The sequence below is a fragment of the Anomaloglossus baeobatrachus genome, chromosome 11, assembly GCF_048569485.1.
Source record: "Anomaloglossus baeobatrachus isolate aAnoBae1 chromosome 11, aAnoBae1.hap1, whole genome shotgun sequence".
NCBI lineage: Eukaryota > Metazoa > Chordata > Amphibia > Anura > Aromobatidae > Anomaloglossus > Anomaloglossus baeobatrachus.
Window position 1 is genome coordinate 56,915,731 of NC_134363.1, and position 72,089 is coordinate 56,987,819.

The following is a 72,089-nucleotide window of genomic DNA, read 5'->3' on the forward strand; positions in this document are numbered from 1 at the left end:
GTTGACACGTTGTTCATTTTAAAAAAATCGTTGATTGTTGAGGTCACAGGTTGTTCCTCGTTCCTGTGGCAGCACACATCGCTACGTGTGACACCCCGGGAACGACGAACACAGTTTACATGTGGTGGCCGGCAATGAGGAAGGAAGGAGGTGGGCGGGATGTTACGGCCGCTCATCTCCGCCCCTCCGCTTCTATTGGGCAGCCGCTTAGTGACGCCACTGTGACGTCGCACAAACCGCCCCCATAGAAAGGAGGCGGTTCGCCAGCAACAGTGACGTCGCTAGGCAGGTACATCCATGTGACGGCTCCTAACGATTTTGTGCGCCACGGGCAGTGATTTGCTCGTGACGCACAAACAATGGGGGCGGGTGGTTTCACCAGTGATATCGCTAGCATTATCGCTGCGTGTAACACCCCCTTTAGTCATTACTATTGATGATTGATGCAAGGTGAGATAGGAGCGCACCAATAGTCTAGAACGTACAAAACCAATGAAAAAGAGAGGGTGCTACCTGGTGCGGTAGAATGGAGGAGCACAACAGGGGAGAAGAAAAGCAACCGCACATGTATCAGATGCACACCAAGATGTAGAATAAAAAATTGCCTTTATTGTATACCAATATTAAAAACATTTAAAAGAACCAATTGAACAAGCCACCAGAGGTGGAGGCAAGAATACCCTGGGCAGGGAAAATCACAATAACAGTAATAGTCACATACATAAAAGCGACAATCAAAAAGAGAGTTATTGCTGTGGGGAAAAAAGTGTGCCAATATATAATACTGAATGCCTGACAATATTCAAAACAACCAGGGGTATAGGAGTGACCCTTATATGCAGTATTAAGGGGAGCGGAATTGAATATAATAATTCAAGCAACAAGGTCACAGAGGCATAAATTACATGAATGATGAAAAGATGCAATAGTCCAATATATTCATCGTAAATACATCAAAGAGAATATTAGCCTGAATAAGAGGTTCCCATATCAAGTAACCTCGTTCAGCTCCCTAGACCTGTATGTACGGGTACAGTACAAATGACCTGTGTATTGAGGAATAGTACTGACCACGAACTGCACTAAAGTCCAGTTAGGAAATACAATACCCCAAGTGGTGGGTAGAAAAGGCACAGGATGGCACAAGGGGATGCCCAGGGCAGGCAGGCTATTGATGATTGAGCACTACCATGCTCTGGTGCTCAGCACTCGTAACTAGTGATGAGTGAGTACTACCATGCTTGGTACACGTAAATAGTGATGAGTGAGCACTACCATGCTCGGGTGCTCGGTACTAGTAACTAGTGATGGGCAGAAACTACCAAGCTTGGGTGTTCAGTACTCGTAACTAATGATGAGTGAGCACTACCATGCTCGGGTGCTCAGTACTCGTAACTAGTGATTAGTGGGCACTACCATGCTCGGGTGCTCAGTACTCGTAACTAGTGATGAGTGGGCACTACCATGCTCGGGTGCTCAGTACTGGTAACTAGTGATGAGTGGGCACTACCATGCTCGGGTGCTCAGTACTCGTAACTAGTGATGAGTGGGCACTACCATGCTCGGGTGCTCAGTACTCGTAACTAGTGATGAGCAGGCACTACCATGCTCGTGTGCTCAGTACTCGTAACTAGTGATGAGCGGGCACTACCATGCTCGGGTGGTTGGTACTCGTAACTAGTGATGAGTGAGCACTACCATGCTCAGGTGCTCTATACTCGTAACTAGTGATGAGTGAGCCAACCCGCGAAAATGCTGGAGTCCCTTCTTAACTTCCATTACACTCGGTACATGAGTTACATTCATGCGACCATCCACCTACTCGTAATGAATACCAAGCACTCGAGTATGGTAGTGCTCACTCATCACTAGTTACGAGCACTGAGCACCCGAGCATGGTAGTGCCCGCTCATCACTACTTACGAGTACTGAGCACCCGAGCATGGTAGTGCCTGCTCATCACTAGTTATGAGTACAGAGCACCTGAGCATGGTAGTGCCCGCTCATCACTAGTTACGAGTACTGAGCACCTGAGCATGGTAGTGCTCACTCATCACTAGTTACGAGTACTGAGCACCCGAGCATGGTAGTGCTCGCTCATCACTAGTTATGAGTACTGAGCACCCGAGCATGGTAGTGCTCACTCATCACTAGTTACGAGTACTGAGCACCCGAGCATGGTAGTGCTCACTCATCACTAGTTACGAGTACTGAGCACCCGAGCATGGTAGTGCCCGCTCATCACTAGTCATTAACTGAAGTCCAACTTTCTGTGCCCATATAAGGGCTCACACTATTATTGGATAGCACTCGGACCAATGTTATACTATGGGGCAATGTTATAAAATGTAACTGAGCAAAAGAATATATTGTGGCCAATAATATACCAAAAACAGAGTAATAGAAAATTTGAAGCCAGTCAATAAAGTGTTTTTGTGCAAGAAATAATTATATGAGACCGAGCTTCCTCATTCTGGTGGAGTCTGGCTCTATGTGAAGCTGCAGTAGCCGGTTTGACATGTGCGTCTACTGATCGTGACTCTCACAACCCCTCAAGGTGAGCACCTTCAGTGTTGTGTATCCATAACTCCCCTTGGATAAGACCCTATTTGCGTTCCTTTTGTATTCCAGTTTATTTATAAGATGGCAGTTTTTGGAATTCTTTTTTTTCTTCCTATGCTGATTTTTGACCACTGACCACATCACCGGTGAGCCAGAACTCCGATGACCTCCTGGACATCACTGCACACACACTGCTTGCTGAATACTGATCTGTCACCAGTGATGCGGTCCCCGATGCTGTCCCCGGCGATGATCCTGCTTCCAGGTCCGAGGTGCAGTGAATATTCAATGAACGTAATTAGCGTAATGACAGCAGGGCTGGAGAAAACACAGGTAAATATTGAAAATATTTTTATTTCAAAGACACGTGTTTTCTCCAGTACGTGTAACACTGATGTCACATGTATGCAAACACAGATGACACACGTGACCATACCAATGCGTGTGGCTTGTACCTGATTAAACACGGACGTCTGAAAGGGGCCTAATAGATATTTTGGTTTGCGTTTGGTTTGTTCTGTGTAATCAGGACCTGTGCTGCCGAGGACAATGTGCTGCCGAGGACAATGTGCTGCCGAGGACAGTGTGATGCCGAGGTAAATGTTTTGCCGAGGACAATTGTGGAAAGTCGCCAAGTGACTTTTAGGATTGCTACTTCCAATAGGTGGCACTAGAGTTCAAGTCTTCTTCCTCTCTGAAGAGACAATTAGCATGTATGATTTACCAGAGGAGCATTGCATGGCTTATAAGCCTCCTCCCACAGGCATGCAGGCATGTCACTCTCCACAAGGAGAAACATTACCTCTTGGACTTCAGTCATTTAATACTAAAACTTATCTTAGAAAAAAACAAACCCTTAAACAGCTGGGATAACTCAAAAATGAAACGTTATGACTCTTAGATAAAGGGTATAAAAAACACACGTGGTCCTAAGAAGTTAACTTTATTGGGTCGTGAATCATTACAATGATGCAATTTATTTGTACAAATTATAAAGATTATTTTCCAATAATAAAACATTTTCTAAGGGAAAAAGCATTTTTTAAATATTTGGAACTTTCTTCTCTAAAATCCTTATTGACCTTTTTTGTTTGTCCCACCGCTTCATGTGAACATGCAATTCTCCGATCATGTATAATACAATTGCAGTTATGCCTATCAGTGCTCTAGTGACTGTAGGCAGCTTGGTCCTACATCATGTCTTGGGGTTGCTGATGGACTGACAGACAGAGGATCCTCCATCCACTCTAGTGCAGCCGCTGTCATTGAACATAGGGTGTCAGCTGTGCTAAGATGTCATCACAGTGGTTCACGGAAAAGACTTTTTCACTGTAATCATTGATAACAAAGTGTAGATCACCACCTAGTGTCCAAGTAGAGAATACCACGAGTTCACTGTTTTTCGTGTGTATATATATATATATATATATATATATATATATATATATATATATATATATATATATATATATATATATATATATATATATACAGTACAGACCAAAAGTTTGGACACACCTTCTCATTCAAAGAGTTTTCTTTATTTTCATGGCTAAAAATTGCAGACTCACATTGAAGACATCAAAACTATGAATTAGCACATGTGGAATGAAATACTTAAAAAAAGTGTGAACCAACTGAAATATGTCTTATATTCTAGGTTCTTCAAAGTAGCCACCTTTTGCTTTGATTACTGCTTTGCACACTCTTGGCATTCTCTTGATGAGCTTCAAGAGGTAGTCACCGGAAATGGTCTATCAACAGTCCTGAAGGAGTTCCCAGAGATGCTTAGCACTTGTTGGCCCTTTTGGCTTCACTCTGCGGTCCAGCTCCCCCCAAACCATCTCGATTGGGTTCAGGTCTGGTGACTGTGGAGGCCAGGTCATCTGGCGTAGCACCCCATCACTCTCCTTCTTAGTCAAATAGCCCTTACACAGCCTGGAGGTGTGTTTGGGGTCATTGTCCTGTTGAAAAATAAATGATTGTCCAACTAAACGCAAACTGGATGGAATAGCACGCCGCTGCAAGATGCTGTGGTAGCCATGCTGGTTCAGTATGCCTTCAATTTTGAATAAATCCCCAACAGTGTTACCAGCAAAGCCCTTCCACACCATCACACCTCCTCCTCCATGCTTCACGGTGGGAACCAGGTTCCTCTGGTCGTGGGGTATATTACTATTTTTGTGAATTCTATTTCGCGCCCCCTATGTTCTCCACCTATTTGGTCTTGTTTTTAATTGTTTTTATTATTTTTTCTGTTTTTTAGTTGTGTCCTCATATTCATGCAGTGTCCTAACCTTTTTCACCACTCACGTATGGATTTGGAGAAGCCATCTATCTGCTGGATTATTTGTGAAAACACATTGAACCTCTGCCTCCTATTAGATATAGGATCAAGCTCTTCATACTAATATTGATATTGATATACTACTTTTCTCTGTCTGAAGATACATGTATGGGCAAAAATGAAGAGACTGTGTTTTCCTATATGTTTTTGTATACGGCTGTATTTTTACTCTGACTCCATCATTAACACCCTTCTTGGTGCCAGTGCGCCCACGTGCTCACCCTGGTTGCTCTGTGTCACCGTGGGCGTGTCCAATGTGGTTTCCATGATGGTGGCCTGGATGTGCCCCCGGTGATGTGGTGCTCCCCGGGTGTTCACCTGGGCGTTGCGATGGTTACTTAAGAATGCATGTTAATTTTCCCATGGTAACGCTTTGGATGCATGTAGTGCGCTGCCAAACACATCCCCCCCCCTCTCTTTTAGTTGTTTCTTTATTCATTATGAGTACCTGAAGAGGTGGGGTTGTGCCGAGGTTGGTGACGCGCTGGACAGGTGGACACACAGCTTTGTTTGGAGGCGTGCGCCCGCCCTGTGCGTCCCGCGTTGACTTCGGAGTCACGCCCCCTGCTTTCGTCATGGGACACGCTGAGGGTGGTGACGCGCGAGATACGTGGGCGCACAGTTATGTTTACAAGCGTGCGCCCGCCCAGTGCGTCCTGCGTTGGCTCAGGAATCACACCCCCTGTTTTTGTCATATGACACGTTGAGGGCAGTGATGCGTGGGACATGTGGGCGCACGCCTGGATTTGATTGTATCTTTGATCTGTATGTGGAAGCGTGTGTCCATACTGTGCGTCCCATGTGGGCTTATTACCCCCGCCCTCGGTATTTGATAGACGCCTCTATGGCAGTGTTGCAACACCATGTCATCGGACTTCTGGTGTTGCACTGCATAATGGGGAGGAGACAGTATCCATGCTTAGGATACTGACCAATGGCAGTGGCCCCTGCATCCTGTTGTGGAGGAGTAGTCTATTCTGTGTGGTGCGATTGGTCCGGACTGGATTGTCTGTGATTGGATGTTCACTATTTATAAGGTACACACTTTTTAACCTGAGACCACCCCCGGAAGAAGGATTACATCACCGAAACCTATAGGTCGGGGTTTTGTGGCTCTCACTTCACACACAGGTATGTCAGGTCCTTTTCCCTGACTCTGCCCAGCATGCAATGTCATTATATGTCTTTGGCATATTACAATAGTCACAGCTGGACTTTGTCTGTTTATCAGCACACTCCAGCAACTGAACCACCGTTGTTCTTTGATTAGTTTTGTTCAGCTGGTCTGTTTGCTATATCATGTAGCGTGTGTTCCTGCACGCTTGTGTGATGTGAGAGCGCCATCTGCTGGCACTCACTGGTTCTACCATTGTAATCATAAAGATTGTTCCTATTGCTTTTATGCTATGTTATGAATAAAATTTATACCTTTTTTGCTATTTAGTCGTTGTACAGATTATTTTTTTCTTTTTGGGAACCAGGCATGTAGAGTCCATCCGTTCACCTTTCCTACAAAGACACGGTGGTTGGATCCAAAGATCTCAAATATGGGCTCATCAGACCAAAGCATAGATTTCCACTGGTCTAATGTCCATTCCTTGTGTTCTTTAACCTAATCACGTCTCTTCTGCTTGTTGCCTGTCCTTAGCAGTGGCTTCCTAGCAGCTATTTTACCATGAAGGCCTGCTTCACAACGTCTCCTCTTAACAGTTGTTCTAGAGATGAGGTGTGTCCAAACGTTTGGCCTGTACTGTGTGTGTGTATATATATATATATATATATATATATATATATATATACATTGAACAAAAATATAAAAGCAACACTTTTGTTTTTGCCCCCGTTTTTTATGAGCTAAGGTCAAAGATCTAATACTTTTTTATGGACACAAAAGTCCTTTTTCTCCCAAATACTGTTCACAAATTAGTCTAAATCTGTATTGGTGAGCCAAGATAATCCATCCACCTCACAGGTGTGGCATATCAAGATGCTGATTAGACAGCATGATTATTGCACAGGTGTGCCTTAGGTTGGCCAGCATGATTATTGCACAGGTGTGCCTTAGGCTGGCCAGCATGATTATTGCACAGGTGTGCCTTAGGCTGACCATCATGATTATTGAAAAGGTGTGCCTTTGGCTAACTGGTATGATTATTGCACTGGTGTGCCTTAGGCTGGCCAGCATGATTATTGCACAGGTGTGCCTTAGGCTGGCCAGCATGATTATTGCACAGGTGTGCCTTAGGCTGACCATCATGATTATTGCAAAGGTGTGCCTTTGGCTAACTAGTATGATTATTGCACTGGTGTGCCTTGGGCTGGTCAGCATGATTATTGCACAGGTGTGCCTTGGGCTGGTCAGCATGATTATTGCACAGGTGTGCCTTAGGCTGGCCAGCATGATTATTGCACAGGTGTGCCTTAGGCTGACCATCATGATTATTGCAAAGGTATGCCTTTGGCTAACTAGTATGATTATTGCACTGGTGTGCCTTGGGCTGGTCAGCATGATTATTGCACAGGTGTGCCTTGGGCTGGTCAGCATGATTATTGAACAGGTGTGCCTTGGGCTGGTCAGCATGACTATTGCACAGGTGTGCCTTAGGCTGGCTAGTATGATTATTGCAAAGCGCCGGTTGCCAGTGCAAAACAGCTGTCGTCCGTGGGTGGTCGGTCCCTCTCCCCTCTGTCCATTTATGCCTACTCCATGTAAAAAATAAACACAAGTTGTTTTTGCCTGCAAGCGGTGAGTGCCCTCCGTTCTTATCTTTATGAAGTATGATTATTGCACTGGTGTGCCTTAGACTGGGCAAAATAAAATGCCACTCTAAAATGTGCAGTTTTATCACACAGCAGAATGCCACACATATCACATATTTTAATTGAGCTATATATGGAAGCATATGCTATTCTAATAAATTTAATAAGGCAACAAATAATCCCCATATTTCAATAATCCAAATTTAATCCAACTGTAACATATACAGAATTTCTCAAAGCAAAAGATGTAGCACAGAATGGTCAGGAATTTTGCAACTTATGGGGAGCAGAAACACCTCGGCTGCTACTACCATCCGCCCCTCAGGACAGCGACAGCAGCAGCAGCTAATTCCCTGGCCGCATACCACAGGTGGCGTCACGAAATCAACCTCCATCATCATCCTTATTCCACCCTCCCTTTGTGTACACCTTGTGGTCACGAAATTGGGTGGGGCCACCCATGACATCCCCTGATCCTCACTGACCCAGTGACGAGTATTTTCTCCCGACCTCCTGTGGTGCTACACTACCATGCTCTGGTGCTCGGTATTCATAACTAGTGATGAGCGGGCACTATCATGCTCTGGTGCTCGGTATTCATAACTAGTGATGAGCGGGCACTATCATGCTCTGGTGCTCGGTATTCATAACTAGCGATGAGTGAGCACTACCATGCTCAGGTGCTCGGTACTCATAACAATTAGTGGTGAGCAAGCACTACCTTGCTCGTTACTCGTAACTAGTGATGAGCGTACACTACCTGTCACGGATGTGTCTGGACCTTCAGGTGCTGCTGATGGGACCAGGTGCAGAAGAGCCCGGCTATCGTCCAGACGTTAATGGACGCTGTCCCTTTAAGGGCTTGATTTAGGTTTTTTTTCTGTTTCCTTGCCAGGTTGGAGGAGCTTTTCCTCCAGCTGGTAACTAAGGGTCTTTATAACCTGGGGCCTCTCACTCCTCCAGTGCAGGTTATACTCTTCACTTGGAGAAGTTGCTTGCTCAGGAGTGCATGTGACCTCAGACTACTGTTGCTGTAGATTCTGAATGTGGCTTCAGACTACTGTTGCTGTAGATTCTGAAGATTCCCTCTCAAGATAAGTTGTTGTTTTTCCTTTTTACCCTTTTGCTGTTTATTTTTGTGTTTGTTTTTCCCTCCGTGGATTGGTGGGTGGTGGGATTTAGTGCTAGGGTCTGGCTAGGAGACAGGAGCATGTTGGCGGCCCACACCTCCTAACTCTTATAGGTACCTGTGGTTTGAGGGCAAGCGCAGGGCCCCCAGTGTCAGTGTCACCACAGGAGCCCCTGGTTTTCCCCCCTCTTTGTGTTTATTATTATTAATAATAATAATAATAATAATAATAATAATAATAATATTATTATTATTATTATTATTATTATTATTTTATTCATTTATATGGTGCTATTAATTCCACAGCGCTTTACATACATCAGCAATACTGTCCCCACTAGGGCTCACAATCTAAGGTCCCTATCAGTATATTTTTGAATTGTGGGAGGAAACCGGAGTACCCGGAGGAAACCCACGCAAACACGGGGAGAACATACAAACTCCTTGCAGATGGTGTCCTTGGTGGGATTTGAACCGAGGACCCCAGCGCTGCAATACTGCAGTGCTAACCACTGAGCCACCATGCTGCCATAAGCCTCCCTTATTCCCAGGAGTCCACTTGCTGGGTGTCTCTCCCCACACCCAGTGTGACACTACCATGCTCGAGTCCTCGGTACTCATAACTAGTGATGAGCGGGCACTACCATGCTCCGGTGCTCAGTACTGGTAACTAGTGATGAGCGGGCACTACCATGCTCGGGTGCTCAGTACTCGTAACTAGTGATGAGCGGGCACTACCATGCTCGGGTGCTCAGTACTGGTAACTAGTGATGAGTGGGCACTACCGTGCTCAGGTGCTCAGTACTCATAACTAGTGATGAGCGGGCACTACCGTGCTCGGGTGCTCAGTACTGGTAACTAGTGATGAGCGGGCACTACCATGCTCGGGTGCTCAGTACTGGTAACTTGTGATGAGCGAGCACTACCATGCTCGGGTGCTTGGTACTTGTAACTAGTGATGAGCGGGCACTACCATGCTCGGGTGCTCAGTACTCGTAACTAGTGATGATTGGGCACTACCATGCTCAGGTGCTCAGTACTGGTAACTAGTGATGAGCGAGCACTACCATGCTCGGGTGCTCAGTACTCGTAACTAGTGATGAGCGAGCACTACCATGCTCGGGTGCTCAGTACTCGTAACTAGTGATGAGCGGGCACTACCATGCTCGGGTGCTCGGTACTTGTAACTAGTGATGAGCGGGCACTACCATGCTCGGGTGCTCAGTACTCGTAACTAGTGATGAGCGGTCACTACCATGCTCGGGTGCTCTGTACTCGTAACTAGTGATGAGGGAGCACTACCATGCTCAGGTGCTTGGTACTTGTAACTAGTGATGAGCGGTCACTACCATGCTCGGGTGCTCTGTACTCGTAACTAGTGATGAGCGGACACTACGATGCTCGGGTGCTCGGTACTCGTAACTAGTGATGAGCGGGCACTACTATGCTCGGGTGCTCTGTACTCGTAACTAGTGATAAGGGAGCACTACCATGCTTGGGTGGTTGGTACTTGTAACTAGTGATGAGCGGGCACTACCATGCTCGGGTGCTCGGTACTCGTAACTAGTGATGAGCGGGCACTACCATGCTCGGGTGCTCTGTACTCGTAACTAGTGAAGAGCGAGCACTACCATGCTCGGGTGCTTGGTACTTGTAACTAGTGATGAGCGGGCACTACCATGCTCGGGTGCTTGGTACTTGTAACTAGTGAGGAGCGGGCACTACCATGCTCGGGTGCTTGGTACTTGTAACTAGTGATGAGCGGGCACTACCATGCTCGGGTGCTTGGTACTTGTAACTAGTGATGAGCAGGCACTACCATGCTCGGGTGTTTGGTGCTCATAATGACTAGTTGGACACTTGGACGGGCTCGACTCATGTACAGAGTATAATAGAAGTCAATGGGGAACATTGGCCAACATTTTTCCAAAAAAGGTTCCTGAAAAATGCTCGAGTTCCCTATTGACTTCAATTATACTCAGTAGACAAATGACGCCTATCCGAGCATCCAACAGCTCGATACGAGCACCGAGCACCTGTCTTCCCAATTATTAAATACTTAATTATTAATTAAACTGAGCCTGATCCTAACTTCCAGTGTTTAATAATAATAATAATAATAATAATAATAATAATAATTAGTTATAAAAAGCAGAAGAAGAAGGTGAAAATGAAAACAAGAAATCAGTTGAAAAAGGGTGTAGGTTAACTAATCACATCCTGAACTCATTTGCTGCTGATAGTTCTCATGCATACGTAGAGGGATCTGTTAAAGGAGTAGAAGAAATCCTACTTTTACTTTTACTCCTTTATCATGCTCAACTAAATCCCTACCACAAGGGCTGTGAAGTTTCGTTTCTCTGTTGGAAAGTCTGTGTTCTAGACGTGACGGCTTTGGGGGTGGGGGGTGGAAATCTTGCAAAAAAAGAGAAAGTGGGGCAATGCTTGAAGCTTTACTTCTCATTTCAAAAGAATGTTTGTTTGGTTTTGCTTCAAAAGCACCAGTGGAAGAAACATGGGTCCAGTCAACTACAATATCTTCCGTGCCTGTAAGTATTGGATCAGGGGTGCAGCTTTTGGGGTGCAGAGGTGCCACGTAAGACACCATTATTATAGTCATGCATGATTTACGTTGGGAACTGGAGCATCTTTATATTTTGCTTTATTTGATTTATTTTGCCGGTGGGGCGACTGGAGCCCCGAGGGTCCGTGAGCAACTTTGGACTTTGCCGATCCCACCCACTTATTACACCCTAAATCTAATGCCTCCTTGTGCACTTTCCATACACTCTTGTAAGCTGTGATAAGGCTCCTTCAGACTCTCATATTTCTCACGTGCAAGTAAAATAGTCGTGGTTTCATCACTGATTGTTTAGACTGTCATATTTGCACCAGAGTTCTTCAAAGTTTCATCAGTTTTTCTAGAATGAGAAAAAAAGTTTCTCTACCTTCTCTTATCTTGCGGTCCATGAAAAAAGGCATTCGAGTGCAGTCCGATTTTTTTCATTGGCTTGGCTTTCCAATTTATATTTGACATTTGGACCAATATTGGACGTCTCCTCGGTTTTACTCGGACCACTCGGTCTACAAAAAAATAAATCGGACATGTAAAAGTCCTCCACATATCATCAGTGCAACTTGTGCGATTGCTCAGGTGCCCAAGATATAAGGGGGCCCATTTATGCCTCCAAACCTGGTGGAATTGTGCATTTTCATGAGTCATTGGCCCATATACTGAAAATAACCGACTGTTTTTGCACAAGCGCCATTTTTTGTCGATGGCCACCAGTGCACCATAGTAACAAAAAAAGGACAGTTTCACTCTGTAGTGCTAATATATGTGTAACAATGAATATAGAAATATAAACATGCATTACTGCTATGAAAAACATGCAAAAATTGAGATACTTAGCAAACGAAAAATGGCCAGTAGTATATGAGCAACAGCCAATGGCAAGGTTTTTTTTTTTAACCCAAAGCGAGGCATTAGAGTAGGCAGGGACCCAATAATAACAGGTCGTCTTGCCATTGGCTGTTGAGCTCACATAAAACTGGCCATTTTTGTGTGCACATTTTCTCAATTTTTCCATGTTTTTCATAGCACTACTGCAAGACCATATTCCCATATTCATTGTTCCACATATCTTAGCGCTACAGAGTGTAAACTGAATATGAAATATAGTAACAAAAAGGAGACAGTTGCACTCTGTGGTGCTAAGATATGTGGAACAATGAATTTAGGAATATAGACCTGCATTACTGTTGTATGGCCAGTTGTATGTGAGCCCAACAGCCAGCGGCATGGTGTTTTTTTAACCCAAAGAGAGGCATTAGAGCAGGCAGGAACCCAACAATAAGAGGTTGCCTTGCTGTTGGGATCACATAAAACTGGCCATTTTTGTGTGCTAAGTATCTCAATTTTTACATGTTTTTTCATAGCAGTACTACATGTCCATATTTCCATATTCATTGTTCCACATACCGTATCTTTGCGCTGTAGAGTGCAAACTGAATATGAAATATAGTAACAAAAAGACAGTTGCACTCTGTACTGCTAAGATATGTGGAACAATGTATATGGGAATATATACATGCATTACTGCTGTGAAAAACATGCAAAAATTGAGATACTTACTACACAAATGTGGCCAGTTGTATGTGAGCCCAACAGCCAGCGGCAAGGCAACCTCATTTTTGTTGTGTCACTATCAAACTAATGCCTCTCTTTGAGTTAAAAAAACTACAATTTCTCCATTTGCAGATTCCTGTCCACCCATAAATTTTAAGGTTTTTTTTAACCCAAAGAAAGGCATAAGTTTGATAGTGACCCAACAAAACTGAGGTTGCCTTGCCGCTGGCTGTTGAGCTCACAATCCTGGCAAAGTTTGTGTGCTAAGTATGTCAATTTTTACATGTTTTCTCATGCATGTCTATATTCCCATAATTATTGTTCCACATATCTTATCACTACAGAGTGCAACTGTCTCCTTTTTGTTACTGTTTCATGTTCAGTTTGCACCTGTTCACATTGGAAAGGAAGGATGTGCCATCAGTCTTTTTCTTAGATACCAGTGCACCATAGACTACAATTGGTACAAGTTCTAGTCATAAACCATGGGTAAACATCATACCCGAAAAACGGATGTCTGAATGAGCCCTTTCTTGCAAATTTCCCTATGCATACACTGTAAATTTCCCTCTATACATTGAAAGGGGGTGAATTCTATGCTTTTCTTCAATATCGGGGATATGCACATATCTTTTAGACACAGGCATATAGAGTGTGACAGCCAATACAGGTGGTGATACATGATCCAATGAAATGGTGTTGCATTAATTAATGGCATGGTATACATTGATGTTATGAAATATTAATTTATGAATAATAATCACAAAGAAATCCCAAAATCCTGAAATCCCTCAAATGCCTCCAGCCTCATTTGAAAATCTGTCCAATATGTATAATTGCTTTGCACCTATTTTCTGTAATCTGTGGAAAGAGTTTTCAAAAATTGTCACAAATATATTGATATTGTCTATATATTCATGCTTGAATGTTTTCTGTGATAGTGTGATATTGTGGGTTATATACCATTTTGTGTGGGTTCATGTTTTGAGCATGGTGGTCTGTCTATTCGATATATTGTTTGTCCTGTTAAGTCAGGTTATATCCCCTTGTAGTGCTTCTGTCCCTAGGTCTGGGTGAGGGGGGCCTGGAATCCACCCAAACTCTGTTTACCTGGGGGATTATTCAGTCTGTTTGAGAACTTCAAGAGTGAAGCAGGAAGATTTATCCTCTGTGGGCAAAAGCTGAGGCTCCCCAGAGAGACCTGGACACTTATCGCTTAATGGACTATATTCATGTTTCTGGACTATTTTTACCCTCTGTATGGTGGATTATGTTATGGACTGTTTGATTTGCTTGGAATAAATGTTCTTTGGATTACTCATGCTTCTCTCGCTCTGTTGATATCGGAGAAGGACCCCATCACATTTTTACCTCCACCTTTCTGAAATCTGATTTAATTCTATTCACATTATACACATATTCTCATTGCAGACATTACACATATAAATATACATAAAGTATTCATATTACACACACTGACATATATACTGTAATATATACAAAAGTAAACACATTCCATACATATTATTTTAAAAACTCATTTTGATAAATAATAACCAAACATGAAAACTTACATACAGGGCCATCACAGCTCATTTGCCCTTGTTAACAAATAACTCTTTATAGTGTATCAGTGATTAACCCATTAAGAATGTGCCCATTATGGAGTCTTCTGACACTTTCTTCATTTCTTCATTTTCACACAATTTTTTACTTTTAGTCAACATAGCTTTATGAGGGCTTGTTTTTTTTCAGGATGAGTTGTATTTGTCACTGCCAGCATTTTGCAGGATTCATTGTGTAGAATAACTAATGCTATAGTGGTATAGTTCCTTGTCATTATTGATGTAGTGATACCAAGTAAGTGATGTTTTTAAGCTACATTTATTTATTTTTTTTCCAGATTAAAACATTTTTTAGGGTCTGGGAGGTGGAAACTAGGATTTTGAGGAGGGTGTTGTTGCTTTTATTTTTTTATCTCTTTAAAATATTTTATATATATATATATATATATATATATATATATATATATATATACTTTAGTGTTACAATATTTATTAGTCCCTGAAGGGGCTTTAACATGCAATCTCTTGCTCTCATTAGCAGTAGAATATTGCATTTTACATATATTACACTACATCATCACTACATTGTCAATCCTTTTTATTGACTGCCTAGCAGATCCCGCCTATCAGACTCTGTCCCGTCGGGATCTGATTATCTGTGATGCATGACAGCTCCGAGGACCTGTCAGACGCCTGGATTCAATAGCAGAACTGATAGGTCTCTACCATCATGCGACATAGACAGAGAGCTGTCAGTCACTGTCAGCAGGAAGTTAGAAGCCATGGGGGACCCACCTGTATGGCTAGTCAATAGCATGGGTCAGTCCCCGACCAGTGGCTTACTGCCAGTGGTGGCAGACCATATGGCTGCTATTGGACCTCTGAGTTGGGGGTGCCTGGTGCCAGCACTGGGACCCTCCCACCCGATATCACACTTTCAACTCTATTCTCATCGTGGATGCAGCTCCATAGGTCACTCCCAGTGATGGAATTCTGGGTCTGCTAATGACCGGCAGTGAACTATGGAGCCTCATTCTGAGAACGTTCTCAGAATGAAGCTCCATAGGAATCAATGGACGTCCTGGGACATTACTCTTTGGATTACGTCAGAACGTCCAGGATTTATTTTCAAGCAATAAATTGGTGAATAAGGTACTTTTTTTTTCCCTGTCTTTGTTTGTCTGCTGGGTTAGTAATGGAAGTATCTGATAGGCGCCTCTCCTTTTCTAACCCCTAGGCTTTATGTCAGCTGTCAATTCACAGCTGACATTAACCCCACAAGTATTAATCCAGTTGCCAATGCACTAGGATAACCCGTAAGAGCCAGGTAAGGTACGAGTTTTGGTTTCCCCCCTGTCTGTGTCATTTTGTGGCGTTTGTTACCATGTGTCCAGCCTGCCCCAAGGGTGGGAGAGAGGGGGAGGGCTCGGACAGGAGTCAGAGTCCCGCTGGTGTCTCAAAACCTTGCTACCATCAAGCATACCTCTGAGATAAGGGACAGCACAGGGACCAGAGTCTAAAGGCCGCTATACACGCTGCGATATCGTGACCGATGTTGCTAGCGTGGGTACCCGCCCCAATCAGTTGTGCGACATGGGCAAATCGCTGCCCGTGGCACACAACATCACCCAGACCCGTCACACTACTTACCTGCCCTGCAACGTCACTGTGACCGGCGAAACACCTCCTTTCTAAGGGGGCGGTTCGTTCAGTGTCACAGCGATGTCACAGCTGCGTCACTGAACCGCCGCCCAATAGAAGCAGAGGGGCGGAGAAGAGCGGGACGAACATCCCGCCCACCTCCTTCCTTCCGCATTGCGGGCGGGAGGCAGGTAAGGAGATATTCCTCATTCCTGTGGTGTCACACGGAGCGATGTGTGCTGCTGCAGGAACGATATTAGAGAATGGACCCACATGTCACCGATGAGCGATTTTGCACGTTTTTGCAATGAAGCAAAATTGCTCAAAGGTGTCACACGCAATGGCATCGCTAAAGCAACCGGATATGCGTCACAAATTCCGTGACCCCAACGAGATCGCTTGAGCGATGTCGCAGTGTGTAAAGCGGCCTTAAGGGTCACCATAGGTGTCCCTATTTAGTCATTTCATACCTCGTGATATCTGCTCAATAGGTATGCAGCTTCTTTCTGTCCTTCATGTGGATATGGCCCCATTTGAGTGGGCTTTTATAGTCTGTGGAGCTTGAAGGCTGCTTGCTCATAGTAAATAGTAATAGTCTGCCTCAAACATCTGGATAAGGAGACTTATGATACCTTCTAACCCCTGTTCTTTTGTGTAAAGGAAAGGAAGAGATGTTCCAATTTCTTGTACTGTTTTGTGCGGCTCACATATGCCTTTAGAGCCTTTCTAACATCCAAGAACTGCAGAATTCTCTCTTCACTAGAAGAGGGATCCATGAAAAAAACTGGCAGCTCTAACTGTCGGTTTATATTAGAGAAGCAAGGAACTTTAGGGGTAAAAGGAAGGTAGTGTCCTCAACAGTACTCGAAACCTGTGATATGGCTCTCTGGAAACCAGAGCTCGAATCACACTCATTCTCCCACTTAATTATCCACCCCAGAGTCTAAATATGTCTGAATATCAAATCCAGATAAAATAGAGATGGTCTCTTCTGATGAGGCCTATGTAAATCAGTCCTGGTATGGGAAGATACTCATAGTCCTACGATTAGCCACAAATTTTGTGAAGACTCAAGAATCTAAGGGTATCTCAAGGGGACGAGAGGTGAACTGGAGAGGAGCCTACCCATATGCAGCTATGCCTCTTAATTTTGAGTTATATTACTTCCATTAATGTGTGAATATCATGTATGCATAGTTTCATTAATCCTGATTTGGAGATGTTCCACTATCCCAGGAGATCAGAGCTACACTTTTGCTCTGTGTTTGCAGTGTTTTGTCTTCAACCATGTAGCCATTGCATACCTACGTCTTGAAGTCTACTTCTCCCAGGGATCTGAACCTCCAAACTGTAGCATGGGAGGCAGCAGCAGAAACATGTTAATACCTTGCCACACAGTTGTTAAGAGTTGTTTAGCGTTGCTAGCATACGCTTTTGTAATCAAAGTAAGATTTTTTAGCAATAAACTCATCACATTTTGGACCTTTCCGATGTAATTCCATTTTTATGTTTTCTAACATCTAATGAAATATTTTTGCAAAAACAGTTTTAACAAGATATACTAGTCAACAAGTAAGTCATTTACAGTATGTTTATGTTGTTAGTTACTATTAGTAAACTTATAATTTTGATACAGGAACCATAAAACTGTAGGTTCACAGTTTCCTATTTCTCACAAACGTGGTCAATATTGTATTTACAGTTTATGCTGCCCAAAGCACTAAGCCATACATTATTTTGGTCCATGAAATGGATCAGAATAGGGCATTAGTCATAGGTCTCCAAACACGGTGTGCATTATGGCATCCAAAGAGTTCAATTTTGGTCTCATCTGACCAAACTATATTCTCCCAGTATTTCATAGCTTTGTCCAAATGCTGTTGAGGAAACTTTAAACGCATTTGAACATGCTTTTTATTCACCAATGGGGTGTTGTGTGATGAGTGTGCATAGAAGACATGAAGGGTGAGTGCATTATTTATTATACCTGCTGATTCCAGGGCATTCTGTAGCTCTCCACAGGTGGTCCTTGGCTCTTGGACAACTCCTCTGATAATTATTTTGACTCTTCGGTCTGAAATCTTGCGGGCAGCACCTGTTTGTGGCTGGTTTATGGTGAAATTATGTTCTTTGCACTTCCAGATTTTGGCTCCAAAAGTGCGCACTGGAGCCTTCAGTAGGTTAGAAATTCTTCTATAACCAATGCCATTATTATTTTTTGCAACAATAAGGTTGCAAAGGTCTTGAGACCACTCACTGGTTTTACTGATCATGAGATGCTTCTTGTGTGGCACATTGGTAATGGGAACAATTTTTGTAGGCCATCAGTTGAACCAGCTGATATTTTTTACTAAGTGGCAGAATTGGAAATAGCAAGGAAAAGGGTTTTTTTTCAAAAGTAGTAGTGGCAGCACATTTGGATTTGGTTTGATCGCATAGGACGTCTACGTCCGTTTGGGCATGTTTTTGTGTACTGTGAGGAATGAGATATGCTGACAGCTGGCAGAGTATAATCTTTAAAGAAGACTCCCCTGAAGAATTATAAATATGAAACGCGTCGGCAGCATTTTAGATTTCTGCAGTGTGTGAATACCAGGCAAAATGAAGTGAGACAGCATCCTATGATCACTAAAGGGTGTGTGTATAGCCATGATGGAATCTTCAGCCTGGATGAAGTGTGAGTCCATTTATTGCCGGTGAGACCATTCCTTTTTTGATTAGGATTCACTTTAGAGTAAAAAAAGATGAATCTGAGGGGATGAATTATAAAAAATAAGTTTGGCTCCTGGTATTTGTTCCCAGTTTGATTGTTCCCAACCTTTCTCTATAGGGCGGTTTCCTTGTGGGGTGGAAATATTGGGATTTAAGGGGGCTTATGGGGGCGATGTCGCTAGTGTTCGCACCCGCCCCCGTCGTTTGTGCTTCATGGGAAAATCGCTGCCCGTGGCGCTCAATATCGGTAGTGCGTGTCACGCATACTTACCTTCCTAACGACGTCGCTGTGGCCGGCGAACAACCTCTTTTCTAAGGAGGCGGTTCATGTGGCGTCACAGCGACGTCACACAGAAGGCCACCAATAGAAGCGGAGGGGCGAAGAGCAGCCACATGAACGACACTCCCACCTCGTTGTCGGAGGATGCAGGAACCCTGTTGTTCATCGTTCCCGGGGTGTCACACGTAGCGATGTGTGCTGCCTCAGGAGCGACAAACAACCTGCTTCCAGAACGAGCAACGATATTTTGAAAATGAACGATGTGTCAACAATCATCGATGTGGTGAGTATTTTGCATCGTTAGCGGTCGTTCGTAAGTGTCACACGCTAACGAGGCCGGATGTGCGTCACGAATTCCGTGACCCCTGCGACATCTCGTTAGTGATGTCGTTGCGTGTAATGGGGCCTTAAGTCCAACCAAAAAACATTTGTAATATGGCGGCTTGGTGTGCACTTGGGAGTTCATTGTGCTTCACATATGAGGCTGGTCCGTTTGAGCTTAGTGACCTAGCAAAGTATGTGGTATATTTTATGACGTGTTTATGAGTGAATATCTATCACTTTTTAAGAAGCACCTATTAAATATTACGTTTTAGGTCTGATTGTTTTCAATTTTTGAAAAAACCCTTTTCCTTGCTATTCCCTCTTTGGTCTTTTGAGAGTCATATACATATAAGGTAAACTGCTAAGATTGTAAGTGACAGAATTGGCCAGTTTAATGTGAAATGATGTTCTTTACACTTCCAGATTATGGCCTCAACAGGGCTCACTGGAACCTTCATCATTTTAGAAAGTCTTCTGTAACTAATGATATCAGTATGTTTTGCAGCAATAAGATTATGAAGGTCTTGAGACAGCTCACTGCTTTTACCCTTCAAGAGATGTTTCTTGTGTGGCACCTTTGTAATAAGTCACCTTTTTATAGACCGTCTAACCAGCTAATGTTATTTTTCACTAAAAAGGATTGCTTTCTAATAGATAGATTTCAGCTGGTGTCAAGACTTTCCATGGCTTTTTTTGTATGAATACCTATTGTTTGATTTCTTTGCCTGTGTAGACTGGATGTGATGTTACTGACATCTGGTGAGAAATTCATGTCAGTGGCACCTTTAGAAATATATTTACTTAGGAAATAGGTGGTGTGTTCAATATTTATTTCTCCCACCGTATATATATGTTTTCTTTAAGTACTATTTTAAATATATTTACAAAGACAAACTGAAGCACAATGATTGCAGGATCTTACTCAAAATAGTAATGACATTGCTGCATAACTCATCAGTGCCAATGTCTCTAGGCGTACCCAATTACGGTATATACAATTATGCAAATTCTTCTGCACCAAACTTTTTTGGGGAAATGTCCTTGTTTCATTTTAAGCAGTGTGATACTAGATAATACTAACGGCATGATTTACACATGCCATGTTTTGGAGGATTTCACAATTAATAAACTTCCTTTTCGTTGTTTTCGGTTCCTTTTTAATTTTCTGATTAGAAAACGTTACTTGCATTTGTGTAGTCTTGCCTAGTTGTACATAATTTCCAGAGCATTATTAAAAAGTCCAAAGACTCGTGATGAGCGGACCCGGACTGTAAAAGTACAGATCTGTGTGGTTTGAAAGGGGCCCAGGTGTTAGAACTGGGAATGGGATTCCAAATATTGATCTGATCCGGCACTGCTTTCCCCGCCAGGATGCAAGTGGACGGAGAAAGCAGTGCAACTGTCTGCGGGTCAGTATCGTGGTATAAAAATAAATAAATAAAATAATTGGTTAGGGTCCCCTTTTATTATGCTACCCAGCACATATAAAGCCCACGGCTACAGGCTGCAGCTCCCAGCCCAGCGCTTATCTTTGCCATGTATCAAAATAAGAGGAGCTGCATGCATTTTTTATTATTATTTAAATAAATAATTTTAAAAAACAGTGTACGGTCGATCCAAATTTTGATACCGTGATAAAGCCCAACAGCTGGGGGCTGGTCTTCTCAACCTTGAGAGTCCCATGGTGATTGGGACCCCCCGTGTTAAAAATAGCAGTCCACAGCCACCCCGGATTCGTCGCATCTATTAGATGCAACAATACCGATGGTTTGCCCGGCTCTTCCCAACTGACTTGGTGCGGTGGCAATCGAGGTAATAGGGGTTAATGACAGTGCAAAATTGTCATCAAGTGCAGAATTAATGATCTATGAGACCCCCCCATCACTAATCCTATAAGAAGAAATAATAAAAAGAAATAAACACAAATGCAGAGAAAAATCTTTTATTTGAAATAAAATACAGCACCCTCTTTCCCCTCTTTATTAACCCCAAAAAGACCCTTGAAGTTTTGCCGTAATCCACACAATGTCCCACGATAGTCCTCGCTCTGCTCTATCTGAGCCCGGAGAGACTGAAAACATGTCAGATCTCTCAAAGGCTCTGGGATAGACTTACAAGGGGGAACCTGCTGGCTGCAATGACATCACTCAGTTCACCAGAGGTCATACCTGGGTTTCCACGGTATGACCTCTGGCGACCTGAAGCACTCTGGCTTAAAGTGCGGGGCTGTGCTTTGCACCCCGCAGCCCTCTAACACTAGAAGTCCAAGAAATTTCGAGCTCCCCCCCGAAAGAGGGTCAAATGACCAAATACAATAAACTGAATAGAACTAACAAGAAACTAAATGCCTAAACTCAAGGGAAAACAACAACCTCCTGTGGTGCGACAGTAATGGCCTTAATTACAGAGCAAAAGACGGTGATTATAGGATGTTAGCTAAAATCCTTCAGGTCATTCGACCTATCTCTGGGTTCCAAAGGTAGAAATGTTAAATTACCCCTCTCTGGGACTTCTAGTGTTAACATTGACAGTGTCGGCCGGGGTCGGAGAGTGCGGGGCAGCCCTTCACCCCCCTGCCGGCAGTGTCATTGCTAAAGTTTGGAGGCATGCCCCGCACCCGGCCAACACTGACAGTGCCGGACGGTGGGAGGGGACTGCGGTCACAGGTGGAGGACTCCAGCTGTGGTTGCAACTGACCTGAGGGACGTCACCGCTCATCGCACATCTCATTCATTCTCTCCATCTCACAGCAGGCAATCATGTTCCATGATCGCATGCTGTGAGGTTCAGATGCAGCCGAGCTGAACTGTCAAGTGACCTCGTGTGGATTACATCGGACTTGCAGGGATGTTTTGGGGGTTAATAAAGTGGTTAAAGAGGGTGTTTTTTGTCTTTTATAACAAATAAAGGATTTTATTGGTGTTTGTTTATTTATTTTCACTTACAGATTAATTATGGGGGGTGTCATAGACACCTGCCATTACTAATCTAGAGCTTAGTGGCAGCTGTTTGCTGTTATTAACCTCTTATTTTACCCAGATTGCTACCACACCAGGGCAATTGGGAACAGTTGGGTAAAGCGCTGGACTTGTTGCATCTAATGGATGTGACAATTCCGAGGCGGCTGTAGACTGCTATTCTTAGCTGTGGGAGTTCCAAAAACCATTGGACTCCCAGGCTGAGAATACCAGCACCCAGCTGTTGGTCTTTATCATGGCGGGGTATTAAAATCCAGGGGACCACACTCCATTTTTTAAAAATATTTATTTAAATAATAATAATAATAATAATAATAAAAGCCACATGTGATTCCTCTTATTTTGATACACAGCCAAGATAAGCACATGGCTGGGGGCAGCAGTATGTAGCTGTAGGCTTTATCTATGCTGGGTATCATAATACGGTAGCACCCTACGCCAATTGTTTTATTTATTTTTATACCAGAATACTGACCCGCAGACAGTTGCACTGCTTTCCCCGCCCACCGGCCATCCTGGCGCCTGCGATTGGTTTGCAGTCAGCTGACATGCTACCACTCAGGGTGGGGGTGCGTCTGACTGCAACCAATCACAGGCACTAGTGAGCGGGGAAACCAGTGCATATGAAATGATCCTAATTCACGGCACTGGCCTGGGAGCAGTGTACAGCCATGCTGGTGTCTCAGTAATTACAGCGTGCTGCTCCCATCCCCCTATCCTTTCTACCATCATTTTTAAATTGTCGGATTTTAGTCCCCATAGACGTATCTAAGGACCAGAATCCGCCCCAGAACCGGATTACCGGGATTACCCAGTCCTGGTTATCTGCGAGTCCGCTCATCACTACCAAAGACTTTTGGGGCTAACAGTGCAATGTTAATAAGTATCCTTTTGGCATTAGGATTAGGCCATGACTAGGTTTAGGTGAACCTGAACTGTAAAGCTTGGAGTTTTTACCACACACCGGAGCTCAAACTCGAACTTTTAAATAAGTATGTTTCTGAGTTCAGAGCTCAAGTGCTGTTTGCATGGTAATAAGACTTGTTGAAAGACTGCAGCACAGACAATCAACAAAATTTGTTGCATGGGGAAGATTCTTGAATGCTGCTGTAAACAAAATAAATAAATAAAAAAAAAGAAAATGATGTGGGGTCCTGCCTATTTTTGATAACCAGCGATAGAACACGTTTCCATTATAGTTTATGGGGTGGCGCACAAGTCTTGGATCAAACTCGCCAATGCAAGTCTATGTTTTTGTGAAAATAAAACTTACAGCATTCACATACCGATTTTCATGTTTGTTTGGTAGAAAAGGATTGGGAAACCTTCTTGTATTCCCCCCCCCCCAAAAAATGAAAAATTGATGAAACTCTGATTGTAAAAACTGACAAACTGATCAACTTCTGGTTTTGCGTACGAAACAATCGTCGGGTTCTGGGTATGCTGTTATTTGCAAGAGAAGACACGCTGCATCTAGAACGCATCATTTCGCCCACCTCCTTTTAGTTTTGTCCTATGGAATAACTTTACTGCCCTGGAAGGAACTTTGTAAAAACACAATCATGAATGAAAACCTGTATGGAATTGGAAGAATGAAGAAGAAAAAGGAGAAAACTGTTGTCAGTTGTTTGGGACATATAACCGAAATAAACAATTTACACATAAATACATATATTGGGAAAAAAATAGATTTTAGGTATAATAATAATTTTGTTTCCCAGGGTGAGATAAAATCCACAAACTATAAATATTGAAAAAACTGACCAAACAGAAAAGTTGGTGACTTGATACATTTTTCTAAAAAGTTATAGTTTGCAATTATCCGATATTATGCAATGACGAGTTACTTCTTTTTTTACAATTTCATTTTGAATGTACCCAAAATCATGTTATCATATTGTAATGACAGAGTTTCCCATTTAGTCTTGTCTACTGTCTGTTTTTGAGTTTATTTTTAAAAACAATCAGTCAGCAGGATTTCATACCCCACACTATTTATATGTGCATGTAGCTTTTTCAAAGACAAATCTAGTAATACTTTTACATGGGAAGTCCGTTCCTCCATTACTGAGAAATCAACGTTTGAATTTAAATACAAATGAGGGCTGAAGAGCTATGGTAGATCTGAAGCCTTTGTCACTCCAGCTCTATTCCACCGCCCAGTGCCGACGCTTCCCGTTTAGATGAGTGATGGAGAAAAGTGGGTTAACTTCTCTGCTGATGATAATGACCTCCAATGGCCTCCAACAGTGCTGGCCGGGAAGTAGAGCTGGAGTGACAGAGGCTTCAGATCTAAAGTCTCATTTGCATATTAATTGAAACACTTTATTCTCAGCAATGGAGGAACAGACTGGACATGTAAAGGTGTCACTGGATTTGTCATTGAAAGAGCTACATGCACGTATAAATGGTTTGGGGGTGAAATCCTGCTGACATATTCCCTTTAAATTGCCTATTGAATATTTGATGCATATATGTTACCATAAAGTATATTCTATGATAAACTAATATAAAGGACTATTTCTTCCATTTTAGATTGCATTCTGATGATAACACAAAGTGGTGTACATGGTGAGTAGTATAAAGTAGTATTAATAAATATATATAAATATATATCACTAGCTGTACTACCCGGCTTCGCCCGGGTTAATAACTGTTGTTAACAAAATATAATGTATTAACATTCCTGGGATAGAATGTATAAATAGAATGTATTAACGCCCGGGATAGTCACTGTCTCTCTGTTTCTCTCCCATTCTCTTTCTGTCTCCCCCTCTGTATATATCTTTCTGTCTCTCTCTCTATCTCTTTGTCTGTCTGTCTGTCTCTTTCCCTGTCTGTCTCTGACTGTCTCTGTCTCTTTCTCCATCTGTCTCAATCTCTTTCCCTGTCTGTCTATCTATCTCTTTCCCTGTCTGTCTATCTCTGTCACTTTCCCTGTCTGTCTCTTTCCCTGTCTGTCTCTTTCCCTGTCTGTCTCTTTCCCTCTCTTTCCCTGTCTGTCTGTTTCCCTGTGTCTGTCTCTGTCCCTTTGTCTGTCTCTTTGTCTGTCTCTTTCCCTGTCAGTCTGTCTTTGTCTGTGTCTGTCTCTTTGTGTCTGTTTCTTACCCTGTCTGTCTGTCTCTTACCCTGTCTGTGTCTGCCTCTTTCCCTGTCTGTGTCTATCTCTTTCCCTGGCTGCATTGTGACACGCCAACATCCCATATAAGGGCGTGGCTGCACATTCTTCTGAAGTTCTGGCTGCACTGTGGCTCCCAGCTCCATTCGCTTTAATGGAGACAGGTTTTTTGGCGAATAACTGTAAGGGGCGGGGTTAAAATGTCCCCTCAAAATATAGCATATGACGCTCTCGGGGTCCAGACGTGTGAGTGTGCAAAATTTTGTGGCTGTAGCTGCGACGGTGCAGATGCCAATCCCGGACATACACACACACACACACACACACACACACACACACACACACACACACACACAAACATTCAGCTTTATATATTAGATGTTCAGAACCATGGTCAAAAAGGGCTAATAACCCAAATATAGAAACCCCCACGAGTGTAGCATGGCTATGGTTAGGAGGCCCATGTTCATTTTTAGGCTGTGGAGACATTTCAAAGTGTAATAGTTATTCTAAACTATTTTCCTATGATATCAAATATGGTTGCAAATAAAGATCTAGGTTCCCCATCTTAAGTTACATCCTGAGTAGTCCTTCAACTGACAATGGCTTGTTTGTATTTCTCATGTTTCGATTTATTTTAGGTAAAATTTTTAAAACTAATGAAGGGTTTCCTAATAATCATAACTAAGTAAAAAAATGTTTACCTCTGATTGGACATCCTCTCCACTGTAAGGAATGGAGGGATTTTGAATACCTCTTTTGGGGCTGTCTTCTCTCATTTGGGGGTATCTGCTTTCTTTAATGAAGTTTCCTGCAGTATTCTTTACCTTTTTTTTTAGCTTCATGGATACTTTAGTATTGAATCGCAACTAGGGCTTATTTTTTGGGTACGGCTTATATTTAAAGAGAACCTACCACTAGGATTTTCCTATATAAACTAAAGCCAGTGCTATACTGGCACTATCATGCTGATTCTATACATATCTTTAGATGTGAGATCGGATGTATACTTTCTGAAATACAGGCAAGTAAAGTTTGTGAAATGCACTGTTATTTGATTGATAGGTGCTGCAGAATATCTAATAGGTGGGTTGGAGTTTTCTAGTTATTCCCACCCCTGTCTGCTGCCTGGCCTTCCTTCCCCTGTCTCTGTTACTACAGGGGGTGGAAGAACAGAAGGGAGGAAGGACAGGCAGCAGAGAGGGGAGGGAATAACAAGCAAAACCCAACCCACCTATTAGATATTCCATTGTACCTCCCAATCAAATAACAGTGCATGTCACAAACTTTACTTGTCTATATTTCAGAAACGATACGTCCAATCTCAATACTAAAGGTACGTATAGAATCAGCATGATAGCACCAGTATAGCACTGGCTTTAGTTTATATATGAAAATCCTGGTGGTTAATCTTCTTTAAGGCATACTCTGAAAAAAATAAAAATTCCTGCTAGGGCTTATTTTTGGGAAAGCACGGTATTATAGTTATTGACCACCTATGTAGTCTACTAGAGGTGACCAGACAAGGACAGGGATCTTCTGAATCCGAGAAAATTGCCTTTATATACAAATGAGTTATTTATTTATTTTTTTTATGTGTAATAGAACAACTTAAAAAATATTAACACACTTATTCCCACACTAATTTGTCGTTAGCACTTTTTGTACCTGAATCTCCGTGTGGTTTTGTTTCTTTTCAATGTAGGAAAGCTTCTTAAGCCCACCTTAGAAATAAATACAGAAGATGCCAATGACGTTCATATGGTTGGGAGCACGGCCTTTTTGAATTGCACAGATTCGTTAAATGCTCAACGATTCTTTTGGCGAAAAGAAGGAAATAAGGACCCAATAGCGGATCAAGACACTCCAACATTTACATTCACAAATTTAAGAAAAAATGACAGCGGACTCTACACTTGCCAATACGAGAGGAATTCAGAGTTATCAGAGGTCAGCGATCCTCTGTACCTATATGTCAGCGGTAAGAAGGCAAATACTATTTTTTAGTATAAGGGTATGGTGCGTGACAATCATATCTTACCGATATTTGTGCCAAAGAGCTAGTGATGCATATATGATTCCAAATAGATGTTTCACGGTCCTCACCTTGGGCGGAATTTATGTAAACTGCACCTATAGTGAGCGTTCCTTTCATTTCGTGGATGTTCCTGGAGTGGGACTTATCATCACTCTTACTGAGATCTTAGAAATCTAGAAGTAAAAGTTGAGCTTTAAGCCTCTGGGCTCTAGTCTGAAATCTGTAACGTAGTTGTAGAAACTTGGCACTCAAGATAAATGTGAATAGTGGTCTTTTACTGAGAAGAACTTGTAGGACCAAATTGCCACATAGTCAGCGGTGGACACCGCGTCATACCTGACTACACCAGTTTCCAAGCTGCTATACCTTCTGAGGACCCCCGACACGCACACTGATGAAGGTCTTTGACCGAAACGTCTATGCTTGTGCTGGTCCTACAAGTTCTTCTCAATAAAAGACCACTATTCACATTTATCTTGAGTGCCAAGTTTCTACATCTACTTGAGACAGTTTTGGACCCTACTTGAACACGACCCAAGAAGTGCCGTGTGTATCAACTCACTGAAATCGTGCCTACATATGTGGCAGAGCAGCCTTCAGTTCCTTTCATGTGGCAGAGGAGCCTTCAGGTTCCTTTCATGTGACAGACGAGCCTTTGGGTTCCTTTCATGTGGAAGATGAGCCTTTGGGTTCCTTTCATGTGGCAGAGGAGTCTTTAGGTTCCTTTCATGTGGAAGATGAGCCTTTGGGTTCCTTTCATGTAACAGAGGAGCCTTTGGGTTCCTTTCATGTAACAGAGGCGCCTTTGGGTTCCTTTCATGTGGCAGAGGAGCCTTTGTGTTCCTTTCATGTGGCAGGGGAGCCTTTGTGTTCCTTTCATGTGGCAGAGGAGCCTTTCGGTTCCTTTCATGTGGCAGAGGAGCCTTTCGGTTCCTTTCATGTTGCAGAGGAGCTTTTGGGTTCCTTTCATGTGGCAGAGGAGCCTTCCGGTTCCTTTCATGTGGCAGAGGAGGCATTGGGTTTTTCAGCTTTAGACACTTGTTGCAACTACTTTACTACTTTAAAATGGTGGAGTGGCTCAAAGGATCCTCTGGGGTGGATCTTTAGGCAGCTCTACATTATTATGCTGTGTGCCACGCCCATTTGGTAAAGACCATAAAAATGTATTACCATCTTATGTCTCTGGAACATGGGATAAATGGATAATTCCTGCAGAAAAAAAGAGAAAAAAAATGCAGTGCTGACTTTAGTAAGTTTGAAATCAATTTGGTAATGCCAAGTGGAATATCTCACATTGTGCAACTGTGCCAATAGGGCACAACTCCATATACATGTAAGCTGGAGAATGAGAGGATACAGCCAGCCCTTACAGAAAATATACCAACTGAAAGCCTCTGGGGAAGCTTCAGCGAAACGTGCATTGAAGGTTGAGTTGGAGGCTACACAGCAATCATCTGAGCATGACGAGCTCTGATTTACTACTGTATTTCATCTTCATATTGAGCTTTGTTTGTGAGCGCCCAGCACTTGAATATCTCTGGAATGGTTTGGCAGATTTTAAGAATAAACAAAACAGCATACTCAGTGGAGCTACAGTAATAAAATAAGAACAAAAGATGGCCAGCTTTCACATGTCCTCTTTAAGCTACACCAGAATGACCTAGGTTTTTAGACTGTTATAAGACATGTCCATCCAGTTACACTTTTCACATTAAACAATTCAGCCCATAAACTATGCCCATGATATAATTTATTGTTTATGTGATTCTTATACAGACAGATACGAACCACCAACAATCTCTGTGCAACCAAGGAGCATTGTCCAGCCGGGACAGGATATCACCATAATTTGCAATTCTTCGTATCCAGAAATAGTTTTTACCCTTTTCAAGGGTAACGATCCAATAGCACAAAATGACAACAATCCATTTACCTATGTCATACACCATGCCAATAAAGAGCATGCTGGGCAGTATTCTTGTAGGTACGAAAAGTTACAGATGGAGTCATATTTCAGCGAACCTTTGATGATTAACGTTAAAGGTAAGAATGTATGAATTCAAACTTTTCTTAAGGGGAACTTATCAGTAAGATCTTCCTGCCCTCACCCTCCCCTGACCCTATGCAATTTTTTGGGAATTAGTCTGTAGCACCACTGTCACAAGGTATCACGAGGTATATAATGATGGGACACATGACCCTAGGCTGGCCATCAGACTGGAGTCCCAGCGCTGTGCCTTATCTCGGAGGTAGGTTTGACGGTAACGAGGTCCGAGCCCCCAGCATGACCCTAACTCATGTATGAGCCCTGGTCTTATTCCCCCTCTCCCACACCCTCGGTGCGGGCTGGAAAACACAAAGACAAATCCTCACAAAATGACACGGAGAAGGGAGAACGGAAACTCGAACACACGGCACTCAAAACACACAGGTGAGACAATATGTATACTAGGGGGCAACGCAAAGGGGAGGAAGCAACGCACAACAGGGGATCACTCACACCACTCAGAAGCGCAACATGGATCACCATAATCAGGATAACCACCAGAAGGAATTAACTCCTGCAGGGTTGAAGACCAGTGAACCTGAACCAGCCAACGCCCGGCTCTGGCTGAACAATCCAGAAGCCTCAGTTTGATTGTCAGATTCTGTGGAGTGAACAGAGTCCGACAACGCTGTGCCAGCAGGTGTATATGTAGCACCCAGGGATATGGGGTACTCGGTCCCGGTCAGTGTCTCTCTTGGGAATGTCACGGTGGTGGTCGTTGCCCGGTTCCATGCCCTGGGCTCTTTTTGTAATGGGGACATTTACAGGGGGTTGTTGAATAAAATTTATATGTGACGCCACTTGCGGTGTTGCGGTTAAGTGTAGGGAGCCGCTGCTGCAGAATATCTCTACTGGGGCTGGTAGTGATTTGCCACAGTGGGTTTATGGTGCAGTGGGTGTTGGAAGAAGGGAGTCCACGCAGGTATTCAGTGCAACTGGTTTACTCACTTGTTTTGAGTTGGTTACTGGGGGCCCAAGGCCGTCTCTTTTCGCCTCCAGGTTCCCTTCGTCCCAGTGCCAGTTTGGTTTCTCTGGTACTTTCTTCCCCTGCACCTGTCTCTGGAAAGTGGTATGGAACACTGGGGGTCCCCGTTATGTGGTTTGTCCACTTCTGACGGTAGCGTGAACCCTATGGGGTTGGAGTCTCTCGTCCTGTCGCCGGTTCTCCCTTTGCTACTGAGTCTTCGGATTATTTAGGGTCAGCGAGGTCCTTGATGGTCCCTTTTGCTGTGCAGGTGTTAGCAGGTCGACTTGAAGCTCTTTCCTAGGGTCCTGTACCCCGTCGGTGTCTAATTCTGGGAGTACTCCACCGCACTCCACCGGCAACCACCTCTCCTGGGTACCAACCAGGTCACCGTTAACCCGAGTCAGAGTGTCATTTCACTTCCACCTTTAGACCTCTACAGTCACTACTCAACTCACTACTCTTCACAGTCACTGCAGTTCTGACTACTGACTTCCTGTGTTCTCTCTGTCCACAGTCTGCCCCTCCCACCTGGTCAACTAGTGGACTGGAGTGGCTCCACCTCTCGGCGGCCATCCATGGTCCCACCTTAGCTGGGTACCATTGTATGGGGCACTGTTGGGGAAAACTGGGATTAACTGGGTTTTTGGTGTTACAGGCACTGGAGTTCTGGGTGTAGGGGAATAGGCCCTGTATCCTGGTGGGGATCCAGAACCTTGCATCACCCTGATGGGTTCAGGGGCGCTACATATCCAAAGCCGAACATTGCGTAACAACAACATAGGATGACATACTGAGTTCTTATGGGTTTTTATTGCAGACCCATATTCACACTCTACCTACTGAGACAAATTTATCAATTTTTTTAGGCCTAGAACTTGGCGAAAAACGCACCAAAATTTGGTGCAATATGCTAGTCGGTTTTTTCTACCTAATCTGAGAGCATCATAACATAGAAACAGAGACCCTGATTCTAGAGATGTCTCACTTTCTGGGCTGCTTATTTTAGTTTTGATAAGATTGTTGTTTTAGTAGCAGTAAATTAGCACTAGAGGACTAGAAAACCTGCTGACAGGTAATGCAAACATAAATTAGCAGCTTTCTGACTATGCACAGTGTACACGGAAAACTGCCAATCAAATGTGTGGGTGGGGTTATACAGAGGTCAGTACTCAGAGGACAGGTAGTTCTGCAGAATATAAAATAGTTTTTAATCAAAATCACAGCAAGTAGCCCAGTAAATGATGCATCACTGGAATCAGGGTCTCTCCTCCTACATCATACTGTTCTCAGATGGGATAGCAAAAACCTGGTGACAGATTCCCTTTAAATTTTGTACTTCTTTTTCATGTGTTTTAGACTCTATTTAAAAATTGTTAGATAAGAGACTGTTGCTCTAAGGGAAAGAGATGTAAGAGGTAGAACTTGTAAACTTTGTAAATATCTAATGTTGTTTATGTTGAGTTACAGTTTGCGTTATACTCCAGAGCTGCATTTATAATTCTGCTGGTTGACAGGTGTATAGCAGGAAATTGAGATTTTAGACTATGAATGCAGCTTTGGCTGTACCTGTATGTTTACGTGTTCGTACATTATCATTTCATGACATATTTTTAATTTTTATATAATTCAGCTCTCCCCAGCCCTTCAATCACTTTGGAGGATGATAAAGAAGGCAAACTGACAATTATCTGTACGGCACCAGAAGAAAGTAAAAAGATGTGGTTCCAACTATTTAATGAAAGCAAAGATGTCATAGATGAAAAAAATGTGGTCAAACTAAATCAAGTAAATTTTATAGTACCGTACATTGAGAAATTTCATCAGAGATATTACTGTATATATCGTATTCGGATGGGTAGAGACTTTGCAAATTCTCTTATCAGTGATGCCGCTGTGATTGGCGAAGGTAAGAATAAGCACAAAGTGTCTATTGTAAAACATAAAACACTTAGAAAGTGGGGATAATATATTAACAAGGAATCGGAAACTTCTTTGCCATGGTAGGAAGCCTTTGTAGTGATCTAGTAAATGGTAAAATATGGATTATGATTGTAAATTAGTTCTAGGAGATGACACCAAAAAATCCTCTGATTAAGCCATGATGCTGGCGAAACATTGTCAGTGTTTTGCTGCTGTATGTAAAGCGCTGTGAATTAATGGCGCTATATAAGTGAATAAATGTTATTATTATTTTCCTGCAATTTTTATTAACATACTACAATATTAATGTACTAGGTAGCGCCATGAGGTGCATTAAAAGATGGCAGTCAGGGACTGACGACTTGAGATTTAAATAGGAAAAGGGACACAACAATCAGATATATGAGGGTTCAACTGATAAACGCCTGGGTTACCTAACAGCAACTGTAGTGCCGATGTCACTGCCATGCCACCTCGGAAAAGATGAAGCCAGAGCAATCTTCAAACTAAGAAGTTATAAGTAGTTTTTTTAACCAATCTCCAAGTCAACCTACAAGGCAATACATGGTATTCTAGAACATCCTGCGTAAGATTTAAATAGGGTAAGGGAAATCACTATCAGAAATATAAGCGTTCAACTGATAAGGGCCTGTGTTGCCTAAGGCCGGGGCCACATGGGGCACTAGTGTGACGCTCGCATGATACTCGTCTCGCGCTAGTAGCACAGCAGGAGTCGAGTGTCATGCTAGTATCCCTCCGACTGAGGTCCAACTCCGCGAGCGGACCTCAGCTGCGGGGGGCGGGCCGGCGCTGTGGAGGGGCGGGCCGGTGCTGAGGAGGGGAGGGATTTCTCTCCCTCTCTCCTAGGTAGCCGGCTATTGCGATTCTCGTTCTGCACGCGTGGTACGCCGGTGTACCGCGAGTGCGGTGCGATTTTTCTCTCGCCCCATTCACTTGAACGGGTGCGAGAGAAAAGAGTCTCGCATTACAGTCGCTGCATGCTGCAATTTTTTTCTCGGTCCGATTAGGGCTGAGAAAATAATCGCTCATATGCTCTAACACATAGGCTAATATTGGTCCGAGTGGAATGCAATGTTTTATCGCATCCCACTCGCACCGATTTTCTCACCGTGTGGCTTAGGCCTAACAGTAACTGTAGTGCTGGTGCCGTGCCGCCTAGGAACAGAGGCAACCAGAGCAATCTTCAGACTAATATGTTACAAGTAGTTTTTGGAGCCAATCTCCAAGTCAACCTACAAGGCAATATACTGTATTCTAGAACATGCTGCATAAGATTTAAATAGGGTAAGGGACACAACTACCAACTGTATGAAGGTTCAACTGATAAGTGCCTGGGTTGCCTAATGGCAACTGTTTTGCTGGTGCCAGTGCCAATGCCGCCAAGGAATTGAGGCAGCCAAAGCAATCTTCAGACTAAGATATTACAAGTAGTTATTGCTGCCAATCTCCAAGTAAACCTACAAGGCAATGCACTGTATTCTAGAACATTCTGCATAAGATTTAAATAGGGTAAGGGAAATTACTATCAAAAGTATGAGGGTTCAACTGATAAGCATTACAGTCGCTGCATGCTGCAATTGTTTTCTCGGTCCGATTAGGGCTGAGAAAATAATCGCTCATATGCTCTAACACATAGGCTAATATTGGTCCAAGTGGAATGCAATGTTTTATCGCATCCCACTCGCACCGATTTTCTCACGTGTGGCTTAGGCCTAACAGTAACTGTAGTGCTGGTGCCGTGCCGCCTTTCTCACAATGGAAACGACAAAAACCCTCACCGTGGCCCTGATCCACTCTCGCCTTGACTACTGTAATTCTCTATTAATTGGTCTCCCCCTAACTAGACTCTCTCCTCTACAGTCCATCCTTAATGCAACAGCCAGGGTCACCTATCTGGCAAACCGCTACTCAGATACCTCTGCTCTGTGCCAGTCATTGCACTGGCTGCCCATATATCACAGGATCCAATTCAAACTGCTTGTTCTCACCCACAAAGCTCTCCACAGTGCGGCACCCCCCTACATCTCCACCCTCCTCTCTGTCTATCATCCCACCCGTTCTCTACGCTCTGCAAATGACTTTGACTAACATCCACACTAATTCGAACCTCCCACTCCCGAATCCAAGACTTCTTCCGAGCTGCACCAAACCTCTGGAATGCTCTACCCCAAGAAGTTAGGACAAATCACAACTTACTCAGCTTCAGACGCTCCCTAAAAACGCATCTTTTTAGGGCGGCCTATCACACTCCCTAGCCAAACTAATTTCACCTAATCCCTCTACAACTTCTCAGAACATAACCCCATGTCAAACTCCATGGCACCCAAATGCATCTCAAGGCTCTGGCCAACTGGTCCAGGAAGCCATTATCTATCCCCCATGAGATGGCTGGATTGTCATTGTAAATAAGCACCTGTACCTTGCCCCTCTCCCCACCTCATTGTAGATTGTAAGCTCTCACGAGCAGGGTTGCCATTTTTCTCTTTAAATATTGTATCTTCTATAATTGTTACTTGTTTGTATATGTTTATGTATATGATATGTATATGTATATGAGCCTCCTGAATTGTAAAGCGCTGCGGAATATGTTGGCGCTATAGAAATAAAGATTATTATTATTATAAGCGCTTTGGTTGCCAACAGCAACTATAGTGGCGGTGCCAGTGCCGCGGCGCTTAGGAACAGAGGCAGCCAGAGCAATCTTCAGACTAAGATGTTATAAGTAATGTCGCGGGCGGCGGGGCGCTGCGCTCACCACGCTCGGGTCCGGCGCTGCTGCTGCTGCTGCTCGGTGGCTCGAGCGGTGGGCTGGATCTGGGGACTCCAGCGGCGCTCCTCGCCCGTGAGTGAAAGGGGTGTTTTGTTGGTGTTTGGGGTGTCGGTTTGTGACGCCACCCACGGTGTGTGGTGAGGTTGGGGCACCACTGCTGCTCTGTACGGGGATCCCGGGAGTGACGACAGGGAGCATCTGGGATGTTTTCCTCCCCTCCGTGGGTAGGGGGGTTGTGGTATTCCCGGGGCCCGGAGTGGTTGTCTGTTTGATGGGTTGTGGGGCTTGGCCAGGTGCAGGGTCACGGGGAAGCGCAGTGCCAGATGGCACGGTGGTACTTACTCAGCCAGCAACGCACACGGAGTCTCTGGTAAAACAGACGGCTGCGACAGTCACTCCCGGTAGGTTGGCGGTAACTGTCTCTCCCTGCACCGGTGTTATGTTCTCGGCTCCGATGGCTTCCCACCGGTAACCCGCTCCCCAGCGGTATGTTTGCCGGAGGAGCCCCTTTTGCCCGCAGGCGCTGGCCCTGGGAACGCTAGCTGTGGTGGTAGCTGTATTTCCCTTCACGGTTGAGCGGTTGCCTTCAGTCGGGTCTTTATTGCTGGGAAACCCCGGAGGTTCCCGTCGCTGACGGATTTGACCAGTTTAATGGCGACTCCAAGCCTGGTCGGGGTCCGTAGGCCCTGCCGAATGGTGCTGGCCTCTCTTCGCTCCCCGGTCCGGTACCGGCGGGCCACTGCCCGTCCCCGGGCCTTACGGTTGTGCTTCAATCGGCCTCGCCTGCAGACGGTCACCACCGTCTGCCAACCTTGCTGTTTCTGTGCCCGGGCCACGTACCCGGACACGGTCAGACTGCTCCTTTACCACTTCACTCCTTCACTTTCACTGTCCTAACTCCCTCTAACTCTGTCCTTTCCCGCCTCCAGGACTGTGAACTCCTCGGTGGGTGGGGTCAACCACCTGGCTCCACCCCACCTGGTGTGGAGATCAGCCCCTGGAGGGAGGCAACAAGGATTTTGTGTGTGCGGCTGATGTGCCTATCTGGGGTGTGGGGTGTGTTGTTGCAGTACCTGTGACATCCTGGCTTGTCCAGGGCGCCACAAGTAGTTTTGCAGCCAATCTCCAAGTCAACCTACAAGGCAATATACTGTATACTGTATTCTGGAACATCCTGTATAAGGCAGCAATGTCAATGGTTTTTCTGTATAATTTGGCCATTTTATTTAGAGACATTTTACTTGTCAACCTAGCAGACACAGAGCTCGCCCCTCAGGTACTGCACTCGATATATTTAGCAGATATGCACACAGTACAGCCAATTGAGATAACAGCAGCACCAAGTTGAAAGTCAGTGCTTGCCACCCTTGGTTCCCTATGGGGCAGAATTAGAGCGCTTGAGCTAAAGCTATAGGAAGACCCTGACACTTATCGTAGAGGCTTTTTTGTGGGAAAGGCTCTATGTAGGCTCTATAGCTATATATTTGCCTGAGATACTGATAACAGCCTAGGCTTTAGATAGAGATCCTAGGGAAATTACTGATTTTGAAGGTCCTTACTCTGTGGCTACATAAACAATCTTTTCTTCCAATGTATACGTTTATAGAGATGAGTGGACCTATGTTTGTTCAAAGTGTTCGCTGGGATCAGCCAGACTTTGGTTAAAAGTTTGTACGGGACCCAGATTTGACTTGAACTTGTTCCTGGAGTACCAAAAATTTGGCGACCATAACTAGTCTAAATTTGTTCTTTACCCGCAGTTTAGGGGCACCATAAGTCACCCTTTTCCAACGAATTCCCAGGGAACTCAGCTCATATGCAACAGGCTTACAAAGTGTTCAATAAAATTGGGCAACTCTCTTAATTTGCCGCCAACAGCTGCCATAAATATGTGATTCCCCTCGTTTAAGGTAACAAAGTATCATGGGGTATGTAATGACAGGACAGGGGCCCCTAGGCTGGCCCTCAGACTCGAGACCCTGTGCTGTCCCTTATATCAGAGGTAGGCTTGTTGGTAGCCAGGTTCGAGCCCCCAGCGTGACCCTGACTTCTGTCCAAGCCCTGATGTTACTCCCCTTCTCCCACACCCTTGGGGCGGCTCAAAAAACACAATAATTAAATGACACGGACAAGAGAGAATGTAAACTCATACACACTGCACTCAAACACAAATCTGAGACCATATGTGTACAGGGGAATAAAGAAAAGGGAAGGAAATGGCCGCAGAAGATCCCACTGTGCCACGAAGTGCGTGCAGAGCCGAACATTGCATGACACAAGGGCCAACATTTGCCATAACATCTTTTTGATTCCCTCAATCAAAAAATGAGGGTGAGACAGGAGTTCAGGTGTTTGTATTTATTATTTAGCCGTATCTTTGGTAATATAGCGCAGTCACTTTTAGGGTGATGTGCGATTCAGCTCAGTTTTAGTGGGCAGTTGTTTATCTGTTGCATAATAATCATCAATTTTTCATTTTCCATTTCAAGAAACTTCAAGAATTCGAGACCATACAACAGGAAATATAATTCGACTCCTTATTTCAACAATGGTCCTGATTGCTTTAATTATTATCTTTGTGACACATTTCAAACACCGTCAGCAAAATAGATCACATCCTCCTAAACTACCGGCCGCAAGGAAGAAACTGGCTGTTGAGTCTGACTACACTCAGGTACACAACAACTTTTAAGAGTCCAACAATAGAGATAGGGCAGCACTCACCAACGTCCAGTAAAAAAGACTTTATTTATTCATGGTGCAGGTAAAAAGGCAGGAGCAGAGTTGACAGCAGGGCCCCCTCATGGACGACAGCCCTGCTGTCAACTCTGCTCCTGCCTTTTTACCTGCACCATGAATAAATAAAGTCTTTTTTACTGGACGTTGGTGAGTGCTGCCCTATCTCTATTGTTGGACTCTATCCAGGAACTTTTTTTGCTTGGGGGATAAGCACCACCTGCCCAGTGTATGTGGAGGATTACCGCCTGCCGTCTACACAAGCAACACGGCTGATGCCCAGGGGTGGGTAGCTGCGGCAATTTCTGTTGATTGATCCACACAACAACTTTTTTCTTTCAATCTTGATATGCATATAAATATTTTGCCTTCAAGTAATTGTTCAATGAAATGATCAATATAATATTGATCTGAAATTATAGATACACTGATGAGCAAAAGGGTAACAGTGTTTTGCACGTTTGACTTTCAGTCTCCATATCCCACCATCCACTACAGCTTGTAGCTTGAGATGACCTTCATTTTATAGACAATCATCTTGGCTATCTCATACATATCAACATTTTCCTTTTTTTAGTATTTTATAAATCCACCTTTGGCTTTCACCATTGCCTGTATCCTTCTGGGCTCTGGATCAGATTTGAGCATGTCTCCACTGAAATCTGATCCCAGGTTTCTTCTACACATTCCCAGTGTTGGTGCATACTGGTCAGCTCACTTGGGGATGTATACAGCATTTCTTCAGCTTTACCCACAAGTGTTGGATTGGGTTGAGGTCTGGGGACTGTGGGGCCAATCCAGCTTCTCTACTTCATTGTCATTGAATCATTTCTTCTCCAATCTCAACGTATGCTTCTGGTCGTTGTCCTGCTGGAACGCTATGTCGTCATTTTCTTACCAATAACTCTCGAGTGTATGAAGTAACACATCCCCACATCATCAGGCTTCCTCCAACGAACTTGACAATTCCTTCAATATCTTGATCTGTTAGCCCCTTTTTTCCCTTGTTTCTTCTAGACCCATTTGCCCCATCTGAGCCTAGTCTATTGACTTTCATCTCATCGCTCCAAATCCCCAGTTTCCAATCTTCTGTCCACTTTTTGCCAAACTCGAGCCGACGCTTCTTATGACGATACTGAAATCAAGGCTCCTTCACCTTTTTTCGGGCCACCATTGCAGACTTGTGTAACGTATGTTGCATGGTTCCTGCATGGACGTCTGTGATCTCACTATTATGAAGCCTATGAGCCGCCTCCACTGCCGTGTTTGTCGTACCAGAACTGATAGACCTAGTGATGAGCCGACTTGTTGATGCCGATATTTTGCCTGGACGTCACCTCTTGGCTTTTTGAATGGATGAACGGACTTAATTACATATTCTTCCATCTGTCATGGCCTCACATGATGCAGTTGGGCAATTTTCTTGGCCGAGAGACCTCTATCGATAAGCTGGATGATGTTGTTTCTCTTTTCTTGGGAAATCTACTTCATGGCTGTTCCTTGATTCGAACCAGTGACATTTCACTTGGGAATCAACCTAATAACACACTGAGCTATTAGGGAATGTGAGAACAGGTTGTAATTTGTAGTATACAGGAAGAAAAAAAATGTATCCTCCATCAGGAGCAAAACAGTAACAATACAGTTACATAATCATATGCTAAATAGTTGCAAGTCAAATTTATGTATGAGATAGCCAAGATGATTGCCTATAAAATGAAGGTCTCACAATCAAAGCTGTAGTGGATGGTGAGATATGGAGCCTGAAAGTCAAAAGTTCAAAACATTGTTACCCTTTTGCTCATCCGTATAGACAGATAGATAGATAGATAGATAGATAGATAGACACCTCAGTTCAATTTGCAAAAAATTAAGGACTCTTTATTGACCTATGTGGCAATGTTTCGGTTTTATAACATAACCTTTCTCAAGTCTGTTAGGGCACTGAAATGTTGCCACATGCGCTAATAAAACTGGCCCCTAATACTAGGCAGTAAAACTCTAGGAGGACTGTCCTGGATTTGGGGGGCTGTTTTTCTTTCCCAGAATGTGGGCGATATGTCTAGCTTTCATCTATATCTGCCTCATGGGAATAGAGTTGAGCGCGGTTCGTGGTTCGTGGTTCTCCAGTTCGCGGCTCGAGTGATTTTGGGGCATGTTCTAGATCGAACTAGAACTCGAGCTTTTTGCAAAAGCTCGGTAGTTCTAGAAACGTTCGAGAACGGTTCTAGCAGCCAAAAAACAGCTAAATCATAGCTTGGTTTCTGCTGTAATAGTGTAAGTCACTCTGTGAATCAAACTATTATCACATTTCAGTGTATAGTGTGCGTGAACAGCGCCTTCAGATCACTGCTGTTTCTATAATGGCGATCGCCATTTTTTTTTTTTTTTTTTCTTGTCTTCCTTCCCTAAGCGCGCGCGTCTTGTGGGGCGGGCCAGCATGTCAGCCAATCCCAGACACACACACAGCTAAGTGGACTTTGAGCCAGAGAAGCAACGGCATGTGTGATAGGATCTGCATGTCACATGTCCCTGCATTATAAAACCGGACATTTTCTTCACGGACGCCATTATCTGCCTTCTGCGTCTTTGGTGTCAGACATCACTGTCGCAGCTCCGTCTTCCTGAGTCCTATAGCCGATACAGCTGTATGCGCTGCATACACAGCGTTAGACAGCTTAGGGAGAGCACTTTATAGCAGTCCTTTTAAGGGCTCCAACCGGCAGGGTCAGAGAGCCATAGGTGACAGGTCCTGCAAACAGCAACAGCGTCTGTGTAGCCCAGGTCAGGGATTTCCTACCTGCATTTCACCATTAGGAGGGAATAGAAAGGCAGTCTTCCATTCCTCTACCCAGAGCACCACAATCCTGCCACTGTACCCTCTTGTCCTCTGCACACTCCAACTGATAACTAAGCCATTATACTAGCAAACACTCAGTGTACCTAGTGGCATCCTATACGTGGCTATTGGACTTTGCTATAGTCCCACTAGTGCAAAGACATTTGCAGAGCGCGTCTGCCTGCATTGCACACTACAACTCATTCTAACCAAGCCATTATACTAGCAAACACTCAGTGTACCTAGTGGCATCCTATACGTGGCTATTGGACTTTGCTATAGTCCCACTAGTGCAAAGACATTTGCAGAGCGCGTCTGCCTGCGTTGCACACTACAACTCATTCTAACCAAGCCATTATACTAGCAAACACTCAGTGTACCTAGTGGCATCCTATACGTGGCTATTGGACTTTGCTATAGTCCCACTAGTGCAAAGACATTTGCAGAGCGCGTCTGCCTGCGTTGCACACTACAACTCATTCTAACCAAGCCATTATACTAGCAAACACTCAGTGTACCTAGTGGCATCCTATACGTGGCTATTGGACTTTGCTATAGTCCCACTAGTGCAAAGACATTTGCAGAGCGCGTCTGCCTGCGTTGCACACTACAACTCATTCTAACCAAGCCATTATACTAGCAAACACTCAGTGTACCTAGTGGCATCCTATACGTGGCTATTGGACTTTGCTATAGTCCCACTAGTGCAAAGACATTTGCAGAGCGCGTCTGCCTGCGTTGCACACTACAACTCATTCTAACCAAGCCATTATACTAGCAAACACTCAGTGTACCTAGTGGCATCCTATACGTGGCTATTGGACTTTGCTATAGTCCCACTAGTGCAAAGACATTTGCAGAGCGCGTCTGCCTGCGTTGCACACTACAACTCATTCTAACCAAGCCATTATACTAGCAAACACTCAGTGTACCTAGTGGCATCCTATACGTGGCTATTGGACTTTGCTATAGTCCCACTAGTGCAAAGACATTTGCAGAGCGCGTCTGCCTGCGTTGCACACTACAACTCATTCTAACCAAGCCATTATACTAGCAAACACTCAGTGTACCTAGTGGCATCCTATACGTGGCTATTGGACTTTGCTATAGTCCCACTAGTGCAAAGACATTTGCAGAGCGCGTCTGCCTGCGTTGCACACTACAACTCATTCTAACCAAGCCATTATACTAGCAAACACTCAGTGTACCTAGTGGCATCCTATACGTGGCTATTGGACTTTGCTATAGTCCCACTAGTGCAAAGACATTTGCAGAGCGCGTCTGCCTGCGTTGCACACTACAACTCATTCTAACCAAGCCATTATACTAGCAAACACTCAGTGTACCTAGTGGCATCCTATACGTGGCTATTGGACTTTGCTATAGTCCCACTAGTGCAAAGACATTTGCAGAGCGCGTCTGCCTGCGTTGCACACTACAACTCATTCTAACCAAGCCATTATACTAGCAAACACTCAGTGTACCTAGTGGCATCCTATACGTGGCTATTGGACTTTGCTATAGTCCCACTAGTGCAAAGACATTTGCAGAGCGCGTCTGCCTGCGTTGCACACTACAACTCATTCTAACCAAGCCATTATACTAGCAAACACTCAGTGTACCTAGTGGCATCCTATACGTGGCTATTGGACTTTGCTATAGTCCCACTAGTGCAAAGACATTTGCAGAGCGCGTCTGCCTGCGTTGCACACTACAACTCATTCTAACCAAGCCATTATACTAGCAAACACTCAGTGTACCTAGTGGCATCCTATACGTGGCTATTGGACTTTGCTATAGTCCCACTAGTGCAAAGACATTTGCAGAGCGCGTCTGCCTGCGTTGCACACTACAACTCATTCTAACCAAGCCATTATACTAGCAAACACTCAGTGTACCTAGTGGCATCCTATACGTGGCTATTGGACTTTGCTATAGTCCCACTAGTGCAAAGACATTTGCAGCACGTCTGCCTGCGTTGCACACTCCAACTAATTATAACTAAGTTGCATTGTCAGGGATATTTATTCTTTATTATTCTGCTGTTAATAAAGCTAGACCACCACTGCAATCTTCACCACCTCTCAATTTTTACTACCACATTTTCAGTCCACAATCTTGTCGCAATCAACATGAGTGGCAAAATGACAGATGCTGGTGGAAAGGGGAAGAGGCGTGGTGGAAAAGGCAAAAAAGGTTTTGTCCGTGGGGAAGGTGGCAAAGCTCCATTATCATCTGCTGAAGATAGACCATCTACCAGCAAAAGTAAGATGTCTACTACTTACCGTGGACAATCCGATGTGCTCCCTTTGTTACGGACACGAACAACAGGAACAAAGGTAGATGATGGGCAAAAAAGGAAAATGCTTGAATGGATCTCAAGTGGTCCAACAAGTGCCCTCTCTGCCACTTCAAGTACCGCATCCAAAAAACACCAGTCCTCTGAGTTGTCATCCCAATCAAACTTGCTTTCTCCCAGCTCTGAAGTCTCCATCAGCCCTGCACAGTATGGTAGAACTGAGATGGCTGAGTCTGCAGAGCTGTTCAGTCACACTATAGCCTGGGAATCAGAGGTCTGCTCCCAAGCTACAGTGAGTACAGAACAGGAAATGGTCTGCAGTGATGCCCAGAACCTTTGTGACTCAGATTCAGGCCGTGAGGACCAAGTTTCTGAGCATAATGTTGACCCTTTGTCACAAACTGTAACACCTGTGGTTATAGACAATGAGGAACATACTGATGAAGATGAGACGCAGATACCCGATTGGGATGACAACTTAAATATTCCGTCAGGGCAAGAAGAGGCTCGGTCTGAGGGGGAGGGGAGTGCAAACACAACAATTGATGATGACGTTCTAGATCCCACCTACTGTCAACCCCCAGTCAGGCACTCGAGGAGGTCAACAGAGGCGGTGGAGGAGGATGCAACCGACGACGAAGTTACCTTGCGCCTTCCTGGACAGAGTCGGAGCACTGGTAGCACGTCTACAACTGCATCCTCAGCCACCACTCTGCCTATGAGCATTATTCGGGGTGGATCAACAGGTCGCATGGCCTCTAAGCCTTGCCTAGCCTGGTCCTTTTTTCACATCGAAAAAGATCGCCCAACTCATGTGATATGTAACATTTGTCATGATTCTGTTAGTAGAGGTCAAAACCTCAGCAGTTTGACAACTTCTTCCATGAATCGTCACATGACTAAATATCATAAGTCCCGGTGGGAAGCTCACCGTGCTGCAATGCGGCCTAGTGGAGCGAACCATCCACCGCCCGCCCCTTCCACTGCATCCGCGCGCTCTTCATCTTCTAGGACTGTGGGGACAGCTGCCACACCTGTTTTTCCACGCAAAACTTCCACCACTGTAACCGCAACAGGCAGTTTGCTTGTAAGGTCGTCAGTTGGTTTGGAAGGGGAAACAAGTGAGTGTGTACAGCTCTCTCAGACATCGATAGCACCAACGTTGGATGAAGGCAACATCATGTCTCCGCCTGCACTTTCCTCACAAACCTGCATTTTTCAAGGGACACCCTACTCAACACCGTCTACACACAGCAGCCAGATCTCTGTCCCTCAGATGTGGTCAAATAAAAGGCCACTTCCTCCGACCCATGACAAAGCTAAGAGGTTGACTCTATCCCTCTGTAAGCTGTTGGCTACCGAAATGCTGCCTTTCCGCCTAGTGGACACACAGGATTTTAGAGACCTTATGTCTGTCGCTGTGCCCCAGTACCAGATGCCTAGTCGCCACTACTTCTCTAAGAAAGGTGTGCCCGCGCTACACCAGCATGTCGCACACAACATCACCGCTTCCTTGAGAAACTCTGTGTGTGAACGGGTGCATTTCACCACCGATACTTGGACCAGTAAGCATGGACAGGGACGTTACATGTCGCTGACTGGGCACTGGGTAACTATGGTGATAGATGGTGAAGGGTCTGCTGCACAAGTCTTGCCGTCCCCACGACTTGTGTGTCAATCCTCTGTCTGTCCAAGTTCCGCCACTGCTTCTGCATCCTCCACCTCATCTGGGTCCTCCACCTCCGCCCCAAGCCTGCCTGGTCAGGCCACCAGCGTTCTCACTGCGCAGAAGGAATCACGCACCCCTCATTACTATGCTGGCAGCAGAGCGCAACGGCATCAGGCGGTCTTTAGCTTGACATGTCTTGGTAATAAGAGTCACACAGCTGAGGAGTTGTGGTCAGCTTTGCGGTCCGAGTTTAATAAATGGTTGTCTCCACTCAAACTGCAGCCTGGTAAGGCCGTGTGCGACAATGCTGCAAACCTGGGTGCGGCACTTCGCCTGGGCAAGGTGACACACGTACCTTGTATGGCTCACGTGTTGAACCTTGTCGTGCAGCAATTTTTAACACACTATCCCGGCCTAGATGGCCTTCTGAACAGGGCACGAAAACTGTCAGCTCACTTCCGCCGTTCAAGCGCCGCAGCAGAGCGACTTGCATCGCTCCAGAAGTCTTTCGGCCTGCCGGTTCATCGCCTGAAATGCGATGTGGCGACACGCTGGAATTCAACTCTCCACATGTTACAGCGACTGTGGCAGCACCGCAGAGCCCTGGTGCAATACGTCATGACGTATAGCCTGGGCCAACGAGATGCAGAGGTGGGGCAGATCACCCTGATGGAGTGGTCTCAGATCAAGGACCTATGCACCCTTCTGCACAGTTTCGACATGGCGACGAATATGTTTAGCTCTGACAATGCCATTATCAGCATGACGATTCCAGTCATTTACATGCTGGAGCACACGCTAAACACTATTCGGAGTCAGGGGGTGGGACAACATGAAGGGGAGGAACTACAGGAGGATTCATATGCGCAAGGGACAACAACATCACGAAGGTCCAGACGTTCATCATCACCAACGCAGCAGGCATGGGACCATGGGGGACAGGGATCGACAAGGGCGCATAGTAGCAGGCGAAATGTTGAGCAAGGTGCAGGAGAACATGAAGAAATGGAGGACGAACTGTCCATGGACATGGAAGACTCAGCGGATGAGGGAGACCTTGGTCAAATTTCAGTTGAAAGAGGTTGGGGTCAGATGTCAGAGGAAGAAAGAACGGGTAGCACCTCTATGCCACAAACACAGCATGGACTTGGTCCGCATGGCTGCGCAAGACACATGAGTGCCTTTTTGTTGCACTACCTCCAACATGACAGTCGTATTGTCAAAATTAGAAGTGATGATGACTACTGGATTGCCACACTATTAGATCCCCGGTACAAGTCCAAATTTTGTGACATAATTCCAGCCATAGAAAGGGACGCACGTATGCAGGAGTATCAGCAGAAGCTGTTACTAGATCTTAGCTCGGCTTTTCCACCAAACAACCGTGCAGGTGCAGGGAGTGAATCTCCCAGTTGTAACTTGACAAACATGGGACGGTCTCGTCATCTTCAACAGTCTACCCGTACCAGTAGGACCTTTTCTGGTGCCGGTAACAGCAATTTTATGGAATCTTTTCATAATTTTTTTAGACCCTCTTTTGCAAGGCCACCAGAGACAACAAGTCTGACACATAGTCAACGGCTGGAGAGGATGATACAGGAGTATCTCCAAATGAACATCGATGCCATGACTGTGCAACTGGAGCCTTGCTCCTTTTGGGCTTCAAACCTACAAAAATGGCCAGAGCTCGCAACTTACGCCTTGGAGATTTTGTCGTGTCCAGCTGCCAGCGTTGTCTCTGAACGTGTATTCAGTGCTGCTGGGTGTGTGCTGACAGATAAGCGCACGCGTCTGTCCAGTGACAATGTGGACAGACTGACGTTCATCAAAATGAACAAGTCATGGATCCAGAAGGAATTTACTACCCCTGTGTCATCCTGGGGAGAGTAAATGCTTGTGGATTTGGAATGTGCTTGATGCAAATCAAAACATCCTGTTTGCAACTAGGGCCCAAGTGCTGCCACTGATGGGGTGGGTGTCTGTGTGGCCCAATTTTTGGAAAAAAGGGAGACTCCGCTTGGAGTAACCCTTGCTTGCTGTGTTTTTAAAAGAAGCCAAGATGAACAGAGCTGGGATCAGGAAAGACTTTGCTACCTACCCCGGTGTCATCCTGGGGACGGCTAAGAATAGCGTATTTTTGAATGTGCTTGATGCAAATCAAAACATCCTGTTTGCAACTAGGGCCCAAGTGCTGCCACTGATGGGGTGGGTGTCTGTGTGGCCCAATTTTTGGAAAAAAGGGAGACTCCGCTTGGAGTATCCCTTGCTTGCTGTGTTTTTAAAAGAAGCCAAGATGAACAGAGCTGGGATCAGGAAAGACTTTGCTACCTACCCCGGTGTCATCCTGGGGACGGCTAAGAATAGCGTATTTTTGAATGTGCTTGATGCAAATCAAAACATCCTGTTTGCAACTAGGGCCCAAGTGCTGCCACTGATGGGGTGGGTGTCTGTGTGGCCCAATTTTTGGAAAAAAGGGAGACTCCGCTTGGAGTAACCCTTGCTTGCTGTGTTTTTAAAAGAAGCCAAGATGAACAGAGCTGGGATCAGGAAAGACTTTGCTACCTACCCCGGTGTCATCCTGGGGACGGATAAGAATGGCGTATTTTTGAATGTGCTTGATGCAAATCTAGCTGTGAAGTGTACAACTGGGGCACAACTGCTGCCACTGAATGGGTGGGTGTGTGTGGGGCCCAATTTTTGGAAAAAAGGGGAGACTCCGCTTGGAGTAACCCTTGCTTACATTGTTTTTAAAAGAAGCCAAGATGAACAAGTCATGGGTCAGCAAAGACTTTGCTACCTACCCCAGTGTCATCCTGGGGACGGCTAAGAATAGCGTATTTTTGAATGTGCTTGATGCAAATCAAAACATCCTGTTTGCAACTAGGGCCCAAGTGCTGCCACTGATGGGGTGGGTGTCTGTGTGGCCCAATTTTTGGAAAAAAGGGAGACTCCGCTTGGAGTAACCCTTGCTTGCTGTGTTTTTAAAAGAAGCCAAGATGAACAGAGCTGGGATCAGGAAAGACTTTGCTACCTACCCCGGTGTCATCCTGGGGACGGTTAAGAATAGCGTATTTTTGAATGTGCTTGATGCAAATCTAGCTGTGAAGTGTACAACTGGGGCACAACTGCTGCCACTGAAGGGGTGGGTGTGTGTGGGGCCCAATTTTTGGAAAAAAGGGAGACTCCGCTTGGAGTAACCCTTGCTTGCTGTGTTTTTAAAAGAAGCCAAGATGAACAGAGCTGGGATCAGGAAAGACTTTGCTACCTACCCCGGTGTCATCCTGGGGACGGATAAGAATGGCGTATTTTTGAATGTGCTTGATGCAAATCTAGCTGTGAAGTGTACAACTGGGGCACAACTGCTGCCACTGAATGGGTGGGTGTGTGTGGGGCCCAATTTTTGGAAAAAAGGGGAGACTCCGCTTGGAGTAACCCTTGCTTACATTGTTTTTAAAAGAAGCCAAGATGAACAAGTCATGGGTCAGCAAAGACTTTGCTACCTACCCCAGTGTCATCCTGGGGACGGCTAAGAATAGCGTATTTTTGAATGTGCTTGATGCAAATCAAAACATCCTGTTTGCAACTAGGGCCCAAGTGCTGCCACTGATGGGGTGGGTGTCTGTGTGGCCCAATTTTTGGAAAAAAGGGAGACTCCGCTTGGAGTAACCCTTGCTTGCTGTGTTTTTAAAAGAAGCCAAGATGAACAGAGCTGGGATCAGGAAAGACTTTGCTACCTACCCCGGTGTCATCCTGTGGACGGCTAAGAATAGCGTATTTTTGAATGTGCTTGATGCAAATCAAAACATCCTGTTTGCAACTAGGGCCCAAGTGCTGCCACTGATGGGGTGGGTGTCTGTGTGGCCCAATTTTTGGAAAAAAGGGAGACTCCGCTTGGAGTAACCCTTGCTTACATTGTTTTTAAAAGAAGCCAAGATGAACAAGTCATGGGTCAGCAAAGACTTTGCTACCTACCCCGGTGTCATCCTGGGGACGGCTAAGAATAGCGTATTTTTGAATGTGCTTGATGCAAATCAAAACATCCTGTTTGCAACTAGGGCCCAAGTGCTGCCACTGATGGGGTGGGTGTCTGTGTGGCCCAATTTTTGGAAAAAAGGGAGACTCAGCTTGGAGTAACCCTTGCTTGCTGTGTTTTTAAAAGAAGCCAAGATGAACAGAGCTGGGATCAGGAAAGACTTTGCTACCTACCCCGGTGTCATCCTGGGGACGGCTAAGAATAGCGTATTTTTGAATGTGCTTGATGCAAATCAAAACATCCTGTTTGCAACTAGGGCCCAAGTGCTGCCACTGATGGGGTGGGTGTCTGTGTGGCCCAATTTTTGGAAAAAAGGGAGACTCCGCTTGGAGTAACCCTTGCTTGCTGTGTTTTTAAAAGAAGCCAAGATGAACAGAGCTGGGATCAGGAAAGACTTTGCTACCTACCCCGGTGTCATCCTGGGGACGGTTAAGAATAGCGTATTTTTGAATGTGCTTGATGCAAATCTAGCTGTGAAGTGTACAACTGGGGCCCAAGTGCTGCCACTGAAGGGGTGGGTGTGTGTGGGGCCCAATTTTTGGAAAAAAGGGAGACTCCGCTTGGAGTAACCCTTGCTTGCTGTGTTTTTAAAAGAAGCCAAGATGAACAGAGCTGGGATCAGGAAAGACTTTGCTACCTACCCCGGTGTCATCCTGGGGACGGATAAGAATGGCGTATTTTTGAATGTGCTTGATGCAAATCTAGCTGTGAAGTGTACAACTGGGGCACAACTGCTGCCACTGAAGGGGTGGGTGTGTGGGGCCCAATTTTTGGAAAAAAGGGAGACTCCGCTTGGAGTCACCTTGCGGTGTTTTACATGACTTTAGAAGGGCGTGCCATGCCTATATCTGTGTGTCCTCCTCTTTTTCCTTGTCCAGCTGTTTTGTTTTCGCATGAGTACATGTCCTTGTCACTTTCCCATGTGTTTGTGTTGTGTTGTGAGTTGTTTGTCACCTTTTGGACACCTTTGAGGGTGTTTTCTAGGTGTTTTACTGTGTTTGTGATTGCCTGCCATTGTTTCCTATGGGCTCGAGTTCGGTTCGTCGAACGTTCGACGAGCCGAACTCGAGCCAGACCCCCCGTTCGGCGAACCGCCTCGAGCCGAACCGGGACCGGTTCGCTCATCTCTACATGGGAATGCAAATACTGTTGAATACAGTGGTGCAGCGGGTATCTCCACTATTCATCTGTGGTGCAAATGAGGATAATCCAAATTCACAGATTTGCAGTCTTATTTATTAGATTAAAAATTAGTTAGATACATAACCATTTTCTGCAGTATATAGCATTAAATGCAATTGAATTTTTGAGGAGAGCTGTGACATCGTACATTGTAAGGAGCATTCATTATTTGGAGGGATAGTCTGGGGCATTGTACTGTGTGTGTGTGTGTGTGTGTGTGTGTGTGTAGGGGAGTGTAGTGGCATCATACTGTATGGGTTAAACCACTGTGTGGGCAATTATACCGTGTGAGAGGAGCACTGAGGAACACTGTGGGGGTATGATAGTGTAAGAGGTAAAGTCCTAGTAGGGTATAATTCTCTGTGGAAGGGGTGCTGTGAGGGCATCATATTGAGTAGAGTGGTTAATATGGCGAGGGGGACCAGGTGAAGAGGGACACTTTGCAAACATCATACTTTGTGAAAAAGACACTTGGGCCATCAAGCTTTATGGGGTCGTGGGACTTTGGAGGCATACTTTGTAATGGAGGCCTTTGGGTTATCAAACTTTGTGTGGGAGACACTATGGGGACATCATACTATGTTGAGAGCACTTTACTGTGAGTGAGGAGTGCACTGGGGGTATGAGATTGTTTTAGTGGATTGTAAGAACATCATATAGTATAGCGTGAATCATGGTATGGGAATGGTACCATGACAGAGGGGCACTGTGGGGTCATCATAGTATATGGAGGTAAATACTTTGTATGAGGTAAAGCCCAGCTAGGGCATAATACTGTGGGGAAGAGAGACTGTTGCGGAATCATACTGTAGAGAGAGGTAACTGTGAGGAGGGGAACCGGGTGAAGAGGAACACTGTGGGAGCTTCATACTTTGTGAGGGAGACACTGTGGGAGCATCATAATTTGTTAAGCAGATACTTGGGCCATCAAACGTTAAGGGGTGGTGGGACTCTGGAGGCATAATACTGTGTTGTGGAGTCTTTAGGTTAGCATACTTTGTGTGGGGGATAATATGGGGGCATCATACTATGTTGGGGGCACCTTACTGTGAGTAAGGTGCACACTGGGGGTATGATATTTTGTTTGTAAATTATGGGAACATCATACTGCATAGAGTAAATTATGCTGTGGGAATGGTACTGTGTGAGAGGGGCACTGTGGGGACATCATAGTATATGGAGGTGAATACTTTGTATGAGGTAAAACCCAGCTAGGGAATATTAATGTGAGGAAGAGAGACTGTGGGGGAATCATACTGTATAGAGAGGTAACTGTGAGGAGGGGAACTAGGTGAAGAGGAACACTGTTCCCTTCACAAAGTATGATGCTCTCACACTGTGGGAGAATCATACTTTGTGAGGGGGACACTGTGGGAGCACCATACTTTGTGAGGGGGACACTGTGGGAGCACCATACTTTATGAGGGGGACACTGTGGGAGCATCATACTTTGTGAGGGGGACACTGTGGGAGCATCATACTTTGTGAGGGGGACACTGTGGGAGCATCATACTTTGTGAGGGTCACACTTGGGAAATCAAACTGTATAGGGGGAGTTGTGGGGTCATTGTAGGGAAAATTGTGGAGTCATTATTCTATGTGTTGGGGTACCATACTGTGTGGGGAGCAAACTGTTGGGGCATTATACCTTGTGAAGGAACACTGCACTGCATTGAGGCCATAAAAAGGGCAATAAACTGTGAGGAAACATGAGCTTAAGTCAAGCAAAGCAGGTAATGGTAGGGAAATGTTGGTACATGTGCAAAATATGAAGCTAGTTCCCCCTAGTGACCCTTACCAAGACACAGTCCTGCTTCTATATACACTGTCGGTCATATATCATTTTTCTTATACATGCAGGTTTCAGAGATGAAGATTGATCCGCTGGAGAAAAGCTTGACCTCCCCTTCACCATCCACTGTAGTTTCGGCTGTGACTGAGGCGCTGAACGATGAAGAAGAGCAACAAGCAAACATCTCGGAGGAGGCGTCTCTGGAACCAGATGTCACTACAGCTTTATAATCACATCATGTTTGCAGAGTTTAGATATTAAGTTGAAGGACAAATACTGGATTTTGTAGCAATTTTGTAAGACTATATAAACAAAGAAAAATGTGTGTGTGGTTTTAAAAAAACATCCCTTGTTAGAAATAATTGCATTCCCCCTATTTGGTAAATATTTAATCAGCATATTACATATATTGTATCGCACTACATTGTATAGTATACAGTCATAAAGTATATAAATCAACAAGATTCATTTTTGTTAAAACTGAGGCTCCTTCATAAGAAATTCGCTTTTCAACTTTTCTTAATCGGCCTTATTAGTTAAGGTATGTTCACACTGCGGGTCTTTCCAGGAGTCAAAACATCAGTTTTTCAAGTAGAAGACGCATAAGGAAAGTCTCCTTATTAGTAAGGTTTTTTATTTTGGCTTTTTTTGGATGTTGTCAAAACTTACAAGTGAACCTAAAACTCAATGTCTTAACTGTTTACCTTTAAAAACGAACTACTTTTATAATTTACATCAATACAAAATCCTACCATTCCTTTTATCCTTTTATTATGTGTTTTTATTTTTTTCCACTTCTGATGAGGTTTGGTTTGAACCTCCCAGCCTGTACTGTGGTTTCTCATACAAAATGTCATCAGAGGGGCAAGGTTGCAATGGCTTAATTGAGGCCCTTGAGACACTAACCAGAGTCATGGAATGATTGCTTTACTCTTATTACCAATCTCATGCCTGGCCTTCTGTGTACATAAGATTAAGATGGCACGTCCCTGCCTCATTGCTTTGGGGTCTGAATGAGCATAGTATGTGTATATGTGAACTGTGTCTCTCTGCGCCCCTCCTGATCATTAATATTTTATTGTGCACCTTAAACTGATGAACAAGAAAATATGTAATTTATGAAGCTGAGTGTACGTGTGAGTAAATGTTTGTATGTACAGTCATGGCCAAAAGTTTTGAGAATGCTACAAATATTAATTTTTACAAAGTCTACTGCTTAAGTTTTTCTAATGGCAATTTGCATATACTCCAGAATGTCATAAAGAGTGATCAGCTTAACAGCAATTACTTGCAAAGTCAATATTGGCTAAGAAAATGAACTTCAACCCCCAAAACACATTTCAACATCATTGCATTCCTGCCTTAAAAGGAGCAGCTAACATTGTTTTAGTGATTGTTCAATTAACACAGGTGTGGGTGTTGATGAGGACAGGGCTGGCGATAAATCAGTCATGATTAAGTAAGAATGACACCACTGAACACTTTAAAAGGAGGCTGGTGCTTGGTATCATTGTTTCTCTTCAGTTAACCATGGTTATCTCTAAAGAAACACGTGCAGCCATCATTGCTCTGCACAAAAATGGCCTAACAGGGAAGAGTATCGCAGCTACAAAGATTGCACCTCAGTCAACAATCTATTGCATCATCAAGAACTTCAAGGAGAGAGCTTCCATTGTTGCCAAAAAGGCTCCAGGGCGCCCAAGAAGGACCAGCAAACGCCAGGACCGTATCTTAAAACTGTTTCAGCTCCGGGATCGGACTACCAGCAGTACTGAGCTAGCTCAGCAATGGCAGCAGGCTGGTGTGAGTGCTTCTGCACGCACTGTGAGGCGGAGACTGCTTGAGCAAGGCCTGGTTTCAAGGAGGGCAGCAAAGAAGCCACTTCTCTCCAGAAAAAACATCAGGGACTGACTGATATTCTGCAAAAGGTACAGGGAGTGGACTGCTGAGGACTGGGGTAAAGTCATTTTCTCAGATGAATCCCCTTTTCTATTGTTTGGGACATCTGGAAAACAGCTTATTAGGAGAAGAAGAGGTGAGCGCTACCACCAGTCTTGTCTCATGCCAACTGTTAAGCATCCTGAAACGATTCATGTGTGGGGTTGCTTCTCGGCCAAGGGAATCGGCTCACTCACAGTCTTGCCTAAAAACACAGCCATGAATAAAGAATGGTACCAGAATGTCCTCTAAGAGCAACTTCTCCCAACTGTCCAAGAGCAGTTTGGTGCCCAACAATGCCTTTTCCAGCATGATGGAGAACCTTGCCATAAAGCAAAGGTGATCACTAAATGGCTCATGGAACAAAACATAGAGATTTTGGGTCCATGGCCTGGAAACTCCCCAGATCTTAATCCCATTGAGAACTTGTGGGCAATCATCAAGAGACGGGTGGACAAACAAAAAACAACAAATTCTGGCAAAATGCAAGCATTGCTTATGCAAGAATGGACAGCTATCAGTCAGGATTTGGTCCAGAAGTTGATTGAGAGCATGCCAGGGAGAATTGCAGAGGTCCTGAAGAAGAAGGGTCAACACTGCAAATATTGACTTGCTGCATTAACTCATTCTAACTGTCAATATAACCTTTTGGTACTCATAATATGATTGCAATTATTTTCTGTATGTGATGTAAATATCAGACAAACACAATTAAAAACCAGAGGTCAACAGATCATGTGAAAATATCATTTTGGTGTCATTCTCAAAACTTTTGGCCATGACTGTATGTATGTATGTATGTACGTACATGTGTATGTGTATATGTATGTGTATGTATGTGTGTGTGTATGTGTATACGTGTGTGTATATGTCCACTAAAAGAATCCACATCAACACATTTACAATCACGAAAGTTTGCACAGCCGCCTCATGGGACTCAGGGAATGTCATAGACTATGAAGGGAAATTTTAACCCCGTGCTTTACAGTTATTAACAGTTAGAGAGTGCTTTACAATTAGAGAGAGAGACAGAGAGAGAGATGTATAGATATAGAGACAGACAGAGACAGAGAGAGAGACAGACAGTGAGAGAGACAGACAGACAGAGAGCTAGACAGAGACACAGAGAGACATACAGGGAGAGACACGGATCGAGAGAAAGACAGACAGAGAGATAGAGAGAGACAGATGTATAGATATAGAGACAGACAGAGACAGAGAGAGAGATGCAGATAGTGAGAGAGACAGACAGACAGACAGAGAGCTAGAGAGAGACACAGAAAGACATACAGACAGAGAGAGACAAGGATGGAGAGAAAGACAAACAGAGAGACAGACAGACAGAGAGAGATATAGAGACAGAGACAGAGAGATATAGAGACAGAGACAGAGAGATAGAGAGACAGAGACAGAGAGATAGGCTGGAAACACATCTATGCGAGTAAAATTGGTCCGACTGGGCTGAAAAAAACTCGGCTGATTTTAGTTCACGTTAGGTGCGAGTGCAACGCAAGTGCGATGCTTTTTCTGAATAAATTAATGATTTTACTAGCGTGTGTAATGCGTGTGTAATGCGTGTGTAATGCGTATTTTTTATTATGTCATCTGCCATTCAGCGCTGCTACATGGCCGCTGACAGCAGACACAGACAGCCATGTAGCAGAGCTGAATGGCAGATGACAGCAGACACAGACAGAGCCGCACAATCAGAATGAACTCGGGTGAACTTCACCCGACTTCATTGTCATGCTGCGGCTCTGTCTGTGCCGCGTCCTGATTAGCGGTCACCAGTGAAGGGCTCACCGGTGACCACTAATCCCCCGAGTGACTGTAGTTAGCTGCCCTCTCTCATACTCACCGATCCCCGGCGCCGCGCTGCGCTGCACGGCGTTCACACTGCTCCGGCGGCTTTTACTATTTTGAAAAAGCCGGCCGCTCATTAAACAATCTCGTATTCCCTGCTTTCCCCACCCACAGGCGCCTATGATTGGTTGCAGTGAGACACACCCCCACGCTGAGTGACAGGTGTCTCACTGCAACCAATCACAGCAGCCAGTGGGCGGGTCTATACTGTGCAGTGAAATAAATAAATAATTAAAAAAAATGGCATGCGGTCCCCCCCAATTTTAATACCAGCCAGATAAAGCCATACGGCTGAAGGCTGGTATTCTCAGGATGGGGAGCTCCACGTTATGGGGAGCCCCCCAGCCTAACAATATCAGTCAGCAGCCGCCCAGAATTGCCGCATACATTATATGCGACAGTTTTGGGACTGTACCCGGCTCTTCCCGATTTGCCCTGGTGCGTTGGCAAATCGGGGTAATAAGGAGTTAATGGCAGCCCATAGCTGCCACTAAATCCTAGATTAATCATGTCAGGTGTCTATGAGACACCCTCCATGATTAATCTGTAAGTTACAGTAAATAAACACACACACACACATGAAAAAATCATTTATTGGAAATAAAAAACACAAACAAATTCCCTCATTACCAATTTAATAAGCCCCAAAAAGCCCTCCATGTCCGGCGTAATCCACGGACCTCCAGCGTCGCTTCCAGCATGAAGGTGACAGGAGCTGCAGCAGACACCGCCGCTTCGGTCACCTCCACGCAGCAACTGAGGTGAGTAGCGCGATCTGCTGAGGTGTCACTGAGGTTACCCGCTGTCACTGGATCCAGCGGTGGCCGCGATTAACCTCACTGACACCTCAGCAGATCGCGCTACTCACCTCAGTTGCTGCGTGGAGGTGACCGGAGCGGCGGTGTCTGCTGCAGCTCCTGTCACCTTCATGCTGGAAGCGACGCTGGAGGTCCGTGGATTACGCCGGACATGGAGGGCTTTTTGGGGCTTATTAAATTGGTAATGAGGGAATTTGTTTGTGTTTTTTATTTCTAATAAATGATTTTTTCATGTGTGTGTGTGTTTATTTACTGTAACTTAAAGATTAATCATGGAGGGTGTCTCATAGACGCCTGACATGATTAATCTAGGATTTAGTGGCAGCTATGGGCTGCCATTAACTCCTTATTACCCCGATTTGCCAACGCACCAGGGTAAATCGGGAAGAGCCGGGTACAGTCCCAGAACTGTCGCATCTAATGTATGCGGCAATTCTGGGCGGCTGCTGGCTGATATTGTTAGGCTGGGGGGCTCCCCATAACGTGGAGCTCCCCATCCTGAGAATACCAGCCTTCAGCCGTATGGCTTTATCTGGCTGGTATTAAAATTGGGGGGGACCGCACGCCATTTTTTTAAATTATTTATTTATTTATTTCACTGCACAGTATAGACACGCCCACCGGCTGCTGTGATTGGTTGCAGTGAGACACCTGTCACTCAGCGTGGGGGCGTGTCTCACTGCAACCAATCATAGGCGCCTGTGGGCGGGGAAAGCAGGGAATACGAGATTGTTTAATGAGCGGCCGGCTTTTTTAAAATAGTAAAAGCCGCCGCAGCAGTGTGAATGCCGTGCAGCGCCGCACCGGAGATCGGGGAACGGTGAGTATGAGAGAGGAGGGGAAAATGACCGACAGACTGTGAGAGAGGGACAGAGATAGTGACGGACCGACAGAGAGAGAATAGAGACCGAGAGGGAGAGACCGACTGACAGAGAATAGTGATTGACAGACATTGTGAGACATCGCTCGTTTCCAGTGTTTTAGGAAACCTGTGAGAAATGTATTTATAAAATCGGATGTCACTAGGATGGTGTGAGTGCCGTCCCGTGACATCCGATTTTTTACACGCTCCCATAGACTTGCATTGGAGAGACTCGCAGTAGAAACTCGCAAAAAAGCAGCATGCTGCGATTTTTTTCTCAGTCCGATTTGGACTGACAAAAAAATCGCAGATGAGAGCGGAATCATTCACTAACATGTGTCCGATTCCAATGCGAGATTTTCTCGCATTGCTCTACTGCGAGAAACTCGCAAGTGAGAAGCAGCCCATAGAGAGAGACAGGGAGACAGAGAGCTAGAGATAGAGACAGAGATAGACAGACAGACTGATAGAAATATACAGAGAGGGAGACAGAAAAGAAAGAATTAAACACCCATGTATTAAACAATTGAATTGCTTTATTTAAACAGGTAAACAGTGATAGCATGTTTCACAGACAAATAAGCAGGGGGCGCACATTCCAAGAAGGTAAACCCAATGTATGGATAACAAGAGTATTTACATGGATAAGCACACAGCGTAATGTACCCCAATATGTAAAACAATCAGTCTTAGGCCCGTTTCACACGTCAGTGAAAAACACAGACGTTTTTCACTGGCGTGTAAAACACGCACATGTCCCTGCGTGTGCCGAAAATTACGGCACACGTGGGTTGTCTAAGTGCAATCCGGGCTCCGTTCTCCGTGGCCCGTGATTGCACTTAGAGATTCACTCACCTGCGCCCGCTCCCGCTGTCCGTGGTGCTGAATCCTCCCGCGACGCAGCATCCGGCCGGCGGTGACCACTGCAACAGCTGCTTCCGGGTCGGCTGTGTCGCGCATAATGAATATGCGCGACAGTAATCAGCCGGCTCAGAAGCAACAAGCTGCACGGGCTGCAGAGGACATCGCTGGACGCCGGGTGAGTTAAAATTAGAGATGAGCGAACCGGTCGCGGTTCGGCTCGAGGTCGGTTCGCCGAATGGAGCTCCCGTTCCAGTTCGGTTCGTCGAACGTTCGACGAACCGAACTCGAACCAATAGGCTATAATGGGAGTCAATCACAAACACATAAAAATGCATTATAAATGTACACAAACAGTTAATAAACATTGCCATAACACTTACCGGTCCCCGCGATCCCTCCTGCACTCTGTCTCCTGCCGCTATTCCATCCGATGATCGCTGAATCCTCCCGGTGACCGGCACTGCCAGCAGAGAAGCAGGACCTATCGTGACGTCAAAATAGCCATGTGACCAGTCACGTGGCTATTATCTCATTGGCTACAGACTGGTCACATGACTATGACGCGTCATGTAGGACCTGCGAGTGCATCTCTCCGGTACACGGTGCACATTTGTGTGTCGCCATGTACCGGCGATATGCTCTAGCACACGGTCGGCTCCCCGTTCCGTTAGGGACCAGCTGACACAGCCGGTCATTAACGGAGATCACCGTTGCCATAGCAACGCAGTTAGCGGTGACGTCACCGCTAACCGCGGCTCCGGGAGCACCGTTGCTATGGTAACGCGTCTGTCAGCGTTACCGCTGTTACCGCTAGCAGCACTGATCACTCACGGAGTGAAGGCTGCACGCTGCTTCCCGATTGTAGTGAGGATTGTAGTGAGGATGAGGTGCCCCAGCCCATCAAGTGATGGGCTGGGGCACCTCATCCTCACTACAATCGTCACTACTACTACACTAGTGAGGATTGTAGTGAGGATGAGGTGCCCCAGCTCATCAAGTGATGGGCTGGGGCACCTCATCCTCACTACAATCGTCACTACTACTACACTAGTGAGGATCGTCACTACTACCACACTGCCTCCAACCTCCAGTTGCCTATTTGTACCCGGCTGGGAACCAAAAATATAGGGAAACCCGTTTTTTTTAATTATTTCACTTATTTCATGAAATAATTAGAAAACAAATGACGTAGGCTTCGCCCCATTTTTGTGTCCAGCCAGTTGAGCCCACATCTATACAATCATGTTGTGCTCAGACCTTGTATGTTAGACACACACCCCCCTGCGGTTTTTACTAAATTTTAATTGCACAGTCTGTGGCTTTGCCTGTTCCTTTTTGTATCCCAAAATAAATTTTGTATGAATTTAAAATAAAATATACATATATATTGCATTGAACTATTATAGTGTTTCTGAATATTTTTTCTGAATATGAAGGTCTTTTTTAGGATTATAATTCAACTCTTTGTGACTCTTCATGAGATTACTTCATTAATATGGACTTAGGTATTCATGTTTTTGTGTTTTCAGTTACAACTAGGCGGCTGGGGATTGGAATCCGCAGCACAGGTTGGCCTGAGCTTTCTGGGCCCCACTGCTGCGAATTGCAGTCTGCAGCCGCCTCAGAAAATGGCACTTTCATAGAAGCGCCATCTTCTGGTGCTGTATCCAACTCTTCCAACACCTGCCTGCTATACCTGGCTAGCATACAAAAATATGGCGAAGCTCACGTCCTTTTTTTGTAGTTTTTTGGCAAAAAAAATCAAAAATGCTTCCCTGGATTTTCCATTGCCAGTGAAGGTAACACCAAGCAGTGGGGGTTAGCAGCCAGTAGCTGCTTGGATTACCCTTAGCTAGCAATACAAAAAATGCAGCGGGAGCCCATATATATTTTTTTTAATTATTTATTTAAATAACTAAAAACAAAATGGGCTTCCCTGTATTTTGATTGCTGGACATCACAGTGCTGTAAAAATAAATCTTTAAAAAAAATGACGTAGCGCTCCGCGGTATTTTTGATTCTCAGCGCAGATAAAGCAGACAGCTATGGGTTGCCACCCCCATCTGCCTGCCGTTACCTTGGTTGGCAATCAAAATACAGGGAAGCCCATTAATTTTTTCTATTTAAAAAATAGTTAAAAAAAAATTACGTTGGGTCCCCCCATTTTTGATAGCCAGTTAGGGTAAAGCAGACGGCTGTAGCCTGAAAACCACAGCTGGCAGCTTTACCGTGGTTGTGGATCCAATGTGGAGGTCCCCCCAGGCTCTTTTTTTATAATTATTTTATAAATAATAATTACACAAAAAAAGTAGGGTCCCCCACAAATTGGATCACCAGCCAAGGTAAAGCGGACAGCTGTGGTCTGGTATTCTCAGGGTGGGAAGGTCCATAGTTATTGGGCCTTCACAGCCTAAAAATAGCAGGCCGCAGGCACCCCAGACGTGGCGCATCCACTAGATGCGCCAATCCTGGCGCTTCACCCCAGCTCATCCCGTGCCCTGGTGCAGTGGCAAACGGGGTAATAAATCGGGTTGATACTAGCTGTAAAGTCCCCTGAGATCAAGCCCAGCAGTTTGTGATGTCATGGCGTCTATTAGATACCCAACATCATAAACTGTCAGTATTAACAAAAAAAAAAATCGACAAAAGAAATTTATTTGAAAAAACAGTCCCCAAAACATTTCCTCTTTCACCAATTTATTGTAAGAAAAAAAATAAAGGGGTCCCACGACGACTCTGGACCGTCTAGAATATGGGGGGGAGACACTCAGGGAACGTATCCCCCATTTTCTAGGAGTGCGGACCCTTCATGTGAGGAGTGTGGGTGCAATGAATCTGCACTCACTCTGCCCGAGTCCACAGCAGCAGAGTCCATGTCGTAATGGTTGCTACCAAAGCTGCAATGCCCTGCTCATGAGGTAAGGGCATGCCTAATCAGGAGAACTACTGTAGAGGAAGCTCTGCTCACTGGTATATAGGTGCTCAGAGGTAATAATAGATAAAATTAGTGAGTAACCTCGGCACTCTAAATCTCCCAGACTAAGTCAGTAAGTCACAACGGATAGTAATGCAAAATCACTCTTTATTGGTCCGTATTAAGAAAAACATTTTTTCATAAGCATATATGTTTTTGTCCAAAACAAGTTACAAATGACGTTTCGGCCTGAGCCTTCGTCAGATTGGACTTATCTGCATGTAATCCTGAAAAATGACAATAATCAGTATCACATAAGAGTGAGAGAACAATAACATAAACTCGAACAATGTAGAGGTACAATTGGGATGCAGGAAAAAAATTGCAACACAGCAAGAAATGAAACACATGATACAAATGTCATAATACAGTACAAGGACAATATAGTAATGGCAAATATGGGGTCAGAGTAGGCTTAGACAGCTCTGGTACGAAAGAGATGTCAATCATAAAGTAACATGTGCAGTAGGTGTAGAGCTACACTATGCATGGCAGAGCTAATGGGTAGACCGACCATAGAAAAAGAACGGAGCAAAAGTGGAGAAAAAATGGAGAAAAAGTGGAGAAAAAGTGGAGAAAAAGTGGAGAAAAGGTGGAGAAGAAGTGGAGAAGAAGTGGAGAAAAGGTGGAGAAGAAGTGGAGAAAAAGGGGAGAAAAGGTGGAGAAAAAGTGGAGAAAAAATGGAGAAAAAGTGGAGAAAAAATGGAGAAAAAGTGGAGAAAAGGTGGAGAAGAAGTGGAGAAAAGGTGGAGAAGAAGTGGAGAAAAAGTGGAGAAAAAATGGAGAAAAAGTGGAGAAAAAGTGGAGAAAAAGTGGAGAAAAGGTGGAGAAAAAGTGGAGAAAAAGTGGAGAAAAAATGGAGAAAAAGTGGAGAAAAGGTGGAGAAAAAGTGGAGAAAAAGTGGAGAAGAAGTGGAAAAAAAGTGGAAAAAAAGTGGAGAAAAAGTGGAGAAAAAGTGGAGAAAAAGTGGAGAAAAAATGGAGAAAAAGTGGAGAAAAAGTGGAGAAAAGGTGGAGAAGAAGTGGAGAAAAGGTGGAGAAGAAGTGGAGAAAAAGTGGAGAAAAAATGGAGAAAAAGTGGAGAAAAAGTGGAGAAAAAGTGGAGAAAAGGTGGAGAAAAAGTGGAGAAAAAGTGGAGAAAAAGTGGAGAAAAAGTGGAGAAAAAGTGAAGAAAAGGTGGAGAAAAAGTGGAGAAAAAGTGGAGAAAAAATGGAGAAAAAGTGGAGAAAAAGTGGAGAAAAAGTGGAGAAAAGGTGAAGAAGAAGTGGAGAAAAGGTGGAGAAGAAGTGGAGAAAAATTGGAGAAAAAATGGAGAAAAAGTGGAGAAAAAGTGGAGAAAAAGTGGAGAAAAGGTGGAGAAAAAGTGGAGAAAAAGTGGAGAAAAAGTGGAGAAAAAATGGAGAAAAAGTGGAGAAAAAGTGGAGAAAAAATGGAGAAAAAGTGGAGAAAAGGTGGAGAAGAAGTGGAGAAAAGGTGGAGAAAAAGTGGAGAAAAAGTGGAGAAAAAGTGGAGAAAAGGTGGAGAAAAAGTGGAGAAAAAGTGGAGAAAAAGTGGAGAAAAAGTGGAGAAAAAAAATGGAGAAAAAGTGGAGAAAAGGTGGAGAAGAAGTGGAGAAAAGGTGGAGAAGAAGTGGAGAAAAAGTGGAGAAAAAGTGGAGAAAAAGTGGAGAAAAAATGGAGAAAAAGTGGAGAAAAAGTGGAGAAAAAGTGGAGAAAAAATGGAGAAAAAGTGGAGAAAAGGTGGAGAAGAAGTGGAGAAAAGGTGGAGAAAAAGTGGAGAAAAAGTGGAGAAAAAGTGGAGAAAAGGTGGAGAAAAAGTGGAGAAAAAGTGGAGAAAAAGTGGAGAAAAAGTGGAGAAAAAAAATGGAGAAAAAGTGGAGAAAAGGTGGAGAAGAAGTGGAGAAAAGGTGGAGAAAAAGTGGAGAAAAAGTGGAGAAAAAGTGGAGAAGAAGTGGAGAAGAAGTGGAGAAAAAGTGGAGAAAAGTGGAGAAAAGGTGGAGAAAAAGTGGAGAAAAAGTGGAGAAAAAGTGGAGAAAAAATGGAGAAAAAGTGGAGAAAAAGTGGAGAAAAAGTGGAGAAAAAGTGAAGAAAAGGTGGAGAAAAAGTGGAGAAAAGTGGAGAAAAGGTGGAGAAAAAGTGGAGAAAAAGTGGAGAAAAAGTGGAGAAAAAATGGAGAAAAAGTGGAGAAAAAGTGGAGAAAAAGTGGAGAAAAAGTGGAGAAAAAGTGGAGAAAAAGTGGAGGAAAAAATGGAGAAAAAGTGGAGAAGTGGAGAAGAAGTGGAGAAGTGTTTGTTCATGCCAGATGGGAGATAAATAATTTTTTACCGGCGCTGTCATTTACTGTAACGTGATCATCGGTGTACGGTGTATACCTGTGATCACGTGAGCGGGGACCGGAAAAACCATCCTGAATCATGATCTCCAGGGTCTCAGCTAGCCCTGAAACCCCGGAGATTTTCTGACGCCGGGGGGCGTTATTCACTTATTTCTGCCTGCTGTTTATAAACGGCAGATCAGAATAAGGCTACATTAACACGACTGATCCATTTTTGCGGTCTGCAAAAAACAGTCCGTTTTTTTTCACGGGTGCATCCGTGTGGCATCCGTTTCCGTTCCGTAGACGGTCCGTATGTCATCTGTTTGTCATCCGTGTGCCTTCCGTTTTTTTGTGTACTGCAAAAAAACTGAAGGAGGGTAAATGCATAAATTTACCCAGGATCCATAGCTTCATCCTACATGAGGCGGTCACATGTTCACTCCAGTGCCATTTTCTACTGCTTTTCACAGCGTAGAGCGCTCTGGTGATTTTCCTGTGCTTGTGCACTTCATATCAGTCTTTTCTGTCATTATAATGGCAGAAAGACACATAATGTCCCACTCTCCTGCATTTTGTAATTTTGCACCCTTTGGTGCCTTTCATGTGGCACTAAGGGGTGCTTAGCTTTGTATTTAGCCAAAAAAATGAAAAAAAAAAAAAAAAATGACGTAGGGTTCCCCCTAGTTTTGTAGCCAGCTAGGGTAAAGCAGACGGCTGCAGCCTGCAGACCACAGCTGGCAACCTCACCTTGGCTGGTAATCCAAAACTGAGGGCACCCCACGCTGTTATTTTAAATTAAATAAATAATTAAAAAAAAAACCACGTAGGGGACCCCCCAAAATTGGATCACCAGCCAAGGTAAAGCAGACAGCTGGGGTCTGATATTCTCAGACTAGGGAGGTCCATGGTTATTGGACTCTCCCCAGCCTAAAAATAGCAGGCCGCAGCCGCCCCAGAAGTGGCGCATCCATTAGATGCGCCAATCCTGGTGCTTCGCCCCAGCTCATCCCGCGCCCTGGTGCGGTGGAAAATGGGGTAATATATGGGGTTAATACCAGATGTGTAATGTCACCTGGCGTCAAGCCCTGGGGTTGGTGAGGTCAGGCGTCTATCAGATACCCGACATCACCAACCCAGTCAGTAATAAAAAAAAATAGACGACAAACACATTTTTATTTGAAAAAACACTCCCCAACACATTCCCTCTTTAACCAATTTATTAGAAAGAAAAACAAATCCAGGTCTGGTGTAATCCAAGGGGTTGCCATGACGATCCACACTGTCCCAGTCAATGAAGAGCAGGATGTTCCCCATTGGCTGGGAGAGCAATGCAGTGACCTGAGCTAACATCAATGGGTCAGCCCAGGTCACTGCAGGGGATGACAAGTGCTGCTGTCAGCGAGGTACATTACCTGCGCTGATCTCCTGCACTGCCGACAGCACCTGTCACTGAGTTCAATGACCGCCGCCTTCACAGCCAAGCATCGCGAGGAGCCCGTGACGTCACCGCTAGTCAGTCTCGGGTCGGAAGCAAGAGGTGATGTGACAAGCGGCGGCCATGGAGGACAGTGACAGCGCTGAGGTCGGGATGGCGGGACTTCATCACCGCAGGTAAGCCGAGCGGGACCATGTGTGCAGAGTGTGTGTGTGTGTGTGTGTATGTATGTATGTGTACATGCCGTGGGCAGGAGGGGGCGGAGCGAGCTGAGCGGGGAAGTGTGGGCTTCCTGCACGTAACTAGGATAAACATCGGGTTACTAACCAAAGCGCTTTGCTTGGATACCCGATGTTTATCTTGGTTACCAGCTTGTGGCAGGCTGCCAGCGATGGCTCCTGCACACTGTAGCTGTAAAAAGCCCTGCTTTTTTCTGCTAGAACCGTTCTCGAACGTATCTAGAACTATCGAGCTTTTGCAAAAAAGCTCGAGTTCTAGTTCGATCTAGAACAGCCCCCAAAATCACTCGAACCTCGAACTGGAGAACCACGAACCTAGAACCGCGCTCAACTCTAGTTAAAATGTTTATTATTTTAAATGCACGTTTTTTTTCTGGCACGTGTTTCACGGACCACACCACTGCGTGGTCCGTGGAACATCAGTGATGCCAGAAAAAAATGGACATGTCTCCGTGCGGCAATCACGCACACGCGGGTACGCCGCACGGAGACACGTGCAGTGATAAATCACTGACGTGTGAGCAGACCCATTCATTATAATGGGTCTGCGTATGTCAGTGATTCTGGTACGTTTAAAAAAAAGCACAAACGTACCAGAATCACTGACGTGTGAAAGGGGCCTGAAGCGTATACAAAAGATTCTCATAGGGAAAGATGGCATTATCAAGAGAACATAGTGATGAATAATTTCATGAGATAAAACCAGAATTCAACTGAGGACTCATCTATGAAAAGACAAGGTTGTTTTAGCAACAGGAATGGCGTCCACCCCAGCATATTGCATAGGCAAATAAGCAGGGGGCGCACATTCCAAGAAGGTAAACCCAATGTATAGATAGCAAGAGTATTTAAATGAATAAGCCCACGGTATAATAATCCCCAATATGTAAAACAACCAGTCTTAAGCGTATAGAGAAAATTCACATAGGGAAAGATGGCCTCATCAAGACAACATAATGATGAAAAATTCTATGGTGTAAAACGAGAATTAAACTGAAGGTTCACCTATGAAAGACAAGGTTGGGGTTAACCAGCAGGAATGGCGTCCTCTCGAATGTCCATTTTGGCTAGAGAGTCCCCTGACAAAGGCTCTACGTCTATTGGTCCAATAGTCTTTAGTCCGAAGCCAGTTTCTCAACAGTTAATAGTAGTGATAAATGAATATAAATATATTTATTATAATGTCTGCTTGTAGACGTAGAACAAAAGCTCTTTACTATGCGATTCATGGTTTTTTGTTCTGTTTAGTTTTGTAGGAACTTTATAATATTTTTTGCCCTATCCTCTTCTCGTACAGATTTTAGCATCTACATTGAAATGGAAATATCTTTAATTAATGGAAACAAGCAAATATATTGAAAATAGCGAAGAATAAATACATAAAAGTATATTTCTATTCCACCCTGAAAAGGGACATCATCAGGGAGCTGGCACTGCAAGGGACTGGGTAGTCTCTCTTCTCTACTCTTCTACTCTTCTCTACTCTTCTACTCTTCTCTACTCTTTTACTGAGCTTGCGCCAGTTGTTCTCTAAAATTCAATGTGCTTTATAAAAAAAAGCTTATTTGTGCATTACTGTCTGGACAGGTGGAGTGTGAAAAAAATCAAGGTAGTATCCTGAGATGGTTGTGCAGGGTTAGGTACAAAACTAGATAAAGACGAAGATGGGAAAATTACAACTCCCAATTGGTGTTTGTTGCTGCTCTGTATGGCCTTGAACTTCTGTAGCACCCCTGAGACTGGGTGCTACAGGGCATTGTACTGTATGTATTTTTATGTATTTCATAATGTTCGTCCACCCTGGCAGGAAGAGGTTAAGTCTGTTTCCTGCTTCACTTACCCTCACACACACAGGCAGAGGGAACATTCCTTAGGTGCGGGCACATGCAGGAGGAAGTTACAAAAGGGACAGTTTGGTTTCAGTTTACTTCAGAATGCCTCGGGAAAGCACTGAGAGTGGACACGCAGTGTGCAGCTCCCTGGGAGCATCTCTCTCAGGGAGGCAGAGCAGAGGAGCCACCAGTTCCAGACCGGTTATACACCCTTTTCTTACCTGGGACCCGCGCGAGGGGATGGCAGAGGACCCCTAAGCTGAGAGGGCGGATTGCGCCAGTTAGGAGGCTCCAGGTCCATTAGCTGGCAGAAACTTAGAATGGAAGAGGTGGCTGGCCGGTTAGGAGTTGAGAGCCTGGGACTGGTAGTTGAGTGGCATGGAGGAGAAGACTGTTACAGAGGGAAAGATGTCGTTGCCCCCCTTGGAACCAGCACAGCTTCGGGTGGCAGAGTAGTGGGTCCCAAGAGCTCCAGAGACCAGGAGGGGACCACCATACAAGCGCACAAGGAGATAGCCCACAGGCTGCCCTACCAGACTTTAACCTCTGCCCTGCCTGGGAAGACCGGAGTCATTACAGTAACGAAAGAACTGTGAGTAAACAAAATCTGAAACCCGCAACCCAGTGACTCTGACTCTGTTTGTTGTTGCCTTGTGATCTGGCGATTCCCAGTTCCCCATTCTCCTTCCCGGGGGCTGCTCCGCCTGTGGGGGGCGATATCATCCTGGCTGCACCCCAACATCTCCCCCGGCGAGGTACCCTGCAGCGGCGGCCTTATCCCTGGCCGCACACCACAGGTGGCATAGTTGACATCATCCATTCCACTCCTGGAGGAGGAAAGGTCGGAAGAATGGTCCGCAGCGGAGGAGGCCGAGACCCCAGTCGCCATTGTAACCGGTGACGACCTCTCCAGGAACAGTCCTTACTAGCTTCCCTTTACTGTGCACCACGGGGCCACGGAATCGGGTCAGGCCACCACTTCTACAAACCACTGGCCCGGCGACAGGTATACAAGGTAAGGACAAAATCTCCTATCTTGAGCTCAGTGGGGTGTCACACTTCCACCATCTGCTGCAGTTGGAATGCAATGAAGTCCTGGGAATAATGGAAGCCAAAAAAGATAAGACGAATGTTGGACGTTGCCAATGCAAACTTAGATGATAGATTCTTGAAGACTTAAAGCTTTTATTAATGTACTAAAAAATGGTTTCACCGCAAGATTATGCACCTTCCTCAGGGGCTGCACCAAAACAAATTGTATTAAAAGTTTTAATCGTCAAGAAGGTATCACACCAGTTTACCTTGGCAGTACTTCACCTTGGCTTATCTTTCTCAGCATCCATTGTTTCAATTCACATTGGCAGTGAATTATTTCGCCAGCTTGCCACTTCTTTTTAGAGCTGTGGAGGGAGCACACTGGCAGTAGAGTTGAGCGCGGTTCGCGGTTCGCGGTTCTCCAGTTCGCGGCTCGAGTGATTTTGGGGGCTGTTCTAGATAGAACTAGAACTCGAGCTTTTTGCTAAAGCTCGATAGTTCTAGATATGTTCGAGAACGGTTCTAGCAGCAAAAAGACTAGCTAATTACTAGCTGGCTTTCCGCTGTAATAGTGACTCACACTATTATGAAAATTTCAGTGTATAGTGTGCGGGAACAGCGCATTCAGATCACTGCTGTATGGATAATGGCAATCGCCATTTTTTTTTTTTCCTTGTCTTCCTTCCCTAAGCGCGCGCGTGTAGTGGGGCGGGCCAGCATGTCAGCCAATCCCAGACACACACACAGCTAAGTGGACTTTTAGCCAGAGAAGCAACGGCATGTGTGATAGGATGTCCATGTCACATGTCCCTGCATTATAAAAACGGACATTTTACTCCAGCACGCTATTATCTGCCTTCTGCGTCCTTGGTGTCAGTCACCGCTGGCGCAGCTCCTTTCTCCAATACTGCTGTGTACGCTCTATACACAGCGCTGTACAGAATAGGGATAGAAGTTTCTATCAGTCCTTGTAAGGGCTAATACCGGCAGGGTCAGAGCCACAGGTGACATGTCCATGAAAACAGAGTTTAACAGCTACACAAGATGACAGCGTCTGTGTAGCTAAGGTCAGGGATTTCCTCGCTGCATTTCCCCATTAGGAGGGATAGAAAGGCAGGCTTCCTTTCCTCTACCCAGAGAGCCACAACCCTGCCACTGTACCCTCCTGCCCTTTGCACACTCAAACTCATTGTTACTAAGCCATTATACTAGCAAACACTGAGTGAACTTAGTGGCATCCTAAACGTGGCTGTTGGACTTCTGTATTGTCCCACTAGTGCAAAGATATTTGCAGCATGTCTGCCTGCATTGCACACTCAAACTCATTGTTACTAAGCCATTATACTAGCAAACACTGAGCGAACTTAGTGGCATCCTAAACGTGGCTGTTGGACTTCTGTATTGTCCCAGTAGTGCAAAGATATTAGCAGCACGTCTGCCTGCATTGCACACTAAAACTCATTGTTACTAAGCCATTATACTAGCAAACACTGAGTGAACTTAGTGGCATCAGAAAAGTGGCTGTTGGCCTTCTGTATTGTCCCACTAGTGCAAAGATATTTGCAGCACGTCTGCCTGCATTGCACACTAAAACTCATTGTTACTAAGTCATTATACAAAGTGCAAAGTAGTGCAAAGATATTTCTAGCACCTGTGCAGGACACCCTCGTGCTCTGTTTTTATTAAGCTATAATGATAGCAAAAAATACTGCCATTTAGTGGCATCATAGAACTGGCTGTTGTATTTCATTATTGTCCCACTGGTGCCAAGCTATTTCTAGCACCTGTGCAGGACACCCTCCTGCTCTGTTTATAATAAGCTATAATGATAGCAAAAAATACTGCCATTTAGTGGCATCATAGAACTATCATTATAGCTTATTAAAAACAGAGCAGGAGGGTGTCCTGCACAGGTGCTAGAAATAGCTTGGCACCAGTGGGACAAAAATGAAATACAACAGCCAGTTCTATGATGCCACTAAATGGCAGTATTTTTTGCTATCATTATTACTTTATAATAATTACATTATTATTATTATCATTATCATCACTTACTGCATCAGAGACTAGGTCCGGTAATGAACTCTTTGGCCCTGCCCCTGATGTGGGGGGCCCATATAGACCACAGGGCATCAGGTGTCCTGACGATGTGGCCAGGCCACTCCCAAATGGCGATGACTGGTGAGGTGTTTGTGTCGTGGCAGCCATGAGGTCATTATTGAAGTTGCGGTTCTAAATAGGACGCTAGTTATGCCACTCATGACATGTCACTCTGCTTTTGTCTCCAGGAGGTGCATTGTGGTCCACCCTGGTTTGGGGCGGACCCAGGTTATAAAACGGGCTGGAGCCAACAAGGAGGTGCGCAGTCTTCTATTATGCTCCGAAAGAGCACACCTCCATGTGTTGAACCCATTGCGGCTTTAGGCCAGAGGTAGGCAGGGATAGGGCGTCGATGTAGGCCGCCACCAGAGTTGGTAACGCAGAACGGTTAAGACCAGCTCCTGTCCTACAAGTCCTGCTTGTGCAGCCCAGTGGCATTAACAGGCCTGCTGCTGCTGATGCGCCTGCTGTCCACAGGTGTGGCCCCAATGCACACGGTCAGCATACTGAATGGCCCCTGTGATGTTAACAGGGAGTTCCTGGGCTGGGTAGGCGTGTGGACCCTGTGACGCTAACAGGGCTCCCAGTCTCAAGATCCGAGTTACGTCTAACTCAGTTCAGGCAACTATTAGTTTCATAGCCACATAGATCTGTATCCTCCACCTAACCTTCCAGTTGCCAACCTCTCCTTTTCCATCTGGGAGCACGGTGGACACTGACTGCTGATGGGGATATATACCTTTCTCTTTCTTTTCTTATTAATTTTCGTTATATAGCGTTAACATAGTATATACCACCTTATCCAAATCTGCCAGTCCCACCGTAACAGATGGTGTTTCTTCAGCAAATGTTACTTTTGCTTAACCACCAAACCCACGGACAAAAACTTTTTTCCCCTTTCCAACACACCTGTTCCCCTTTCCACCAGCATTTGTCCTTTTTCAACTCATTTGGTATATGACCAAAAGTGCAACTCTGCAGGGACACCGTACTCAATGCCATCTCAGCACAGCAGCCAGCCCTCGGTCCCTCAGATGTGGACAAGTAAAAGACCATTTCCTCCTATCCATGACAAAGCGTTGAGATTCACTCTGTGCAGCACTGGTGTTTAGTGGAAAAGCAGATCTAAGATTGCGTACCACCTTCTGCAGATACTCCTGTATACGTGCGTCCCTTTCTATGGCAGGAATTTTTTCGCCAAATTTTGTCTTGTACCGGGGATCTAACAGTGTGGCAACCCAGTAGTTAGCATTACTTCGAATTCGTACAATCCGAGGGTCATGTTGTAGGTAGTGCAGCAAGAAGGCGCTCATGTGTCTTGTGCATCCAGGAGGACCAAGTCCTTTGTGTGTTGGTGGCAGAGAGGTGAGAATCGTGCCTCCTTCCTCTGCCCTCTCCCCCAACCACGCACAACCGAAATGTGAGCAAGCTCTCATTCATCTGCTGAGTCTTCCATGCCCATCGCCAGTTCATCCTCCATTTCTTCATGGGCTCCTGCACCTTCCTCAACAATTTTTGCTGATACTATGCGCCCTTGTTAATCCCTATCCCCCACCATGACTGCCGCCTAGGTGCCGCTCACCGTATGGACCTTGTAGATCTATTATCCCTTCTGCATATGACTCCTCCTGTACTTCCTCACCTTCCTCTTGGACCAACACCTGACTCCGAATAATGCTTACAGTGTGCTCCATCTTGTAGATGACCAGAATTGTCACGCTGAGAATGGCATCGCCAGTGCTAAACATCTTCGTCGACATTTGTAAACTGTGTAGAAGGGTGCATAGGTCCTTGATCTGACACCACTCCAGCAGCGTGATCTGCACCACCTCTGGATCAAGTTAGCCCAGGGTATACGTCATACCGTATTTCAGCAGGGCTCTGCGGTGCTGCCACACACGCTGCAACATGTGCAGATTCCAATTCCTGAGTGTCGGAACATCGCATTTCAGGCGT

The 72,089-nt window shown here is 44.8% G+C and overlaps 1 protein-coding gene across 2 annotated transcripts; it reads left to right on the forward strand.

Annotated features, from left to right (window-relative positions):
• The first annotated feature begins 11,272 nt into the window (after window positions 1–11,272).
• On the forward strand, window positions 11,273–52,966 carry LOC142256285 (immunoglobulin superfamily member 1-like). 2 transcript variants are annotated; one of them, XM_075327892.1, is made up of 7 exons: window positions 11,273–11,347; window positions 24,963–24,998; window positions 27,251–27,526; window positions 29,360–29,626; window positions 32,228–32,503; window positions 37,798–37,982; window positions 51,927–52,966. In XM_075327892.1, exons 1-7 carry the CDS (start codon window positions 11,314–11,316, stop codon window positions 52,086–52,088), a joined length of 1,236 nt encoding a protein of 411 aa, XP_075184007.1. In that variant the 5' UTR covers window positions 11,273–11,313; the 3' UTR covers window positions 52,089–52,966. The 2 variants fall into 2 exon arrangements, with proteins under 2 accessions (XP_075184007.1, XP_075184009.1); XM_075327894.1 differs by lacking the exon at window positions 37,798–37,982 and having other exon boundaries at window positions 51,927–52,030.
• The last annotated feature ends 19,123 nt before the right edge of the window (window positions 52,967–72,089 follow it).

What these genes read in the sequence shown, in the direction of transcription:
- LOC142256285 (XM_075327892.1), top strand. Translation starts at nt 11,314, where the DNA reads ATGGGTCCAGTCAACTACAATATCTTCCGTGCCT. An exon ending in TCTGTACCTATATGTCAGCG is followed by an intron (nt 27,527 to 29,359) that starts GTAAGAAGGCAA and finishes ATTCTTATACAG; the next exon opens with ACAGATACGAACCACCAACA. An exon ending in TTTGATGATTAACGTTAAAG is followed by an intron (nt 29,627 to 32,227) that starts GTAAGAATGTAT and finishes TATATAATTCAG; the next exon opens with CTCTCCCCAGCCCTTCAATC.